This window comes from Scardinius erythrophthalmus (assembly GCF_964197995.2).
Source record: "Scardinius erythrophthalmus genome assembly, chromosome: 13".
Taxonomy (NCBI): domain Eukaryota; kingdom Metazoa; phylum Chordata; class Actinopteri; order Cypriniformes; family Leuciscidae; genus Scardinius; species Scardinius erythrophthalmus.
The window spans coordinates 6,441,936-6,514,024 of NC_138233.1; the positions used below are offsets into that span (position 1 = coordinate 6,441,936).

A 72,089-nucleotide genomic window follows, 5' to 3' on the forward strand; every position below is an offset into this window, starting at 1 on the left:
TGTTAGTTTGTCTGTATGAGACTAGCAGTAAGCTAGATCAACATTAGAATAACATACAGATCCTATTATAACATTTTATCATTGTTGAACTATAAAACATTGATTAGTTTTATGTAAATGTGCTCACCTATTTAATAAAGTACATGTAGGAGCGGTCGAAGTCTCGGACATGGAGCTCTCGTTTATATACTGTCTATGGGAGCTCTCGGCATCTCGAAAACACCGCGCTGATATTGATTCTCGTTTTAGTTCTCCTTTTTTTATCCAAAGTCTGCTTGCCATGGTCCGTAATGTTTGAACGAAACAACAACAGCGTGCAAATAGACATTGCGAACTTCAAAGTTGTCCGCATCAGTCGCTTTGGTTACTATCAGACGGCTCTGGTTCATAATTCTGGTTGCTATGGCAGCACGAGCGGAAACCAGGGACAACGCGGATATGACGCCATTGGCGGCGACAAAACGGGAATAAAGAAACGGGACGTTTCTCGAATTAAATTACAAATTTCTCCTGGTTTGAAAGTTGTTGGAAACAGTCGGGATAATGTAAGTACACAACTAAAATAAATATATAACATAGGAATAGTGATTTTTGCTATTTTTAAAGCAAAAAAGTTACATATTGTGCCTTTAAAGACAATAGCTATTTTTGCAAAACTGCTTGGTGATAGTATTGGCACAAAAATGGATTGAAAAAGCAAAATAACCAAATTTAGGCCAAATTCTGAGATCATAACAGAACGACTCTTGCTTAAGTAACCATGGAAAATATTGAGGTCATGTGACAAGATTGTGGATAAATATAACAAGGACATGCATTATTTGTTTTCTGTCTTGTTTTCTCACAATCTTGACTTATTTTTCTAATTTTCTCTATATATCGTAACATACTGAATACATTTTTCATGTTTTTGAAAGAAGTCTCTTAAAGGCTACATTTACTCGAATAACAACACAGTAAAACAATTTAAAAGAACTGCTTTCTATTTGAATGTATTTAAAAATGTAATCAATTCCCATGATGCAAAGCTGAATTTTCAGCATCATTACTCCAGTCTTCAGTGTCACATGATCCTTCAGAAATCATGCTGATTTGCTGCTCAAGAAACATTTCTTATTATCATTGCTAACAACAGATGTGAGGCTTAATATTATTGTGGAAATTTCTTTCAAAAACATAAAACAAAAACAAAAAAAAAGTAATTAGTTCAAATGTTTGACTGGTAGCATATACAATATATACTGTATAATGCACTTAGACATCCAAGAGAAAACAAGTCAAGTTCATGACAAAGCAAGACAGAAAACATAATAATGCATGGCCTTTCAGGGCTTCTGTACTGTCTTAAATAGGCAATATACAGTATATGAGCAGCACATGTGGTAAATATTATGCTTATTATAATGAGGTTTTCTTTCTCTCCCTTCAACCAGTAAATTAGAAAGCACTGCTTATACATTTATGTTGTAAACAGCATGGTATGGCATGGAGAGCAGTTAATGATTCATTAGATGAACCGTGCTGCTTCATTAACATGTGGAATAATAGAGCCGAGTCGAACCAGTGAGACTGTATCCTACTGTATCTCCATAAACACTCACACACAGGCATACCAGAACATCCAGACTCTTTCATGTGTGCATGAGGGTCTAAGAATACACACGCACATTTGATCTAATTAATCAAATAATAATTTAATTAATTTTATAGATTCGATTAAATCAGTCAGATTGTACCATATATGCTATGTGTTTTATGTCGCATTTTAACATAGCGGTGGAATGGATTCATTCAAAAGCAGTCTGCTAAGATCACCCGAAATATCAGAAGGACCTCAGTGTCACACAATTAGTGCATTGGTCTCCAGAACACCAGTACTGAACAGCAAATCAGTTCCATGAAGGAATAGCTCACCCAAAAACAACTTGTCTTCATGTTGGTCCAAACCTGCATGACTTACTTTCTTCTGTGGAACACAAAAGGAGATTTCTTATGTTCTTCATCTTTTCCACACAGTGAAAATATATTGTTGCCATCTATGGTTCTTTGAAGAACTTTTAAAAGCCAAGGAAATTTTCCAATGCACAAACATTTCTTTGTAGTGGAAAGAGGTTCATTGAACTACTTTTGATTAAAATGTTCTTTCAGGAATCAAAATTGGTTCTTCTATGGCATCGCTGCACAACCCCCTTTTTGGCACTTCATCATTTTTAAGGGCTGTCAAGCTCCAAAAAGCAAAAATAAAATAAAAAATAAAATAAACTGTAGTCTGTATGACTATTTTCATGTCAAACAATAGCTTTGTGTGACAAACAGGCCAAAATGCAATTGTTATTTGTCAAACTCTTTTGCCATGTATAGGGATGCACTGACATTTCGGCTACTGAAACTTTGTGGCCAAAAACTGCTATTTTTGATTACTGAAATGGTTTTGGAGGGACGAAATCAATCGCCGAAACAGATGTTTAAATTAACGCTTCACCGATGGCACATTTTGGCAGTGTTCAGCGTCTATTTCGTGCAAACAACGCGTATCAGCTACACAGTTAAACATGTCAGCTGTGTGGACACTACTGGATTGACAATATTAATTTCTTGATTTTAATCGGTAATGATATGGTTTCTTAAATCTAAAATCTTATAGTCAGTGCTGTTTTCTGTTGATGCATGAACAAAACTTCGCTAAACATTTGTAGCGTACCTGCCATCCAATAATTACGAAAAGCTTTGTTGCTTTTGATATAAAGCAAAGTCTCAACTTTAAAATCTGTTGATTTTATTACGAAATTCAAACAATAAATGTCGTTTCGAGGCTCTTTAATACATCGTAACAGATCACAGATCAAACACATGTGAACTGATCATCTCTTCTGCTTTACTACTGGTTATAGCACCAAATAAACATGGGTGAACATCAGAAGAAATGTTGAAAGATACAATACAACTTATTGAAATGAATCCTCTCTCATGTAATCACTCAACCAGTGTTTTAACCGGGGAAAGATGTCAATAAAACATACATACAGTGACTATACAATGCCACTTAAAAAAGCTATTCAGAAAGCTATTCAATGTTCATAAACCCATTAGTTAGCTAGAAAAATAACTATAGAGAAGAGCATTTTGCTAAATATATGAACGGTATTAAATATTCATTACATTTTTATTTAACCTAGTGATGTCTTGATTATTTAATGTATGTTTGATTAAAACAAGACAAGTTATTACAGTATATTGCCATTTAAATGTTTATATTTCACGAACAAACTGGCGTAGAAACAATTCTGTTGATAAAAAAACTGCCTTGTGTGGCTACTGCTTCAGGTTTAGCTATTTGAGTGTTGATTATTCAATAAGTTTGAATAATTAATTGATTATTGATTTAATATTTATTTTTTGTTTTGGTTTTCGGCCAAGTGCATCCTGAATTTTCGGTTTCATCTCATAATTTTCATTTTTGGTGCATCCCTAGCCATATCACATTCACATCTATAAAAAAAAAAAAAATGAAAAATGTCAGTTTCTCACACAAAGCTATCATATGGCTTCAAAGTCATTTGACCTTCTTTAATGATGCTTTTTTTGGTTGTCATTTTTTGTTCCACACTGTAAAAAATTATTGTTGGTTTAACTTAAAAAAGTAAGTTACCTGGTTGCCTTAATTGTTTAATTTCAATGAAAATACAATGAAGGAGATTGGTTTAATCAATAGAAACTCAAAATATTATGTTATCTGAACCACATTAATTAACTAAGTTGATTTGACAAAAGATAATAAGTTGTGATTACAAATAATGAAAATAATGTTTTACAGTGCATGGGACCATTTTTGAGTGATCTATTCCTTTAACATTGACTTTTTGTGACAACTAATAGTTGGTGGATAATGAAGACCTCAACCAATCACGGTTTAAATCCAATTTACACATACAAAAACAGCCCTATGTGGATTGGTGGAGGTTTTCGTCGTCCTCTGGATCTTCTACAACATCAGTCTGTTTAACCCTCTTATTGTTCTAAATGACTCCAGCAGCATCTGGACCTGTCGGCTCATGCCGTGCGCTTCATTTGGTGAAATCCTTCCTATGCCACATGTCCTTGTTTATAGCAGAGAATGTATCAGCTATAAGACAAAAAAATACTGAAACAAAAATTAAAACTCAAATCGAACTAAACTAAAAACAAGCCATTCAACTTCAAAAACAAAGAGAGAAAACCATAATGTGTGCTTTAACGACTTAATTTGTAACAACGAAAATTCTTTTAGTCTCTTTAAAAATAAAAGACATGCATATGTGTTTTCACTGATCAGCACACGCTCCCTTCCAGCGTTCTCTCTCTCGGTGAGAAAACACAGAATAGATACCATTCATGAAAGAACTGAAAGAAATACTATGTCAGAAATATGTCTTCTTGGCAGACATCCGCAAGGTCAGTTCAGATCTATTGGGTTTCCGAAAAAGGTTCTTCGAAAGAAGGATTTTTTCCCCCGGAAGTGTCTCCATATAAAAATAGACTAAACGGCCCTGGTATTGTTTTTTTTTTCTATTTAGTAGCATTGTTCCTTCTTCAGTGTGTCCGGCGATAAATAGGACAGACCGGGAAATATGGCTATTCAAGACAACAGATAAATCTATTGGATTGTTTTTTAATGTAATTATTTTTTACTTATTATAATATATCCACATGCTTAATCTTGTGTACGGCCCTTTTGATAAACAACAAAAAAGTTATCTTCTGTGCGCTCGTCCAGTTTTGTCTGCCGTAATAGAATTTCGTTTCTTGGAATTGCTTGGAACAACGGTTGAAGTAATCCTTATGAGGGCTCTTTATTTCATTTGTTCAGCGAGTTGTAGAAAAAAAAAAAGGGTGTTCCTGTTAGCCTCCCTTGGCCTCCATGGTTTCTTTGGATAAGTAAACCACCCAGTACACCATATTGAATGCCCCAAAGGACACTGGGAATAAAATACGTGCATATTCGTCGATCTTGCTGGCTCCTCCGGTCGCAGGAGCGGCAGGTTGAGGTGCGGCCTTGGCTTCCTTCTTTTTAATATTTTCTAATTTCGGCCCGAGGAGATGGTGAAGAGGGGCGGAGCCAGCGGTCGCTCCGGGCGACGGTTTCTCTGGAACTGTTGGCGTTGAGGGCGGGGCTGGCGGTGTGGTCTTGGTGGCGGAGGATAAAGTGGCTGCATTTGATTGGCTGGCAGAACTGGGGCTTAGACGTGACTGGCTGGAGAAACTGCTGGTACCCTCTGAGGTGGAAGATGATTGGCTGGTCAGAGTTGGTTTGGATGTGGCTGCGGCGCTCTTGCTAGACGTTTCGGTTCTTTGGGCTTTCTTGGAGTCCGGTTGAGACTGAATGCTGGAGTTGACGCGTTTTCGCAGGTTGCCGTTGGTGTCCGAGGTTTGCTGTTGGGTAAAAGAGAGAAAATGTAACTAAAGTGCACAACGGATGGTGGGTAACCAAACAATTGGGTAACCAATAGGGGTTGCACGACTACTGATTTCTGCTAGTCGATTTCTTATCAAAACAATACTCGAGTTACTCGACTACTCGTGGTTCATGCTACTGTAAATTAAAAGACATGAAATAGCTAGATCTTATCAATAAACATTTATTAATTCATAGCCTAATGCAACAATTACATAAGTAAACTATCAAAACATTATAATTATGACATTTCATTTTAAAATTTTCATGTAACAGTCTAAAGACAAATAAATAGCCGTTCTTGCCTTTCATTTCAGACGTCTGCTTCTAGGGGCCGTTCACATATCGCGTCTTTTTTGCGCTCAAGGTCGTTATTTCAAATGTAGGCGAGCGCGCTCATAATGGAAGCAACGTGGTGCGCTAGTTTTTCCAGGCGGGTTTTTCCTTCTCATCTCCAGAAATAGGCTATATCTAGTAGTAAAGCTAATGCAAGGGCTAGAAATCAATTAATCATTTGCTGATACTTCTTCGTCGTCATCATTGAGAGCGCAGTTCATAGTTGCATAGCAACGACAGGCCGCGCTTTCCACACGTTTTTAGACGCAATATGTGAACGGCCTCTTGCAGAGTTGGCCAATTACAATATTTTTGTCATCCTTGATGAAATACTTCCACACATCTGACGTGTGGTGTCTGTTGGTGACGTTCGCTATTTTTAATTCATTTAATGGACGCTCGAGTAGTCGATTGTTTCCAACAGCGTCGACTAGTGGTTGAAATAGTCGATCTATCGACTACTCGACTAGTCTATGCAAGCCCTAGTAACTAAACAGTGACTTCATACTATGGAAGTTAAGGGGGACCATTAACTGTTTGGTTACCCATATATATAAATAACTTATTTTGTGTTCAGCCGAAGAAATAAATTCATAAAGGTTTGGAACAACTTGAAGGTGAGTAAATAATGGCAGAATAAAAATATTTGGGTGAACTATCCCATTAAACTGGATGCTGACAGTAACTTTAAACATAAAGCAAGCAGAGATGGAGAAAAAAACTGTAATATGAGGCAATATGAAATCAAGTTTTGGTTTAATAATACTTTCTAAATGTTTTGATGACACTATTGCATTGCCATATCTACATTGCGTTTTTAATGAGAAGACATGCAAGAGTCTCCCAACAGTCTCTGACACAAACTATTCAAAGCAAATTCATAAATTAAGGAAACCATTGTATTGCAGCAAAAATAATGTCTCTTTACACACAAATAATATTTCTGTTTGCAGAATAATTAAAAGCATCATTGAAGACATTTTAAAGGAGATATCAGGGACTGAATGTGTCCCATGCAGCGAGCAGCACGTGTCTGTAATGTGCAACCGAGCAGACGTCACGCTTGCAGTAACGTTCAGGGCTGTAAGGAGCTTTTATGATCAGATGGTTTGCTGTTTGTGGGTGTACGGAGGAGGAGGAGGGTGGAGCTATTCTATAAACAGCTTTTTTCATATAAATAAGGACAAGAGATGAGTCCACTCAGTGTGTGTATATGTGTGTGTGTGTGTGTGTATATGTGTATGTCTGTGGCCTGGTAAATTATGGGAACAAAATATCACCTCAAAGATGCAATATTCAAAATCCTTGTCCTTGTGAGGAAATGTTTTGGTCCCCATGAGGAAAATAGCTTATTAATCAAATCAAGTGATGTTTTTTGACAATGTAAAAATGCAGAAAGTTTTCTGTGATGGGTAGGTGTAGGAGTAGGGTTAGGGGAGATAATACTTTTTGTACAGTATAAAAATCATTATATCTATGGAAAGTCTATTGTAAGTCCCCATAAAACATGACAACACAACAGTAAAATGAATAAGCAGATTATGATTCAGATGAACAGTAGCAGTGTCCTCTCTGACATCTGTAGAGAAACCTGAAGTGTGAATGTGAAATTCCTGATTGAAAGTGCATTTTTATGAGTTTTCTGTATAACACTTTTAATGACCCGCTTTCTGTCTTCTTGGCCATACTGTATGAGGAAACTATATATATATATATATATATATATATATATATATATATATATATATATATATATATATATATATATATATATATATATATATATATATATATAAAACACTATTACACTAAATCACACAAATTACTTAAAGTATATGGAATAGAGTACAGTACAGTGCTGTTCTGTACATGAGCTAAACACGTACACTGGGATCATAGTGAACAGAGATCTTTCTTTCTCTCACTGGACCTGATAGCCCAGTTTTACCCTCATATTTTTCACCATTTCCTCTGATAAATGAACAGTTGGCAAAGTGTAATTGGTGTCTTGTGGTGTGTGGAAAATATGTTAGAGCAAGCTGTGAGGAGAGAAGAAAGAGACTCAATACAACAGCTCTGTGAGACGTAAGCTGTGTACAAATAGAATGAATAGAACCTTGATAGAATGAACTACATTTGATGAATAACTTACTTGTCATGTAGGTATGCAGGTGTGCAACATAAATATATTCCTACACACACCTCATGCTTTGACCTATGATCAGACCCACAAGGAACATTTGCCACTTTCTTAGGGCCTTTCACACCAAGGACGATAACTATAATGATTAAGAGTTTTAGTAATCGCTCAAATGTAAAAGAATAGCAGAGTCCACACCACAACTATAACAATAACGATAAAGAGGAACGATATCGTTGGAATCACTTTCAGAATTTTTTTTTCAGCTGATAAATGTTGATAAAAAAAAACATTGACAGCCAATCAGAATCCATTCTGCTTTAAAGAGCATTTTTACGCGTCAGACGACAAAGCTCCAGCTCGTGTTTATAATAAACAGAGTGATATTGTGCTTTGGTGTGGACACTAATATAGATATAGTTATCTGTATAGTTATTATTTTTGTTGTAACCAGGCTTTAAATCTGTAGTTAAACAAGTACTTAGTATTTCACCACAACAAGTAACTACTTTTTTTCCTGGCATCTACTGCACTTTTTCCCCCAGTACTCTGTTGGATAGCAAAGTGTCTGCGGCTTGAACGGTTCAAATCTCAGCAGATGCCGAACTCGGACGCAGGGATTCAAAAGGATTGCTGGAATCCTACCCATAATGCAGAGTTCTCATCATTTCCCTGATAATTTGTATCCTTTGCTTATTTTCTCTCTTTCAGCGCTCTGTCTGTCTACGTAAAGAACATTTTCTTTTCAGTTTTTTTTTTCCTTTCTTTTACAGAATAGGAAAACCTATTAAAGGCAGCTCATTAATCCGTGGCCGTTCTGTGGTCAGCACATACACAGACTTAAATTGCTCCATACTGGGATTTTCTCTTAATGTGATTTAATGGGTTCAGATAAAGCATATAAAAACACAAGAGGGAATTGCGCTCGCTGATAGTGCCATTTATATGCAAGCACTGTCTGAGAAAATGCCCCATTAAGATGCTGTAATTCGTCCTGTTACTTTCTAAATCATCGTATTTAAAAAAAAGAAAGAACAAGTATTGCATATCAAAATTTAAAACTACCGGCAAAAGTTTGGAATAATAATAATTATTTTTAATGTATTTGAAAGAAGCCTCTTATGCTCACTATGGCTGCATTTATTTGATCAAAAATACAGAAAAAAAAAACTAAATCGAAATAACTGTTTTCTATTATAATATATTTTAAAATGTATTTTATTCCTGTGATCAAAGCTGAATTTTCAGCATTATTACTCCAATCTTCAGTGTCACCTGATCCTTCAGAAATTTGCTGCTCAAAAATGATTTCTCATTATTATCAATGTTGAAACAGTTGTGCTACTTCAAATTTTTGTGGAAACTGTGATTTTTTTTATTATTATTAGATTAGATTATTTGATAAATAGAAAGTTCAAAAGAGCAGCAATTTATTAAAGAAATCTTTTGTAACATTATAAATGTCTTTACTGTCACTTTGATCATTTGAATTAGTCTCTTCTGAATACAGTTTCTTCATATAAAAAAGTAATTCCAAACTTTTGACTGGTACTGTAGTTAGTGAAAGTCTAGCTATGAAATTATGAAGCAGTCCTGAACATTAGGAATGTGAGTGCTGAGATAATGCCGATGAATTCCCAGGCTGGATTATTTGTAACGTGTGTGAAGTCAAGCGTACAGTAGTTCCCGCTGTGTTGAGCTCACCGACTGAGTCATACGAGCTCCGTTAACCTGCATCTGCTGAGATTTTCCACATTCACTGTAAAGAACCCCATCCTTTTACTCTGCGAACATGTGTTATGATGAGCAGAAGACAGAGAGAGGGAGAAAAGGAGGAAGAGAAATATTGGTGATTTGAAAGGCTTACAGAGAGCCACCATTAGATAAGGGACATTAACATCTTCAACAGCCTGTAAAAATGAACGACCAGAAAACAGGCCCGTAATACATCACGTCAACAGTCAGACACACTCTCACTAAGTCTCACAGCTGTCAGCATGTGCCACTTCTAATCCGCCATCTCAGCTTACGCACATTATCCCAGCAAAAAGACCAAATCCACAGCGCATAAGCACACTCGCAATGTGCTGCTCTATCAGCTGTAATTAAACTAGCATCCGTTTTGTGACGTTTACGCGACAAAACTCCCATGATGCCCCAACGGTGGCTCATCTTACTCGATTAAAACACAAAAATACAAAAACAAATGGCTTGACTTTGTGTTGCTCTTTCCTTAGCTCCTTTACTTTTATGCATACACATTATGCTTCTGTACACAGATCATTTATTTTATTGCAGAAGTGTTAAGATGAAACCGTGGGCCTTTTTTGGGCCGAATCTCAAAACCTGCACTGTAAAACATTATTTTCATTATTTGTAATCACAACTTATCTTTTGTCAAATCAACTTAGTTAATTAATGTGGTTCAGATAACATAATATTTCTATTGATTAAATCAATCTCCTTCATTGTATTAACTAAAAATTTTGAGTTCATTGAAATTAAACAATTAAGGCAACCAGGTAACTTACTTTTTTTAAGTTAAACCAACAATAATTTTGTTACAGTGTGTGAAGAACAAGGACAGGTCATTTAACCTAAAATCAAAAGAAAATATAAATAATGAGAAACTATATTTTGCTTCAGGAAAATGAAGACTATTAACATTTGTTGTATTGCAACATTATTTACCTGACAAATTTGCACAGATTATTATGAGTGCAATGTGGAAAAATAATGATATTTAGAAGCGTTTATGCATTATATGCAGTATACATGTTATACTGCGTATAATTTAGGGTTAAAATACATTTAAATGAAATACACAAATTACAATTATGTATCTTTTTTTTTTTTGACTGAAAACGAGTTTCGAAAATCTAATGAGAATCACAGAGAATGAGAATTACCAAAAAAAAAAAAAAAAACTCAAACTCAAAAGGATGCATTACAGTAATGATATTTTTGAAGAAAAAATATTCTTAATTGCCAAAAAGGTAATGCACATGCAAAAAACCCAAATGGTTCTTAAAATAGCTTTTGTTTTCATTATGCACGATGAAACACAATATCTTATTTTACATATACAATTTAGTTTCCATGCATTTTGTGAGCTGCTGATAGAAAATAGCTATTAAACTTGCCATTAAATGCTACTGGTTGAGACTGTAATAAGATGCAAGACTTGTGAGACCAAAATACTCTTCCCATCATTCTTTTTGGCAGCACCCGAATGATAAAATACAGGTTGCACCAACCATCTTTGTAAGTAAAAATGTGCCAGTGCGTCCACTTTTTCCCCATTGAAAATCACTTGAACGCACATAACATCATAATTATGTCTTTGGAGCTTGTAATAAGAACCTCTCAGGAGGAGTTAAAGGCATCATTAGAACTGCAGCGCAACGTGGCGCATTAATAAATGAACTGATGTACAGCGTAACAGCTATTTTACACAGTTTCAGACACGGCTCATCCCATCAAATGTTAAAGCCATAACTGTGTGTTTTATGATATAGATAGATGTAGTGTTTGTAATCTCACCTGTAGAACCTCCTCTGTGTCTTTGGCTTTGCCTGACGCTGCGGAGCTCTTGGCACTGGCGGCAGCGGCGGCCTGTTTTCTCTTGGCTCTCTCCGCCTGTGCGTTGGTGAAGTAGTTCACGGCGGCAAACTCGATGAGAGCAGAGAAGACGAAAGCAAAACACACTGCGATGAACCAATCCATGGCCGTGGCGTACGAGACCTTGGGCAGAGAGTGACGTGCGCTGATGCTGAGGGTCGTCATCGTGAGCACCGTGGTGATTCCTGGGAGAAACACAAAGAGGAGAGTACATTAAATAGGTCCTATTATGCTTTGTTTACATTTTCAGCTTTCTTTAGTGTGTAATGTTGCTGTTTCAGCATGAAAAAGGTCTGCAAAGTTACAAAGCACAAAGTCAATCCAAAGGGAGTTATTCTCTATATCAGTGTCTTTTTATGAACTCCCTGAAACGCCTCGATTGTAGTCTTGAGTTTTCTTCCTGGAACTAACACGTCACAATAATCCTCATTTAAATAATTAAGTACGCCCAATGCGTACGCAAAATAAAGGGGGCGGGGCCTGATTGAGTTAGTCAGTAGTGTGTTGAAACTTACAATTATGGTAAGGGGTGGGACATTTCACAAACACGCTGGAAGTAATTGACCAATCAGAACACACTGGTCCAGCCGACCAATCAGAGCACATTGCACTTTACAGAAGGAGGGGCTTCATAGAGACAGGAACTAAACAGTGTTACTGCCAGACTGGGAAGAGACGAGCTGAAACAATGGAGAATATGTACAAACTAAGTAATATGTTTTTAAGAAAATGTGTGAATGTATGCATACAATTCTGATACAAACTCCTGCCGACCATGTTATCTGATATCATTTTGTCTGCAACAATTAAGCTATGGTAATTAAGATGGTCTGTACTGGTGGTTGTATGGAATACTATTTTACAAAGGTTTAAAGGAAATAAAAAAAGTTAATATTAGTCATAAATAAAAACAGTTAATATTACTCATAAATATTGGTTTTTAAATGTTAAATTATTTCTACTCAATTTTATTTGTTAATGTACAGTACCAGATGCAGATTTACTTAATTTTTTGACTTGCCTTTACTCAATTCATACAGTATATTTCATTGATTCCGCAGCTTTAAAATTTGAGTGCAAAAATGTTTCACCAAAAAAATTTAGTAAATCATAGTTAAACTTTTTAGAGTTTAATGAGTTGAGTATAAACATTCTGCTCTTTATGCTTAATTTCTTATGTAAAACTGTTTCACCTGTGACTGCAAATCAACAAACTGTTTGAGTATCATTCCAATAGTCCATAAGTGTCTATTAGTGATAATAATTCCTTTATTCTCTCCTCTTTCCGGTTTCTCTTAGGAGTTCATTAAAACTGACCACCATGAAACAACGTAATTTGCTGAGAGTTTAAAATCAATGAGCAAAACTATTAGTGCCCCATTAGTTTATCACAAAAGTCCATAACATTAGGCTAACAGAAGCAACTGGATATAAAGACACAATAAAGCACAATGAAACAATAATTGAAAGAAAATATTCAAGTAGAAGAGATCTTCCACTTTAAAGCAGTATCGGATTATATAATCTTATGCATTTCCATAAAACAGGACACTCACTCTTAAAAATAAAGGAGGTTTATCACCTGGCATCAATGGTTCAATGAAGAGCCTTTAACAATCATGGAGCCTTTCCATTGCACAAAAGTTTTTTTCTTCTTCTTCTTTTCTAATAATAAAATGGTTAATTTTAAGAAGTGTTCGCGGAAAGGTTGTTTGGGGAACCAAAAATGGTTCTTCTATGGCATCACTGCAAAAACCCTCTTTATTTTTAAGAGCTAATAAAAATAAAATAAAAAAAATGATTGATTTTATCCTTCAAGAATTGTTTGCATCATGAAAACAGTTGAGAAACAAAGGGATTTGTGATGTCAATCAAAAAAGATGGTTATTTCAGCCGTTGCTTCAACATTTTGCTTGGAATATCATGCACATCAAAAAAATATGGGAACAATTTCTTATTTTATGGTAATATTACCAATGTAATTACTTTACTTTTTTTGGTAATTTTTACAATGTTTACCAATTACTTATTTACCAATGTTCTTCACCTCACAATGTTCAGCTTGCAGAACTTCTCCCAACATTCACGTGTTGGTCAATCTACAGGTTTATTTGGTTCATGGGGTCATCCCAAACGAGGTGTTCTATAGCAGTAACACTCTGAACCACCAGGGGGAGTCAGGAATTCACTCTTAACCTGAATGTCTTAAGTTGGAAGCGTTTCTGCCACAGAGCAGTGAGCATGCCAGACGTGAGTCACACACATACACCGACACACAAATACACACAATCACGGAGGCAGCCAGTATCCCTTCTCCTCCCACACACACACACACACACACACACACACACACAGAATCTCTCTCGACTCACACATACACCCACATGCACACGCTAATAAAACATAAGAAAACACACACACAAACCTCTTGCACATAAAGCCAACCCCGCACACAAGACTAACACACTCTCCTACATATTTTCTCTGTATTCTTGAGTTTGCAAGTGCCTGCAGACGTTAGAAATAAACATGGACATGAAAAGACACTTTCACACTAATAATTTGTTGTTTGTTGGTTGGCGTGACAGCTGTTTTCTGAACCACTCGAGTCCACTTGAAACGAAGCCTGTCAAGAACATGTCTGGGTCATATTTCAGCAACAACAACAAAAAAATCAATGTTTATGACCATTTCTATTTTTTGTATTTGCATTATTTGTATGACATTAAGCACATGTGCCCTCAGTTTTTAATATCGTAATGTTTTTTTTTTTTTTACTGTAATGTGTAAATAAATTATACATGATGGTATTTGTTGTACTGCCTTATGCTGATTTAGAGTTTTTCTCAATTGCTAAAACACTAAAACCCATTGGCTGAACAAAGTTCTCAGTTGCCTGAACTCATTTAGCTAATTGTGCAGTCTGTTGTCAATACCTTAAACCATTTCACATGGTAAAACACAATTTGTAGATCTCACTGAGACTTTTCAGCAAAACTCTAAACACATTCTCATTCTCAAAACACATTCTGCACTGTAATGCACATGTCATCCATACTGGTAAACACAAGTGGCAACGCTCAAATACAAATAGAGAACACACGGCATTGATTGAACACAACCACTCAAAACTGATTTAACCTGTTTCAAATGATGCCCAAAGACAAGAAGAAGCACACTGATCACATGTTTACTCCTCTGATGTTTGTCCCTTTTAGTATTGTATACTGTAGTGCATTGTAGGCTGTATACAGTACAATGAACAAATTGTATGACCCTGAACATTGTGCTTTCCAGTTGTTAACAGTACTGACTGCTCAATAGATTTTGACTGGTTGCAGGTTTATATCAACAAAGTTGATGGTACAGTAAGGTGTCACGGGTACGTCTAAACAGAATAGCAATCCATAGATATCTTTCGAGAACTATATGTTTCGAACAATGTGTTTTCTGTTTTTTGGTGTATTGTTTACTGACTGCTTGATAGTGTACTGTATATCATTTTGATCACTTTGTTTATGATATATTTGAGAGCAGTGTTTGATTTTGAACAGAGATAAAACTGTTTTGAGGCGAAAGTTTCATTTTGAGGAGAGGAGTCAGAGGTTTTGTGAACAGTGCTTGAAGATGAGGTTTTGTGTTTAATGTTTTCAGAAAATGGAGCAAGGTTTCAGAAATTGTGTTTTAGCAATTGGGAAAAACTGTAATAAAAACACTATTTAAGTACTTTTTATACGCTAATACATTACTAAAAATACAATACTATTAATCTAATATTGAAAATCACCTAAGAATTAAAATAAAAACCATTACAATAATGACAATTTGTTGGGAAAGTGTTTAATTGTCCAACAAATTGAAAAAAAATAATTGAAAAAAAATTGAAAAATAAAACCAACTCAATGTCCTAAAATAAACTTAATTTTCTAAATATTTCAAACTATAACAATTTTTATTTCATATATTATTTCACATTATTTAAATATTTTATTTTATATATATATATATATATATATATATATATATATATATATATATATATATATATATATATATATATATATTTGTACTACATTTAACTATTATCTATTAGCCTATAATATACATCATTTATTTTAAATATATTTTTAAATAATATATATTTAAAATATATTTAATTTTATATAGATACTTGTTAAAATGTTGAAAGTTGGTCCTAAAATAGGCTTCATTGTCTTAAAATTTCAAATTTGAAGTTAATGTTATTTATTTATTTATTTATTTATTGAAATAAAATACATATTTGAAATATATAAATATATTGATAGACTGACAGATTGATTGATTGATTGATTGATTTATTGATTGATTGGTTTAGGGGGGGGGGTGAAGTATGACCTGTGCATGGTCTCTCTATATGCACCCTAAAATGCATGTCTCAAAGCTGCTAGTCTGCAGAAATTGCCTTCTGTGAGTATCATTCTTTGCATATCTTACCACATACCTGTGGTAGACAAACACAAGTGCTGTTCTGTGCATGTTAATTTTGTCAAAGGACAAAACTATGAATAAAACAGTGAAGTTAACACCTCTACCTGAGTTACCTAGCTACCATGGTAAACAGGTGCCGCCAGTGCTCACGGTGGCACTCGGATCTGCGGGGGCAGGCCGAGGGATTTGCATCGAACTCGGGTTTAAACCAAAAACTGCCTATAAGATGAGCTCACAGCTCTGGAGAATCATCCACACTCTCTGGAAAACTTCACACGATCACAGCGCACTCACAAACGCCCACATACAGACCGATCTGGAGCGATCAATAGGTACATCACAAGCTACATTTAGCCAGAGGTGCTGGATGTGTTTTTGCTTCTGTTTCACTGCCGAATCCACAGTACTGTGAGAGCTTTGCTTTGGTGCCTTTCTGCTATTGGCTGAGAAAGATGAGGGAGCCGTCGCCAATACAACCAAACACGAAGAATAGAACAAACAAATGGGGTTACAGGGTTCACGGCCTTCAATCAGATGCTAACTAATAGAAAAAGTAACTCATTTAAAGTAAAAGTTCACCTTTAAAGACAATTATGTCAATATTTACTCACCCTTGTGTCCTTTCAAACCAGTTTTGACTATCTTTCTCATATGTAGACTTGGCATGTGAAGATGCGTCGTGTCAGATTTGATGTCAATGACACCAAAAACGTTGGTTCTCAGTAAATTTCTAGGTGAACTATCCGCTTTAAATGGGTCCTATTCTATTTTATATTCTAGTTTATGGCATGGAAAGCATTATTAGCATATGCACATATGCTAATGTCTTCAAGGTTCGACTCGTGTCAAGTTAAATGTATTTGTATGGCATTTTACACAATACACATTGTTCAAACGTAGCTTGTTAATGCTTAGAATGTCTTAATATCTCCCATGTGGCATTTAGCAGAGCTGTATGAATGTAATATAGTTTACTTTCTCCAACGAAACATACAAGCAATCAACCAGGAGAGATTTGCTATATACTATATATACAGGCCCATCACCCCTACACGAGTGTATGTATGCAGATAAAGTTGGACTTCTCATATATACAACTTTGTATAAAGAGCTGAGTGATAACATAGTTTGCATTAACAAAATAAAAAATCAGCAAGTTGAGATTTTATGTATATTATAAATCGCACTTCATGAGTGTACTGTGTGTGAGTGTGCTGTTCTCACATTGAAGCTGAATGACCCATTTTTACAGCTTAAATGGTCTAAGTAGAGAAAAACAAGGCAAGACATTTTATTAAACACTACCAAACTAATTTCAAACTACACTGTGCTGACAAAGGTAGTACAAAAAATCAGTAACTGAGCCTTTAGGAAGCCTTTCCAAAGTACACTAGAGACATAGAGTAGAGAAAGCGAAATATGGAAGCCATCCCAGAACAGATAAACAACAGATCATTGTGGTCTCCTGCTGCGTCCATTCTGCACATGCACCGGCCATCAAAAACCCACCCTGTCATTACCCAGAAACCCCTTCACTAAGCACACTTCCATCTAGGACACGAAAAGCCGCTCCTCTGGCCCGAGTCCAAGCGCACCGCTCTGTTAGTAGCCATCTGAAGGTGGGTCATTGTTACACTTTTCCAGTGGAGAATGAGAGCGTGCTATTCTCAGCATCTCTAGTGCCCCAGGTGAAGTGTGGAGGGAAACAGGAGGTGTGTGCACGAGCGTGTGTGTAGATGTGTTTTTGTCATGTAAAGATAAGGTCACATGCAGCAAACATGAGTGTTCAGGACTGATTGGGCACATGGTGCTAAAGCGATGCCTGCCAGTGGAAACGAGAGCTTGAGCCTTGGGATTGAGCCTCCTAACTATTATGTGGGCAGGTGAACTCATGAACATGAATTTAACAAGCATACACTCACTCACTTTTTTGATCCTGCAACACACACAAAAACCAAACTCTATCATTTTCATAGTACTGGGTATCGCCAATTACCTCATGATATGATACACTTCGTGACAAGCGTTATGATTCAGTAGTTTGTGATGAAGCCAAACCAAACTAACACTTTAACACAAACAGAAAACACCCTTCAGATAGATAGATGGTTATCTCGCTTCACACATATTCTGGGTTAGTAATTAATCCTTGGTTGTCAAGATTTGAGATTTCACACTGTACATACACTACCATTCAAAAGATTTATTAAAGAGGACCTATTACGCTTTTTCAGCTTTTAGTGTGTAATGTTGCTGTTTGAGCATGAAAAAGGTCTGCAAAGTTACAAAGTCACTCCAGCGGGAGTTATTCTCTATATCAGTGTCTGTTTCTGAACTCCCTGAAACACATCGATTGTAGTCTTGAGTTTTCTTCCATGAACAAACACGTCACAATATCTAATTTAAATAATTCCTGCTAAAATCATGCCTGTTTAAGTTAGTTAGTAGTGTGGAAACCTGGGGTTATGGTAAGGGGCGGGACATATCCGAAACACACTCGAAGCCGTTGACCAATCAGAACACACTGGGCCAGCCGACCAATCAGAACACATTGTGTTTTTCGGAAGGAGGGGCTTCATAGAGACAGGAACTAAACAGAGCGTTACTGACAGACTGGGAAGAGACAAGCTGCAACAAAGGAGAATATGTGAAAAATAATGTGTGTTTTTTTTTTTGTTTTTTTTTTTATATATCAAGCTTGGAAACCTATTCTAGTAGATCCCAAAAACAAAGTCAAGTTGCATTTATTTGATCTAAAATAGAGGAAAAACAGTAATATTGTCAAATATTATTAAAATTTTAAATAACTATATTTTAAAAGGTTATGTATTCAATAAAGATGAATTTTCAGCATCATTACTCCAGTCTTCAGTGTCACATGATCCTTCAGAAATCATTCCAATATGCTGATTTGCTGCTCAAGAAACATTTATTATTAATATCAATGCTGAAAACAGCTGTGCTGTTTAAGTTATCTTAAAAGAAAGTTTAAAAGAACAGCATTTCTTTGAAATAGATATATTTTGTAACATTATAAATGTAATTACTGTCACTTTTGATAAATATAATGCATCCTTGCTAAATAAAAGTACTTTAAAAACATTTTTAAACGATATTGTACTAACTGGCTTGTCCATCTATGTAAATGTGAGAATGTAAATCTGCTCTAGTTGTCATAAGAACTTACTATGCATAAAACAGAAAATGCAAGACAAAAAAAAGATAGAATACGTCAGAAATCTCCAACCTCCATATGAAAGTGTGAAAGTTTCTGTGACTGTACAAAGTGCATGAATATCTAATGACACCAGCTTTAACGCAGTTCATAATCGTTTGTCATTTGCTAAACAATTTAATGTTGCATCTCTAGCACGGCACAACTTCACACTGTATATCCTCAGCAATGCAATCTGGGTAGAAAGTAACGCTAACCCACTTTCAAAAGCGGCCTTCACCTGAGGTTAAAAAAGAAATTAACCCAGCATTACACATAGCAGAATAAAACAAAATGATAAAAAAAGGAAGAGAAGTATAAAAAATGATAAACGGATAGAGGGAGGAAGGGAGATATGACAGAAGGAAACGGCTCTCTTCTCCATATTTGCATGAAAATGGTGTTGGCGGCTCAAACAGTGCAGAAGATTTGAGAGTAACACATACCAAAGACAGTTCTGGCGGGTACGGATTCCTTATTTATCCAGAAAGACACTTGGGAAAGGATTACAGTCATGATGCAGGGGATGTACGTCTGAATCATGAAGTAGCCCATTTTCCGTTTCAAGTGGAAGTAGACCGTCATTACCACATATTCACCTGAAAGAGCAGAGAAACAGAAACGGGAAGTGCCTTATAATCCTGAAAGTGAACACGCATAGGAACAAGGTCAGAATGACAGTCTGTCACCACAGCAGACTTATTTTGGCTGAATAGCAAAGTTTTCTGGCTGTTAAGCTGCGCTGGCAGATTCATCTTATTTAACAGAATGAGGCTTGCAGCCGTATTGGGAACCAGAGCTCCAGCCATCAAAACACACGCTGAATGCTCCAAATCTCTTATGTCATTTTGATAAAAAAAAGATGTAATAAATAAATAAATAAACAATTGGCATTGTTTCCCCCCTCCCCCCTTCTGTTTAATTGAAGTACACAGTTGCTCTAAAAAACCAAGCCGTTCTGAAAGCGCTCACGCTGACCTTTACGTTTAAGCTGACATCACGCCATGTGGCATGAGTAAAATTGTTTTTCTTTTAATCTAGCTTACGTCGCCATCAAATATTCCCCGTGATCAGGTGATTCTCGGACGCAGACCAGGTGACTCTGAACATGTGCGCGCTGAAAGATGGATGTGTGTAACGTGACCAGTCGGCTTTAAGAGTATTTGTTCAGACCTACTGAATTTTGGTGGAAGAAAACAACTGGCATTTGTAACACACAGGATAAACCGTAAAGGCATCACATCTGTTGGAGCTCAATGTTTAAAATGTAATTCTTCCATTAGAGTGAGCAGTAGCCTATAATTAAGTCTAATCAAAGGTAGATTTGCATTAGAAATAGCAGTTCATGTAATGTAGCACAAGGATTTACTTTTAGGTAAGTTTAGGTTTTCTGTGTCAATTAAATAATGTTGTTTCACATCAGTTGAAGTGGTCATTTTGTTGACTGCAAACTAAAATGCTGCATAATGTGACATAATAACAGCCAATCAGAGCATATTATATGTTATAGTCATGGAATGTAGGATTTTGGGAGCAATGCTTTCATGGTAGGGGCCAAATAAAAATAAAACAAGCTATTATCAAAATGTCCACGTCATGGTCACAGCTGGCTTGGACATGTTTCTGGTTAATATATTAACACAAATATAATACACAACTGGTCAAAAGTGACAGTAAAACAGCAGCAGAAATGTTGTGTATTTTTTATTATTATTTTTTTAAAGATTAGAAAACCCGAAAATGAATAGATTCTTCAATTCTCAATGGGGTTTAGACCTCAATAAATGCTGCCTTGCAAGCACTACTCCATCATTTGGGGTCAGTAAGATTTTTTTGAAAGACTAATACTTTATTCAGCAAGGATGCATTAAACTGATAAAAAGTGACCGTAAAGACAGCAACACATTTGTTTTCAACATTGAACATAATAAGAAACGTTTCCTGAGCATCAAATCAGCATGTTAGAATGATTTCTGAAGGATAACGTGACACTGAAGACTGGAGTAATGATCCTGAAAATTCAGCTTTGCATAACAAGAATAAATGACATTTTTAAATATATTTAAATAAATTGTAATATTATTTCACAATAATACTGTTTTACTGTATTTTTGATCCAATAAATGCAACCATGGTGAACATAAGAGTCCAAATCCAATTTTTTTGCATATCCATTTGAAATCAGATTTAGCCAGTGTGAACGTCAAAAATATCACATGAAAAGCGATATTTACAAATCTGTTTTGAGCTACATTAATATGTAGTTTGAAATCCTATTCAAATAGCATTTGTGGAAATCCGTTTCAGTCTGACCGCTCTGATCGGATTTCGAATGTTTTTTGTGACTTTCTCACGCCACGTTGTTGTTGTAAGAAAACATGCTGAATGTTGCTGCAGAAACAAGGTTGTGTTGTTTCAAAGTTCCGGACGAAATGACAATATAACGGAGACATGTTTTGGACTGGCGGAGACGACAGAAATTCTTACATTTCTGCCGCTGCCAGAATCATCTGAAGATGCAGTTGTCCAGCGCAGTGGAAACATATTGTCATGTAAATAAAACAACATCTGTATTGCAAACCCCTCCATGTTACAGTTGCTGTTTTTAGTGTATACCTACCAATGCAACATTGCCATTTAAACCAGTGCAGATATTTCAGAAAACGAAAGAGCGACTAGGGACACTCAAATCGGATCTGAACAGTTGTGATACACAATCAATAATTTTAGATCAGATTCCAATTGGATACACAAATAATCGGATTTGGACTGACGGTGTGAACGTAGCCTTACTGACCCCAACCTTTTGGACAGTAGTGTATACTGCAAGATGTTCGCATAAAAAAATGTTGGCGTCATTGTGATGGTGTGTTTATTTGCGTGTACCTGTGATGGACTTTACAGTCTCGCTTGACACAGTCTGTCCGATCAGGTCGTACTGGACCAGGCTGGACGACTCAGGTGGGACCTCCACAGAATGCTGAGGGCCTTTGGTCCAGGTGTAGATCACCTCAGTCATTGGATAGGCATCTGATAAACAAAAGAGAGCCATCATAACAAGAACTGAGGGAATATGTGTGTGCATAACCCTAACAATCGGACCATATCTATGGCATTGTGTGTATCCTGGTGGAAATGAAAAAGACAGAAATGAGATTAACCACTGGGTAAATGGAGACTTCTGCTGCAGTCTCCAGGTTTTTCTCCAGATAAAAAAGGCCTTAGGTAAAATGGAAACAAATGAGGCAATTGTTGGCATACTGCTGGAAACTGGAGATCGTAGGGGAAAAAATGGTTCATATTGAGTTTTATGATCACAGATTTTGGTAGATTTGGCAAATCTGAGCACTGTTTGAGACATTGCTGAGATTGTTGTTTTAGCGGAGATGTGAGATTACAGGTTTCAGTAACACTTTACAATAAGGTCCCATTAGTTAACATTAGTTAATGCAATAACAATGAGCAAAAAATTCAACTGTTCATTTTTAGTTCATGTCAGCTCAGGTCCATTAAAAAATATTAACAGAGACGACATTTGATTTTATGATAACTATTATAGTTAACTAATGTTAACAAATTAAACCATATTGTAAAGTATTACCCTGTTTTCATTTCTCAAGAGAGATGTCTGAGAGTTTTCGTTTGCACCTCTACTTAATTTCATTCCTGTCTTTGAGAAACAAAAATATCTAATTTGTGATGTTCCCATCCTGCAGGATATCAAAAACTGCTTCGATTTGCCAATCAGAAGAACGAACTCCAACATTTCTGATCTAATTTCACAACAATTGTCTAATTTTATTTCTATTTTTATTTCACCCAAGGAAATAAAGGAGTTAATACTTCAATTAAAGATATCTGGCAACTTCACCAGGTCTCCTGAGCTATGAAAGCACAATCTATGAGCAATAAAATCTTCCTCTGGATATGCCTACGCATGGAACCGTGCGTATTAGTCCTCGAGCTCAGGGTCGAACGGTCGCCGCTAAGACACTGCTCTTTCCTCACTGCTGCCCACTTCCTCCACAGTGCGTGCCAATCTCAAATCTGAGCCAAGCAGAACAATCATCCTGACACAGAAATCAGATCCGCTGAGATGTTCTCCAGCTAAGAATCAGACAGATTTCATTTATGGAGGAGAAATCCATACATCAAACAGAGCAGAGACTGACTGCAGATCCAGGAGTCCGTCGGCACGCTCCCTGCGCTCCTGTCCTCCTTTGAGATCATCACCATCATCCTCATCTCTCTCTATCTTCCTTAATTCTCTTTTTTTCTCTCCTCCTTGCTGTCTCTTTCTCCATTTCTGCTTCTGAACCCCCACACACTGGGAAATAGAGCAGAGGAAGGACTTCCAAGACACCCACCAACAACCCCATGAAAATAGACATAGAGAAAAGAGAGGGGACAGAGAGACTAAATGAGTTTTGATCCAAAGTCATGCTGAGCATGACAGAATTTTTTGAGGGGAACTGAACGAACCCTAGTGAGAGCGAGAGAGAGAGAGAGTCATACTGTATCAGTGCAACTTGAGTTTAATTACAAACATTTTCTGATGTTCTGATGTTTTCTCCCCGCGCAAAAGTTCCTGTCACTAAGCTTATGTTTTGTTTAGGGATGTACCGGTATGAACATTTTGGCCGATACAGATAACCGATAATTATTTATATTTGAAAGCCGATAACGAATATATTGGCCGACAAATCTAAATCCAAGTTTTTATATAATTTTTGAGAGCTTGATTAAAAAAACAAATCTCACCATTAAAATCCATGTCCCAAGCACACAATTGTAATGTTCTCATTATAAAGTTGTGTAGCCTATATGACAGACTTGCGCTGCACATGTTGCACTTAACTGTATTTTCCTTTTTTGAAGTGATTCCAATCATATTTCAAGCAATTCAAAACCATCATGGCGATCAGTTTGCATCTGAAGAGTCTCAGCTGAAGGAAATAATCCATTATTTATCGGCTTTAATATATGTATATGTTAATTTTTTATGTTATCGATATCGGTCCAATTAAAAAATATGGCCGATATCGATAACATAAAACATGAACATATATTGGGCGATACCGACATGGTGGCTGATATATCGTGCATCCCTAGTTTTGTTTCTATAGTTGCCAGGGTTTTATCGTTGCCAGGGCATTAACAGTTGCTCTGCGAAATCTTGTCAGCAAAATCCAGTCATTTCAATGCACAATCAGGAGTTTTGCTGCAGTTCAAGTTGGTTGTGCAATTTTATTTTATTTTTTAGCTCAGATACCAGCCCACTTCTCAACAAAACACTTAATGTGAAGAATTATTCATGTCTAGAGGTTAAATTGTGGTGTAGGGCTGCATTATTTGGAGAGAAAAAAATCTACTTGTGAATTCTTTTTGTTTTTAAGGTTTTAAACTTTTGAGATAATACAGTATAGATAACCGAGAGCAAGTGAAGTGGGAGAGAGAGGGGAAAGGATTGTGTTGATCTCTGTTGATCCTGGAACAACATTTCAATCAACCAATTAGATTTGAGGGACAAGTTTACAGTTTATGTCAAGTTTTGGCTTACTTACAACCAGGGTTAGACTACATCAGTCTTATATAATTTACCTCTAATTTTAGGGATAACTTATGGGTAGGGTTCAGTTTAGGGGTGGGGATAGGGTTAGGACTACATTTTCGGACAGGAACGTTGTTCCAGGATCATCTAATTACACTGATCCAGGAACATGTCTTTATTGGCAAAATCACAGTGACCATATATGAACACAGTGCTGCGCTTCACTCATGCAGCGCATATATATGTATTTAATTATCTTACAGCCTTTACGATTTAATAATCGCACAAAGCCATATCACGATTTCGGTTTGATTTCGATTCATCTTGCAGTCCTACAGTGTGGGATAAACTACACAGTGAAGTTTCGTATAAAATCACTAACACTACCTATGAGTGAAAGTAACCCTAGCAAACATCACTAATAAATACAGAAGAGAATGACATGACATAGGAGCAGAAAACTGTATCAGAGTGCAAAGGAAAGAGCGTAAAATGAAAACGAGAGCTGTTATAGGTCTGCGCTGTCCCGGGGCAGGAGGGAAAGCTGTGGTGACCTTCTCGACTCTACAGGGGACGAACAGCTCTCTGTCTAGATGCTTCCCCTCAGGCCCAGAGAAAGGACAGAAAGATGTATATAAGAAGACAAAGAGAAAAGAGAGCGAGATATCTGTCAGCACATTAGCACAGCCACCACTACAAAACCAAAACATTGAGATCGTCCTCCATCACAATGTCACAATGCGCCAGCAGGAGCTCTCTGGTCTGATTTTATCTCCAGATCTTCCAGCAGTCTCCATAAAAGAGCCCTACCCACCTGCCACATATTCCCATTCGAGATTAGGCCTTCCTTTCAGATTTCACTTTCTTTTACCTGAATCTTTTTTTTTTTATGTTTTCATTTTTGCTGACCGACTGTCGTGAACAGTCCTGCTGATATGGAGATTCTTTGTTCAGTTTTTAGAATATGAACTAAGTCTGTATTTACACACTCAGAGGGAAAAGTAATTTCTCCTTGAGGAGAAGAGTTGTTTTTTTCAGATCTCTAAGATAAAGGGCTTAAATTAAACTTGTAGCTTATGTATATAAATCTCTCTCTCTCTCTCTCTCTCTCTCTCTCTCTCTCTCTCTCTCTCTCTCTCTCTCTCTCTCTCTCTCTCTCTATATATATATATATATATATATATATATATATATATATATATATATATATATATATATATATGAGATAGAGAGAGAGAGAGAGAGACTATGCCCTACTTATACTATGCCCTATACTGTTTTCATGAAGAATAAAACATACTTTTGAGTGTGTAGCAGAATAGTATGCAAGCTTTGGACATACTACTTTGTCATAATTGCGTCTTTAACTAACTCTTGTGTAGTTAACATGCATCCTGTCACTGTTTGAACTGCCCTGTCAATCATCTTGTCACCACATTCAGTTTCATTTATTTTCCCACCGTTTCGGAGAGAAATATAGTAGCACGTTGATCTGCCATTCATGGGTCTTTCATGCGGAAACTCTCCTCATGAGTTTTCAATTTACAGTACATAATGATGCATTTAAAAGTTAATGACCAAATGCATCTTTACAAAAGTTCACAATGCTGCTGCAGATGAAATATATTGTGGATAACATTGAATAAATATCTTTTCGTCAGGTTAGATACTGATTATTAATCATTCAAACCACTATCTAAACCTCTCTACTTAACCGTCGGACTAGCACATCCGCCATATTTGTAGTTTTTTAACACTTTTCATTCGTGTTTGTAGTTCTAAGCAAATCCTCGTCCAACGCACAATGGGTTGTGGGCAATATTAGCTGTTAGAACGTGCATGGATCTGCACTTCGTATACTAACTGAATAAAAGCAGACCATCCGGGCATCTTTGGAATACTCATTTCAACATACTACGTTTTGGGACACACCAATTCTAATTTTGAATACAATTTAGGATGGAGAGTACGCAAATTGGGATGCAGCAGAAGTCTCCTTTCTTACATTGAAGTCTCAAATTTCCATCCTAGAAAGCATTTGATTGGACAAAAACAAATGTAGAGAAATTCAAACAAGATGAGTCATCAATAGTTTTGGTGCTTTTTCCTGCTAGAGAAAACCTCTACATTTTAAATGCATAGACTAAAAGTGAAAGTGTCAGCCTTTAGGAGTACACTAGCATATAGATGAACTTCAATTCTGATCTTATATCTCTACTCACAAATAAAAAACCCTTAAATAATCCATTCTGTTCCCCATTTGATTTTTTTAATCATCTGACTGTGAAGAGAGAGCGAAATCCATTTTTAAAGAAGGGATTACTTCAGTGCTCTTCAAGAAACGGTTCATATGTTCTTCTCCTAACCCCAAACACGTCATATAAAACTGCCATGCTCTTTTACTCAGAAACAGTGTCTCAAATCATGCTTTAGTGTTTTGTGGGATGAAGTAATCAGCATAGATAAAGTATAATTCTCACAGCTGCCGAACTTCAGAGGACAGGAATGGCCATCCATCGGGAAATTGACGAGTTTCATCGGGCATTCTGCACTTATTGTCAATCTGTGAAAAAAAAAAAAAAAAAAAAACACACAGATATAAATGGTTAAAATAGTGAGGGTGTGATATCCACCAAAACCTTTAAAGGTCTTTCACCAAGTAGGATATGAAACAACATTTCTAACAACCATCCAGTACTGTAGGCCTTAGGGGCCGGGATTGAGGCTTCAACAACATTCATATCAACTTGCTGTTTCCCACAACACCATCTTTTGTTGGTCCTGCAACAACATTTATCCAGGAACACCTCCTACTTGGCAAAATGACGGTCACCCACGAGCAAACGCAGCCTGCCAAAGTCTTTTCAGCGTAAATCGGACTCAGGACTGGACATGCGGTACCTCATAGTGTACAGGATGGTGCCGTTCTTCATGATTCGGAAGAGTCTATTGGGTGCAGTCATGTTGTGAGCCACAGATCGTTTGCCATTCCTGAAGAACGTGTCAGGGGTCCAGACTTTGGTCACCATCAGGTTATTTAGACGGAGGATCTCCACCGGGCCCTCATACCTCAACCGCCTATCCACCCATGTCTGGCGGAAGAACACATCCATGGTGTACTCCTGGAAGAACAAACACAGAGCTGTCAAAACCACACGCAAATCAATCTGACTTACTCCTGACAGAAAGCTTCATTAGAGAGATTCTGTAAAAAGCAAAATAAATCCATCATAATCTTGCAAAAACACTGTCTAGATTCTTAAACAAACACTTCCCCTCATGCTGACAAACTGTGCTCCTGCCAAATTCCCAAAACCCTTAAAAACAACATAAAATCTAAATGATCCCTATTTGCTTTTTAAAGAAATTTAATTCAATTCAGATTTTTTTTTGTTTAGTTCACAATACACATCGTTACAAAGCAGCTTTGAAAATGCATGTCTGTTTTACAATTTAGAGTGATCTGTTATCAGAGGTACCTCTCTAAGTTATGTATTTCAGAAATGTACATATACAAATCACACAGTAAGCTAAAAATGTATTAATTTAAACAATTTAAGGTTGAAACAATGTGCTCACTGAAGTAATGAATATATGTTTGTTGACAATAGAAAATTGTCTCAAAAAGTCAAAGGTGTCAACATGAACTGAAGCATTTCTTATCAAATTCATCCAAGAAAGAATTTCCTAGAAAGAAATTCCCCAGTAACCTTTAGAAACATTAAACCAATGAATCCAATTTACTTTTCAAAGAAATACATTTTTCAGCGATGTCTCAAACTGTGCATATCATGTATGAAATCAAAAGTCAAAGGTGTCAATATAAAAACATTTCTCATCAAATTCATCTAAGAATTGAATTGTTAAAAAAATAATAAAAAAAACATAATAAATAAATCCCCTGTAACCCTTAAAAAAACATGAAATCAAAATGAACCCTATTTACTTTTTTAAAGAAATGTCCTGGTTGTTCCACCATTAATCAGTCAATCTTATTCTACTGAATAACTTTTATTTTCATAATCCTACAACAAAAAACAAACTTTCTACACTTCTGAAACAGCTTTTTAAAAACAAAATCAAATCATACTTCACTTCATGGAACATCTCGGATGTTAAATGTGTTATGAATTCCCAGTAATGCATTGTTTTTTGCTGGTTTTAGTATTGTAGGTACCAATCTGAGCTGAACACTATATGTGGTCACATTTAGCACTGTTATGCTCTTTTGCGAGGTGCAGAACCTCACATTGTTTTCAGGGGAAAATCCCTGCCGAAATTGTTGACTCAATCACATTTTATTTTATATTTTGAATCTCTACCACACTGTACTTGATTTACTCTGACTAGGCAGATAAGCACCTTGCATTGAACTAAATGGCAAGCTGCCTGTATTATTTATTTTAATAATACCTCAGTGGACGGATATGATGCCTTATATAACAGCTGCTCATGCACACATACGTGTACACACACAAATCCGACCTGTTCACATATAATCATAAATCTTATAGCACTCACCATCTCCACGTCGGAAACTGGGCCAAAACTTGTGACGTAAATATCGGTCTTCACTTCCGTCACTGGACCTGGACAGAAACGGGAATCTTTAGAATCACATTACAATGACCATAAGCCTCTTATGACTAGAAATAGATCTGAAAGAAATGTTGACTTTTTACAGAATTGATGTGATCTTAATAGTTACTTATTTGTCATTCTCAATGTGACCCAGTTATTATGAGTGAAATAAACAGATTACCACATAATTGCTTTTGCTTTTTTGGTTCTCAAAGACCATTCTCAACCAATTTGACTAGCTTAAGAGAAAAAAACCCTTGAACATGGCTTTATTTGATGAATCAGATTTGTATTTGATGGTGTAAAGTGTGTGTTTCGGATCAGAATGGAGTCTGAATGTAAGAAAATCCTTCATTATTTGCTAATAATGCTGTAACCTTGTTAACCGGCATTAGATAACCACACAGATTATAGAAAGGCTGCATTGCCTACAGTATGGTGGCCTAAAACAATGTCTAAACAGCTATTTGGCTATTAGTTAACATGACCTAGCAACCCACACAGTCTAAGGGTGTGTTCACACTTGTAGTTCGGTTTTCTTGGTTCTTTTGGTCCAGAAAATGATACATTTAGTCCTGGTTCACTAAGTGTTTACGTTGCCATTTTAACACTGAACCTAAAGATACAATACATAAAAAAAAAAATAAAAAAAATGCTTTTATTACGTATATTTTGCGAACTTACCAAACAATGCAGTGTGCTTTGCTAAATGTGCTCGTTGTATGTGTCTAGATATGATGCCATTTTTACCAGCTGAGAACTCACAAAAAAATTAGAAAATGCGTAAAAGAGTCAAAAATGCCAGGAATTCCTCTACACACACAAAAATAAAGATCTGCGGCAAAGAGAGGGCAGTTTCGACAACTGTACTGAACTGTAATGGGCAACAAAGTTCCTATGACGTGAAAAAACAGATGCCTGAGAATTCTCTCCTTTTTATGCTCCAACCTTATGACATCACATCCTGTTTTTGGTTTGTTTAAACGTCTCTGTTGCTTTCATATCTCAGTCGAACCACACAAGTTCATTTGAACCCTGAAAAGAAGCACGGTAAAAGACTGTAAAAATGCTACAGTAAAAAACTGTTAATTGGTTAACAGTAACTAAGTTTGTTTCTTCTTGGTTTTTCTTATCTGTTATGTACATTGGGGTTTTATGTTACATCTAATGTTGTTAAATTAATGTTTATTGCATTAATTTAGTGTCATGTGTGTTACCATGATGGTGTTTTGTGTGTGTGAATGACACTGCGTCTTTTATATATCAGTATTTACTTACTGAGCTTTGATTCATCATGTGACTTTCTCATCACCACCTGTGTTTGGTGGTTGTCAGTGTATTACAACAGTAAAACAGACCGTACTACTTGGTTGGTATATTAACATTATAACAGTAAATGAAATAAGTTTTTTACTGTAAATTTAAGTTTAATCTGTAAAACCTAAAATGTTGCTACCGTTTCTAGCAACCACAGATGTCTTTTTTTTTTACCGTAAATTTCACTGAATTTTTACAGTGTGGGTCTCGGTTTACTTGTGTGGTGTTAACCAAGGCTCATATGGCAGCGTTCACACTTATTAAAATGAAACGCACTAACGCTTCTAGAGCAATCACACTAGAGTTCGTTTTATTCAAACCAAACCTGTGAACACACCCTTAAGTGACCTCAGCCAATAGGAAAGCCCATTCAAAGGCAGATTAAGCAGATTATGAAGACATAAAGTACACTTTCAAATATTGAATAATATGACCGGGAATATGTATATAAGGAAAGGAAATGGGCTCAGTTTCGATTTCATGTTGATTTTCCCTAGTTTTTCCAGACTGAAACCATTTATCATTTATTTATCTACTTTAACCAAATTTATGAGGAGACAAAAATTAAAAAATAAATAAAAAATAAAGATGGAAAGTGTGAGTGAAAACAGACTCAGGCACTCAAAGCTCTAAATCATGATTTATCACTGAATCGTCTCATTGGCTGAACTTGTGAGGGTTGAACTCCTAATGTTCTAGAGGCTCTTTGATAGATGCTTGAGTAAATCACTTGCGAGTGAAGTGCCTTCAGTCAAAAACAAGAAAATGTATTATCTGTCATTAAACAGACACTCTGAGCATCTCTCACAGTTGACTACCATGAATCTAACAGAAATATGAAAGACAGGAACAGTCCTACTCAGCCCAATGCACACAAAAATCACAACAGAGATCTCTTTAATATCTCAATTGTTTCTGCAACAGCAATGAGACGAAATAAAGAGTAGATGGAGACTTTTGCTAAGATCTCCTGCTTTCAGATTTTTCCACAGGTCTCCACTAGAGTTTCAGAGGATATCTCAATGATGTCTCAAACTGTGCAGATTCGCAAAAATGCCAAAGTATACAATCAAAAGTCAAATGTCTCAACATAAACTCAAGCATTTCAAATTAAACTCCTCCAAAACCATGACCTGAGCTGCTCTCCGTATTCATAGACCTTTTTCACAGCAGCGCCATCTTTTAACCGGAATGAAAGTGAGGCTGTGAGAGATAGACATACATCTCTTCAGTGGGTTGTACTGTTTTTTAACGTGTTTCTGGATTGTTCTGCTGACAAAACACTGCAGAAATATCTTTCTGAGAAATTTCAGTAGACAAAAAATCCCAGACAACATGAGCTGTGTAAAATTATAAGCGATCCAAGAGCTCTAAACAGCTTTTTAAAGTGGATGCCATTGAAAACATGGTAAGTCTATCCCTCACAGCCTCGCTTTCATACCTGTCATGGCGCTGCTCCGAATAAGGTCTACAGCTCTATACTTTTACTGTATGGCAATTATTGTCTCATTTGTTTCTATTATTATTTATTTAGGAAATCCAGGAAAAATATAAGACACAAAGTTCAAATTTAATTTAAAGAAAACTGAGAACTTCACTATTTTCTTTCTTTTCTTTTTCTTTTATTTTAAATGTTGCTCCAAAACCTGCATTAACAGAAGAGAAATGTTCACACAGCCCCCCAGTTCATATATTCAGATGTCAAGCTCTAGAAAGTATTAAAAAAAACACCTTTTCATCAAATAGTCCATATGACTCATGCTCTGTTTAAAGTCATCTGAAGCCATAAGACAGCTTAAGTGAGAAACAGAAACACAAAATATAGTTTGTCATATACAGAAAATCAAATACAGAAGACCTGAAATGCAGTGCACAAGTCTTATGGACTATTTTTATGTTGTTGTTGTTTTGTCACAAGCAACATGCATCAAATTTGCTACTTCCTATGTTCCACAGAAAAGATGACAGCATACGGGTAAAATAAAATGACAGAATTGTCATTTTGGGGTGAACAATTACATAATAGGCCTCTTCAGTATATGACGAAAAGTGCATTTCCTCATTGAACAACAATCAAACACATTTCAGATGACAACAACCAGGCCAATAAGAGACGCGCCCGAGCCCTGATATCTATCATCTCTGAAGCACTACATTCTTAGGCAAGGGCAACTCGTGCGATCCTACTAGAACTGTGAACCCACAGCACAGATAGCTGAGAGCTGATCAAGCCCCTCCAGCCTGATCCAGCTCCGCTTGAGAGCTCTTGTCATGTGAAGGTGGGTGTGCTGTTCTGTTTGGAGAGATGTGCTCTCTGCCTCTTCACTAAAGTTACATAAAAAACCAGAGCTTCATTCCCAAAGCTCCAATCACATCCCGGCATTACGCACAGAGATCCACAGTCTTTGATTTGATTATTTATGCCTTGGATAATAAAAAAAATAAATAAATGAGGAAAAGGGGAGAGCGGAAACTGTGACGTGTGCAGCAAGTCTTGATGTTTTTCTTTATATAGTAACTTTCATCAATAAGTCATTCATTAATATTATGTAATGACTAATACATCACTAGCTATATAGGACTATGAAAATATTTAATTTGCATGCACTCTAACTCATGATCTCTAAAGCATTATATAATCGAATTATGCTTTCCATGCTGCTCATGAAGATGTAACGTGTTAAATTTCAGTTAAATCGACTGAATGTATCCACGAACTTTTTATTTTTATTTTTATATATTCCATACATACACTGAGGGGTTAATTCTGAAGTTTCAGGCACAGTGGCCGTCGTAATATATTTTGGGCTACTGTACACAGAACTAGAGCTACAATACACTTATTTTCTGCTGACCACTAACTATAACAGCAGCGCATCACTTGGCTTCGCAAAACAGGTTAAAACACTGATGCGCGCTGTTAAATGATAGGAGAGCGCGGGAAATGTTATCGGTTTACGCACACAAAGCGAACATCTGTACTCTTCCTACTTAAAATGTGCATTAAGCGGCTTTCTCAGCGCGATTACATAACCAAACTCGCTTAAACATCTAAACGGCACCGATCTAACAGATACATGGAGAGCATTGAAAGAGAGTGAGCAGAGAAAGAGAGTGGGCAGCAAAAGGACATTTGGAGTTGGCTTACACCTCCCTCTCCCCTCAGAGGACACCAACCCTCACCAAACAAACAACACTTAGTAAACAGCATGCGACCTGCACAAAAAACGCAACATTTGGAGAGCATGCTTTGCGCAAGAAGCGTTAAAAGCACTGCGCGCTTATTCTGGCCACATGATTGTGAAGATTTTTGGCACGTACCCCCAAATCCAGGTCGGAGTCTGTTGTCGTATCCATCCAGGAGTCGGTCCAGAATGCGCGTGAAATTTTCCGGGTACAATTTCTCATCCTTTCTGATCTGTCCAGATATTCTCTTTATGCTAAAAACAACACAGAGCAAACTGAAGCATTTTAACATTGCGCACACATAAAATCTACGCCTATTTTCGTATCAATCAACAGCACAAATAGTTCAAAATCGCCCGAGTTTGACGTTTGTAACCTCGAGGCGTAAAGATGCCATGCGTAACGCTCATATCCAGTTGGAACTCACCAAGCCGCCACACAGAGAAAGTAGAGGAGAGTGGAAATAGAAGTGGGGTACATCGCAGTCACCATCTCCTTCTTGGCAGAAACCATGTTTACATGCCATTCTTTAAGCCTTCTTCACATTTCCCTTCGCCAAACGTCCCGAGGAATGATCGAGGAAACGTGCGGCAGCGCGCAATACGCGCTTCACCATCACCCGCAAAGCAGTGCCAGCGAAGCATCCAAATCCAGAACTCGCTCTGCGCCCGATGGATCGCCTAAATCCCAACCCCAAACTCAGTGGTTAAGAGAAGCATATGGTGAGGCATCCTGTAGAATCGTGCGTCTCGCTGTGAGGAGGTTAGAGGAGAGAGAGGAGGACGCGCTGGGTTCCTACACACTCGCATCAGTGCCAAAACTGGGACGTGCGTCCGACGCGCAACACACTCACGAGCGCTCTTAAGAGAAGTCTGCCTGCGAGCGCTTCACTTTAGTGATGTAGTAGTGGCGGCATTGCGCATGAACTCACTTTACGCAGCAATTGTCATGTCCGATCTTGCCCGAGTTAACCGTTGACTTTGGGGGACGGGTGTTAATTGATTTTGGCAACTAAAAGATGCAAATTTGAATTCTGGGGTTCATGGAATATAATTAATCCTGTTTGTATTTTTACATTAACAGTTCCCACTCTCAGAAAAAAAAAAAAAAAAAAAAAAAAACTTATCGGGCTTCTAAATACTAGGCCTACAGCATTGAAATGGGTCAGTGTTTGTCGCAACGTTACACACATGCTCGCGCACAGTCCGAGGTACAGTCACACTGTACAGGAAGTAGGACAAACCACACGCAGCTCTTAAGATTCCTGTACACCTGGGAGAGGACAGTCTTCGGTGTAGTATCCGTGCGCGCGTGCGCGTGCCCGCTGCCTCGGGAAGAACAGGAGCCTGTGTTTGGTTTCTATGGTTGGCTCTTCGATGGCACCCATGAAAAGAAAAGCTAATTAACTCTTTTCCAATTGTTTTTGACAGCAATCATACCCACCGATCCTTATCAGCACAAGCTGACATGCATAATAACTCCAGTCTGTCACTATCACAGCCTATTTAAAGCTTCAGATTTGAACTGATCCAGAATCAGCTGCTGTGTTTAGTTGGCTATAAAAAGCAAAATCTTATCCTCAATCGGCACTTGCTCTGGTTTATCTCGCATGATCTGTGGGCAGCTGGTGGTGTATTCACCGGCCTTATTCACAGGTTGTTCGCGTGAGAAAACGCTTATAATAAACATGATGAGCTAGAGGTGGCACTCTAGTGTAACATCACTTATGAATATGTGGTAAAATAATGACGATGAAATAATTCTATTAGCCCTCTGTGTGCTTTTGAGTGAAGAAACCAGCCAAAAGTTTGTAGCTGTATCATCGTCTTCATCAAGAGGAGATACATGTTTAAACACGCTACTCTTTAGTTTTATGTTATGCCATAATGCTTTTTTTCATAGTGATTATGATTTAAAGAGAATGAGGCTTTGGAGGCTTGTCCTAATTTTGATTTAAAATAAGGCAGCACAACCTCTTCTCTTTAGCATGAAGCAGAGAGTCTGCGCACAACAGAAAATCAAACACACTGAGTCTTGTAGTTTAATTAAAGACTTTCTAACCAGAATGTGGTCTTATTTTGCATTAGTCATCAGTGCACATTATTCTAAAGATGTATGAATGTTTTCATCATTTTTTATCAAAACATAATCAAACAGATTTGCCCACTTAATTATACTATTAATATCCAATAAAATCCATTTCATACAACCAAGCCTGAATTTCTTGCATTATGGAATTTGATTTAAATTAATTCATAAAATGGAAGAGTTCAGATGCAAAAGCCTCTAAGGCCATCTGAAATTTTCTTCTAGAATGATCATTTTTATCAAGCTCGTGTATTTAAGTTCAGTAATTTCACTTCAATGACAATTAATAGGTCATTTCCATCGCCATTATGAACTTAAATATACAAGCTTGATAAAAATGATAAAATAATGTTTAATATTTAAATATAATATTGTTTAAATTTGAATGTTGTTACATTTGGTCAACAAATGACAGGTATTTGGGAAATTAATTAATTTAGTGCCAGACAGTAGATGTATAGAAATTAAACCCTATACATTTTAAAAAAATGTTGAATTGTGTATTTGTGTTGAAATATGATTGGAGATTTTAAACCTTTTGCTGGCCATTCAAATGAATTCATCAAACTCTACAACTTCCCTGTAAAACCAAGCTAATGAATGTCGATGTACAGGTCAAATACTACTGACAGATTCATTTGTTTCTAATTTGTTAGCAGATTTTTTATTTTTATTTTTTATGTATATATGACAGAAAACTCTATAAAGACTGAGAAACTCAGAGACATAAAAACAACAACAACAACAACAACAACAACAACAAAAGCAGAACTATCACAGTTTTTTTCCACAGTTGACATCACATCCTGTGTCAAGTGGTTTGATTTGTTTCAATTTTAGCAATTTAATCGATGTGCATTAACAACACTCAGGAACATGTACAGTAGGAACACTGATGGAACGGTGTGTAAAGGTGTTAGCGAGTGCGAGGACAGACGGGGAGAGAAAAACGAGAGCTGGAAAAAAGAGAGAGAGGCCGAGAGAGGAGAGGGCCCTTTTACTGCATGTTTTCCAAGCTCTTATGGAAGGACTGGCAAATGAAACTAATGACTCAGAACTGTGACTCAAACTGTCTGGTAATCAAATCCTATCCACAGAAAAGCACTTGACATGAGCAAACATACGCACGCAGATGAAAACACACACAAAACATGCCACATTTTCTTGTGATCACCATTGCCCCTGACAAATCCTTGTATTATTGTGCTGAAAAAAGCCCATCCGCTGCCCACAATCGTTCTCCCACACTACACGAAATCTCTAACAGCCACGCTCCAGCGTTTCAGAGCTTCACAGCTGTCCTGCTCGCATTTCAGATATCCTATCGCACCCTCCGTTCTCATTTGTCCGCTTACGGCGTGGCGTCCATCACCGTGTTATCGGTGTGTCCAGCTTTCTTTTGTAAGATCCATGGTCTTTTGCGCTCTGGCTGTTGGCAGACACTTTCTTAAAGCCACTTTGTGTTTTAAAGTGTGTTTGTTTTATTGCAGTGGCTCTCAACTGGTGGGTTGTGACCCAAAAACAAACAACTGGTTTGTACTGATAAAGTCATTGAGAGCAGGGTAAAAACAATGCTAAATGCAACTAGCCACATAAGCATGCATAGTTAGGTTCAACGAGACACCTGGATAAAGCTGTCCGTAAACATTCCCAGTCGTATGAATGGAGTTGTTCACGGGCCCTCAGTTCTCCAGGTGGTTTCTGAGCCAATCACCTGAGACAGAAATGTGATTATTCCCTCTGGAGACAGAAGAAAATGACATCATCAGCGTGGATTGACTGATGGCACCACAAGAACACCAAGACCTTCACTGGCGACTATCCTTTGACATCGAAAAAAAACAGCAGACGGTGAGAAATATAAACCTATTTCACACTTTTAAGAGCCTCCAAAGACAATTTAAGCTCTGGTAAAAAAAACTACTATAATATAACAGCTTGCACTTTATTTTACAATGCCCTTACCTAAAAAAGTACTGGGTAATAACTAAATGGGTTAAGGTTAGGTTTAGGGGTAAGTTCAGGGTTAGCAGTTATTGTAATTACCATAATACACTATAAGTACATAGTATGAACATGGGGAAGTACATTACAGTACAAGTATTTTACAGTACGGTAAAATAAAGTGCTACCATATAACCAAATACACTCTTAAAAATAAAGCTTCCAAAAGGGTGCTTTTGCAGTGATGTCATAAGAACCATTTTTGGCTCCTCAGAGAACCTTCCAGTGAACACTTCTTTAAATAACCCTTTTTTTTTTCCTTAGTGTGAAGAGTATTTTAACTATCTAAATAATCTTCTGTGCAATAAAAAGGTTCAATGGATGCTAAAGGTTCTTCATGAACCCTTTATTCCTATGAGTGTACAGGTTGCTTGCAAGAAAACAGATTTGAACAACCATCAATGGTAAAAGATGCTCTTTGCAGCCAGATAGTATCTGCTAACAGGGTCATGCTAACTAGCTTAACCTTATGACAAGGAAAAGGCCTATCAACTTTTAAAAGGCAGGGAAAAAAGCTTCCTATGGTTGTTGTTGATGTTGTCAAAAGATGCGTTTCCAATCAAACTTTATGGAATTTTGGCACAAATGGATCAGAAGTGTTTTGATTGATCAGATCACAAGTTGATGACACTAAATACAGGTGTAAAAGGGGTCTAAAACTTTTTGAGCTTGTCCACTTTCGACCTCTTCCAGAGGTAGGCGAGAACAGCCATAAAAGACACATACTCTCCACCTACTGACCTAACACGTGAACATTATGGGAAGAGCTCTAGCCAGACGGCTGGAGACCCAAGTTTGGTTTGAAGACAACAAATGTACCAAGCACAATGTTCTCTCACCATTCCTGATTTCTAACACACACTCACAGCGTTCGGCTGGTCTTGCGGCTGTCAGAGCAAGTCAAGTCAAGTCAACTTTATTTATATAGCGCTTTTCACAATACAGATTGTATCAAAGCAGCTTCACAGTATTAAATAAAATAGTACATCAGTGTTTGTTTCTGGTGTAAAACATCCACGTTTGGTAATGCAGATCAATAGCACTGTTGAATCGATTAATCAAATTAAGTATCCCCAACTGAGCAAGCCAAAGGCAACAGTGGCAAGGAACCGAAAAACTCCATTAGGTGACCTAATGGAGAAAAAAAAGAGCAGAAACTAAAGCTGCTGCCGTATGTTTTTTCTCCAGCCGCGTTCATATGTAAATTGCACAAGCTTATTTTGTCCATTAGATTGAAAGATCTGAAAAAACCCATACATTTACCCTCCCATAAACCCTCCCCTCAAAGAAATCAGGACAGAAGTGGTAGAAAAAAAAGAGACACCAGGTGTAAACGGGGCTGAATTAGCATAAGCAGCCAAACTAGGCAGATGCCAACATGAACAGGTTGCGTGACATGCCCTCATCCTTGAAAATCATGAATAAAACTACACAAGGCATAAAAATACTATCCAGACCGTATTAAATATAGATTGCAGCAAGGACAAACATGGTTTATGCACATAACCTCTTTTGTGTGGTGACTTAATGGCATAAAACCATTGAAATCAGTTTATTTTAAGGAGCTCTTTGTTTAATTTTGTACCCTAAACCAATTTGGTAGCATTTTGGTCTCCACATCCAAGTCCTGAAGCATTGAGAACCACTGTTGAATTATGAATTGCTCCATAACATCTCAAAGGTGAGATTGTGGACACACTGCATCAACAATCTGTGATCTGGCCTCAGGCAAAGATCGAGCAGCAGGACAATATGCTCAGCGCAGACCTGCAAAACAATATTCCGAGATCATCAAAAAAAAAAACGAAATGCAGACATCGCCCTGGACGTTGTATTTCGACCTCAGTTGTGTGAGTTTTGAGGGTTTTTTCTGACGGGCAATGTTTCTCCATCAGGTTCGGTGCTGTTTTCTCGGCTCAGCAAAAGCCTCAGTAAAGTGCTGGGACTACATCTGCTGCTGTTGGCGGGGGGTTGTGTCGCCACGGCGATGGCTGAGGAAGTGATGCGGGAGCCAACAGAGAACATTTTTCCATGAGGATGAAGGAATGGAAAAAAGTAGTTTTTTCATTTCTAAAAAAAGGGAGGGAAAGAGATGGCCACACAGGGAACAATTAAGGAAGAGACATATCCACACACTGAAGGGCATTAAAAACACCGCCCACCTGAAATGAAGCATGATAGATATTACGAGCCTTCTGAGAGAGAGAGAGAGACGCATTCAAAACCCAAAAGTCTTACCATGTTCTGCCTATCTATCAATTAGGACTTTGCGGTTAATGTGACTAATTTCACATTTTAAATCCTATGGGTAAATTTTTATCTTTTTGAAGATATGAAGGACACATTAAAGCATTCCTGGAAACTTTTTAAATATGTATTTTTGTCAAATGCCTTTTATTTATATTTTATTGTTTTATGCTTGTTTCCGACTTTTAAACATATAAAAATACTTTATGAAATTATGAATTAATGCGAAATTAAAATCGGATCTAAACAGAGAGTGAAATAAATACAAACCATTTCAGTATTCGTTGTATGAATATTGTCAAAAAGGAATAAGAAAAAGGAATATATATGTAAAAATATACACTATACCGTACATATTTTGGGTTCTGTAAGTGTTTTAAACATTGATAATAATCAGAAATGTTTCTTGAGCATCAAATCAGCATATGGGGATCATGTGACACTGAAGACTGGAGTAATGATGCTGAAAATCCAGCTTTGATCACAGGGATAAATTACATTTTACAATATATTTAAATAAAAAAACTTTTATTTTAAACTGCAATAATATTTAATACTTTAACTGTATTTTTGATCAAGTAAATGCAACCTGGGTGAACATAAGAAACGTTATATAGATATATATATATATTAGTAATACTTTTTTAAGTTATAAATTATGTAAAAACATAACTACCCTGATAAGTTAATGTATTACCAGCACATTAACAAATAAAAAATTGCATTTGTACAAGCATACTTATGAACATTTGACTAAGTTTACTTTATCCCTATACAGTGACTCATGTACAGTCTGAGTAATTTCACAGATTATATAGTACTGTGAGTGCTTGAAGTGGTTTCAGACCCAGATAGATCTTAGACCACGGACCCTGGGGATCTAAGTGGTCTATATGGTTGTAAAAGCATCCCTACAGCATCAATTACACTGATGAAATTCATCAGGGGTGTTGATTCTCTTCACAGGAACCTCAGGAAAAGAGCGCAGCGCGTTTTTAATGGATAGAGTGAGAAATATGGCATGGATATAAAAACCAGGGGGGAGGGGTGCTTAAATATGTCACCTAATTAAAAAGAGTTGCTCATATTGTGCTGTAGGAGCGAGCGTGTGGAGATTACAACACAACTGTGAAGCCTGCAAGACTAAATATTTCATTCGGTTTAAAAAAAGAAGAGGAGAGCGTGTCAAACAAAAAGTCAAAGAGGACGAACTGTGATTTACAGTAACGTTACTTCCTTTTTTTTTCTCCGTTTAAACAATTAACTCTGATCAACTGCCTCAGGAAAAGGCTAGAAATGTACCCACACGGCACCTGTACGTCCCAGTGGGCGCATTAAAGCGCTAGTGATGAAGCTATACTGTCAAACATCACAACTTAACTCGATAACCCCCAAATCAACAGGAGGCTGCTTCCCGCTGCCTTCAGCTGCAATATTCAGGCTCTGTGTGTGAATACACAAAGCGGAGGGAGATAGAGCGATGAAAGAAACCCACAAGTGTAAACCCCAGGCTTGTATCGCTTGCCGTTTTATCCAACACTATCACTTTGTGTTCTTCTTCCACCACCCCAACGTTTCTCTCCCCATCTCTCTCTCTGGCCCGGGGCAAGAGCGTCAGCGGTGTGTGTAAACGGCCAGTGTTCGTCGACGCCTCATTGCCGCCCATGTTAAAGCAATAAATACCTGCCACCTACACAGCCCCTGCAACATAAGCACATCACTCTCTGCAGTGCACACCAGTCCAAATCCAGAGTAACAGCTCAACTCTGACCAGATCCAGAGACTTCACTGCACTGGGATTATATCCGGCTTAGTTCCCCCCTCGTACTACGTCCCGCAATTCAGCTGTCTGTAGATTTTAATCTGTCTGATGCTCTGGGAAGACAGACAAGAGCAAAAAGAATTTGTGTTTATGTGTTGTGAGCTGAAAAAAACATCAGGAGAGATGCTCTTCATGCAGTTTTGTGGTGTCGGACCAGACTGGAACAGACTGGAATATCACATGGTTTATTGTATATAATCCTACTGTCGGAAATAGGGGTACAGTAGGAGTCCATTTCTGTCCAATCTACACTAACGTACCCCATAGGGCTTATTATTGCACCTCAAGGGTACATATATATGTAACTTTTTAAGGGTCAAAAAGCATTAAAAATGACATATATACCGTTTCTTTTAAAGGTTATACAATATGGTACAGCCAGTGACAAGCCATTGCACCCCTAAAGGTACAGTTATGTACTTTGTTTTATGAGAGTGTACACAGTTCAGTCAATATTAAATGAATGTTCTAGATTAAACACACTTTATAGGGAAATGGTATTCACAACCCATTTAACATCCGTTATGTCACGCCTTTCTGAGTGAATCGGGAATATTCAATGAGGAATAATAATGTAGGCCGGGATCTGATTGGATCTTGAGGGGACGTTCCAGACTAGGGTGTGAGTTTGCAAAACCATTTTACAAAACTGCTCTGAATGATTCAAGAAATGGCTGAAGACGCATCTTTTTCGGCAACACTTGATCCATTAATACAAACACTTTCTTTTCTTTTTTCTCTTCTATTCTATATCTTTTTTTTAAAACACTATACTGCGTTAGATTAAACTGGGAAGGGTCACAGCACTTGCATATTGTTGTCCTATTGTTAGTTTAATTGCTTCTATTGCTCTCCTCATTTGTAAGTCGCTTTGGATAACAGCGTCTGCTAAATGAATAATGTAATGATTCGTTCACAAATTAGACAGATCTGGTTCATGAGTTCAGTGATCTGCATGGTTGCAGTGGTTTTATGTTATTTATATACTATAAAAGCATTTATTAATATTTTCTTTTTACAATTACAGTTTTCATTTTACTTTTAGTTTACGCTTTAACAACTACTGTATATGTGATTTTGTCATTTTTATTATTTGTTTAAACACTTTATTTATTTATATTTCATTTTTAGTTTTAATAATTTTAATGAATCTTAAAGGTATTTTATTTCAGTTAGTTACCAAGGCAAAATGTCTAATACTTGTTTAAGTTTTTCATCTAACATTTAGATTTTATGTCATGACAACAATTTTTAAGTTTTTGTTTTAATTTTTGTTGCAGTTGCTAACAGCTCACTGGAGGAAGATTTTAAGAAAATATTGAAAATTATGATCTCGTCCACGCACAAAGCTAGTTTATGAATTCAGAAGGCTTGAAATATAGCACACAGTCATACTTGCCACAATAATTATATATTTTTTTTACATTATTTTGCTAGCCTCTGTTGCATGGAAAAGTCAGATAAGTTACTTTGTTTTCCACAGAAGAAAGAATGTCACATTTGTTTATAATGATGTAATGACCAAATTTTCACTATTCTCTTAATGCTATAACGCACATCGAATTGTCTACTTTAATGCATGAGCTTAACTAAATGTGTGTGTTCGTGTGTGTTAACTCTCTCACCTGGTATAATATCCACAGAGGCCAACTGTTTGTATTGAGGACAAACACACGCTTACTGACCAATTGAAAATCCACTGCACAGTCACCAGGCCAGACACGCGACGGGATAACCTGCGCTAAAGTTAACAGACATGTTTAAAAACAGTCAGTTTGGAACAATTTGAGTAACTGTAGCTTTGCTTTTGCTTTTCTCTATTAGAAATTCAAACTTAACTTGTTTTGTGCTCAATGCACAGATCCACAGCTGCGCGTAATTGTAAAAATGTGTTTTTCAACGCTCTGTTTCCTTTATTGCTTGCTGATTTGTGGGGCAATTTTCCATGCAGTAGATTTGAGTGTTGACACACATGATGTATGAGGACGTGCGATGCTGCTCTGTTCTGTGCCGCTAAAAAAGATGCTTTAGTCTCTGTGGGGGAAAGGGGGAATGAAAATAGGAAACGTGTTAGTAACTACATTATCGGGAGGGTCGGAAATCAACACTCATTCATCAGTGTCCCTATGGAAACAAAGTGTCATACGTTGTAAAACATGAGAGGAAGGCATTGTAAATCTATAATAAAAAGTGCTTGTTAAAAATGGTGTGCAAATGTACAGTAGCTAAAATGCAAATGTTGACAGTATATGAATAATGAAGGAGAAAAGTGTATATAGTGGGGTTTGTGGGTTTACATTGAGAATCTGGAACTCATTTAAACTTTAAAACAACTTTCATTTTATGAAATAAATGTTCATCAAATGTTCTGCTGATAATATAATTTTTAATTGGGAAAAAATAAGTGGAAACACATGCACTGTACTTTATATGAAATGCATATGTTAAGCAAATAGTAAAAATCAAAGCAAACTAATTAAAAATGGCATGGATAGGGGGAAAATAAAAATAAGACAAAGAATAACAAAAATGAAATATCTATCTATAATGTTAAAAGCTGACATCAAATGGATTCGATAGACCTTCAGGTGTTCATTTGTTTCTGTCAGGTGAGTTTGTCCTCACACCTGCTGAGATCTCAACACCTGGTTCCTCTGAGTCCTGCGACTGTGGAAAATGGATGTGGTTTCTGAGGGAGGAATAAGTGTTCATTTACAGCACTGTGCAGCCTACTGACCAAATCTCTCATTACAAGAAGCCAGCGATTAGGAAGTTCACCCGCAGGGGACTGAAGCAGAACACATTCACACGAGGAAGCAGTTGGCTTTTAAATGAGCCTGCAGTGGCAAACAAGAACCTGCGTTAGTTAACAACAGCATACTGTATTTTACAACTGCAAAGATGAAACCGAGACTTTCAGCCCTTACAAAACAAGTACAATCTTAATGATCTCATCAGATGGTAAAACTAAGGCACTACATTATGCAATATTACCATCATCATGTACCGTGGCATTTACATGGTATGTCAGTTTACTTTGTACTGATACCATTTCCCCAAAAAAATATTTTTGGTTTGTTACCAATGTATAGTATAATTTTATGGAAAATTACTGACTTATTAATAGTGGAACAGACTCTTCAGAAGTTAGCCTACTCTGTCTTGCGAGCATCTCTTTGCAGATCAACCCCGGACCGTCCCACATTGACAGTCTCTTCGGTGGGGACGCTGGTCCCCTTTAGCAGTTCCTCTTCATTCAGGATCCTGTATATAAATAGGAGTTACAGAAATAAGCATCAGTTCTCACAGGGAGCTCTCCGGAGATGGACTCATGGATGGCCACGTTCCCAACCAGCCGCTCAAATTTCCAAAAAGGCCACAAGCGCACACACACAAAGACCTATAAAAGGGAAAAAAGCAAGATAAGCAGGATTGGAACATTATATTTAGTAAATTAACTCTTTCCTCGCCAGCATTTTTCTTTTTTTTTAAGTTGCCACCAAGCGCCAGCATTTTTGATAATTTTTACAAAAATATAATGAAAATCTGAACATTCAATTTAGCAAAAGAAAGAACAGAGTCTCTGCTAAAAAGAACAACGTTTTATTCTAACTTAATGCATTACTTTTTTTCTCAACACTTGAATGTGGGCAAGTTTCATAAAAAAAACAAAAAACAAACAAACAAAAAAAAAAACATTTTGAGCAAAAAGCTGAGAAAAACACATTTTTGTCAAAGACCAAATTCAGAACAATCAAAGCATACAGTAGATGGTGTAGATCGAGTCCGTTAACACTCCTAAAGCGTCACAGTCCTGTAGCTCATCCTGGGTCAATATTTCATTCAGTAACATTAGGCAGTTTTGATTTATATGCTGTTTAATGTTAGCCTGGTTAAAACCAGACCATTCTCAGTAGTAACTGAGTTAAGGTCTGGCAAAGCTTCATTAATAACTCATTTCCAAAGGGGCGTCACCAACGGACGTCGCTCAAATGTCTCTGGGCGCAATTGGATAGACCTAAAACCAATCAGAGCGATCGTCATCGTGTAAAGCCCGCCTCAACGTTTCTGATTGGTGCCTCGATTTGGACGGATTCGAAATCGGCTTGAATGGGCTCTTTGCCAGACTACTTGCAGAGCAAATCTAAATTTGCCGGAAGTTTATCCGGGTTTTCCCAGGCTAGTTTAATGTTGATGATCGCGTTATTTTACATATTCACCTGCTTAATGTACATACGCTATGCCTTGGCCGTGTTTTTGCATCTTCTTCGCATGTGTTTTGATCAGGAGATTCAGTAGGGGAGTGCGGGGCACAACCTAACATATTTTGGTTTTGGCTCAATTATTAAAAAAATAATTAGTTTTTTTTTCTTTTCTTTTTTTACACAAGCAACATACACATCTCTGCTACAAATGAACACTTAAAGTTTTTTTCTAGGACCTACCATTTTCGTACAGTTGCACTGAAAGTGACAGAAGTGCAAATGTTACAACTTACCCCATATGCGGGGTTAATTGTAACAGACAGAGGGGTTAGTTGTAACACTTGTGGGTAACACACATAATTCAGTACTATTTATCTGTGTAGTTTGATATTGTTTGTACATCTGTATAGATAGATATCCATACATACATCCCTCATCCAATCATCTTTCTATTATGGATCAATATCATGGATAGAGATATAGAATAAATACATAAAATCATCAAATATTGGATTTGCAATATAATAATACAAATTAGCTTTAAAATCACATTTTAAAGGGTTTATTGCATGAAAAACAGGCTATATTTTTTAATAAATAAACAAGTGATCAATGCAACAAATGTGAAAAAAATCTTTGACATTTAAATTCCAACATTGTTTGTGAAAGTCCAACAAAGTAAAATGTGGCAAAATAAATATATAAATAAATACTCAAACCTGAAAAGTTGTGTGGCTCTCTGTTTTCTATTCATTATCGTTGTACACTTGGCGGCTTAGTTGTAGCACTGTGCTACAACTAACCCCGCTGTGTAAAAAATATTTTAAGCCTAGCTAACAGTTGCTAGGAGTGTCAAAACACTCTTTGTCCAGAATCTTCGCGAAATCTACTCAAAACTTTCCACCAATCCGCGGGAGACCGTTTTCTGGCAGCGAGAGAAAAAGAGCAGAAACACAACCTGCTTGACCCTGACTAACTGTGTAAAAGGTCTGTGTTACATTTAACCCCGCGTTAGGTTGTGCCCCGCGCTCATACTCTTTCAGAAGATGTGTAATAGCGTATAACAGTGAAAACATGGAAAGCCGGAAATTTCCGTCAATGACTGGGAAGCGTTGTCTCATAAAAGACGAACATTTCCATCAATGGTGGGGAACACTCGCGTAGCTACGGGTGGGCCTGGGTGGGCCTGGGCCCACCCACCTGTCAGTCAGGCCCATCTAGTCACTCAGTGGCCTCACAAGGTAGCCTAGGAAATTATGTTGCGATTATAACAATTTTGACCTATAAAAATAAATCTTAATGTTTCTTGATTCTTGTTTGGTTGTCATGGTGATGACGAAATGCCCGCGTAGCGTGCAGACTCGGATGATTGCGAACAGCCCATCCCCCCTTCACAACGACGAGCACATTTCACAGAGGGACACTGAAGTTTAGCTAAGGAACGTTATGTTAAACTAAAATGAAACAGAGCAACAAGTTTGTGTCAAAAAGACCACGGCCACCAGCCACCACAGGAGGAAGATAATGCAGATGTTCAGGAGAATTGACTGAATCGTTGGACTATAACGAAATCATTGCAGTGTTCAACTCTTAAAGGGGTGGTTGATTGCTATTTCACTTTTTTCATTTTAAATACTGTGTAATGTTGCTGTTGGTGCATGAACAGTATCTGCAAAGTTGCTGCGCTGAAAGTTCAACGTAAGCAGAGATATTGTCTTTTAAAAATCAGGAAGTTTAATGCCTACAAAAACGTCTCGAATGGGACTACAACGAGATACTTCCCGGGTTTTATACGTAACTAACCCATACATTTACATCAACCCTCCCTCCGGAACATGTTCTGCTGTCGAAGAGGAGGAGTTATAGTGGAGAGCTGTAGCTGTCAGGTCTTCTGTGTTCAGGCTTCCTACAGACGCTGTAGTTCGTCAACAATGGTTAAAATTTAAGTTTGATTATGTTCCTGACAATTACAATCGTAGTTTAGCTCTCTGTGCTGCGCATTTTACCGAAGACAGCTTCCAGAATCTACAAGAGTTCAATGTCGGATTCAACAAGAAACTATTACTCCAACATGAAGCAGAGGCAGCAGTTGTTGGGCCACAACCTGCAAGTAAGATTTAATCATTTTAAATGTATTTGCCTGTATAATTTAAGACGTACGTTTTAGTTTTATCAAGGATGTAAAAAAATGCCAGCGCTGGCTTTAGTATATGACAAACGCGTATAAACATTTTGGACCCGAATTTGTATATGTACAAATTTTGTAAACGTATTTTCCATGTATACTTTATGACGTAATTTTTTGATTTGATCAAGAACGCAAACCAATGGCAAAGCTGTTTGGTTATAGTAGCTAGTTAGTTCGATGCTATTTTGTGTGTATAAGAAACGTGTACAAACTTCAAAAAATTATCGCAACAGCGAACTTCAGCTGCTGTTATCACATGTACACCTAAAGAAAATGACAAACTGAGTAAACTACCGGTAAGTGTTGTGAATAGTTAAACGGTTGTTCATTCTATCAATAAAACAATATCTTTAAAAAACGGTATTACTCAGTCATGTATTCAGTTATATTAAATGTTTAATCAGGGGGAAAGCGTATCTCAAAAGCTAACAAACAGCAGTAGCATTTTCAAGTAACAGCGTATGGGAATTCTTTGAGAAAATAATAATAATTAAAAAAAATTACCATTCAGAAACGTTTAGTAAGAGCCGTGTTTGCGGAGGTTCTGCTTGACTCTCTTCATCACCGCTCTCTGGGTCTGATTCTGGCTCAAACTGATGAGGCAATATTGACACCATTACATTTGACCGGGTCTGGAGCACATGCAACTGTCGCCCGTAAAGGTAATGGGCGTGAAGATTCCGGACGCAGTTTAGCCAATTACAACACACCGGCCGAACTAACCAATCTGAGCTCATTGCCTCTTTCTGAGGGAGTGGTTTCATAGAATCAGGAAGTCAACCGGTCGTTCAAATGACAGAGGAGGAAGCGGCTTACAATAAAGGTGAAATTTATGAAAAATAAGGCGTTTTTTAACAAACGAAACACGAAGACATGTTATATTGCAGCCCATAAACATAATCAAGCTAAGAAAAAAGGCAGTAAACCACCCCTTTAAGGGGGTCGCACACTGGACGCGCAGCGCCGCGTCTAGGACAACTCTCACCTGAAAATCCGATAATGTCAGCAAATTTAATTCAAGCAGCTGATTTCTGTTCATGAATATAAAACTAAACGTATATTGCAGCCCAGGGTGAAGTCAGATTCATTAACTACGATTTGAGACAAATAAATGTAAATTTAATATAAAACTATGTAAATAGCGCTCTGTGACGCGGCAATTTTGAACAAGGTCCTGAGCCGTTGCTGGGCGCCGCGGACAGACCGCCGGTGTGTGTACACTCAGAGAATAATGTGTTCGAATTTAAAACTGTGTGCGACCCCCAGCCCCGTCGTCTCCTGTTATAAGCTAGTCATCAAAAGTAAGCCAATCTACGTTTATGTAGTTGCCTAGTCAATGTTGTTTATATAACGTGGTTTATGTGGCCGCTGAGCCAGACTATGACCACGCATTGTTTTTGGTTTTTACACACTGTCCACTACTGTCCTGCTGCTGATTTGATGATGTTGTTTCGCATCTGTCAGATGCGCGTGTGTGTGTGGTGTGGCCTGGCCGCGCGCAGTGGAAATGCTGTTCTTATCGTTCTGTTCTTTATTAACACTGCTTATGATGACTTACATGCTTGTGCTCTGATTAAACTGTGGTGTATTCAAGCAGGTGTAGTTGTGTTGGCCTATTTTGATAACAGATGCATTTTAGGCTGTGCCCACCTGATTTTCTCTGGGCCCACCCACATTGTGATTCCTGGCTACGCTACTGGTGGGGAAAGGGATAAAGTAAATGTTGAAATGTAATATGTCATCATGATTATAATTTTTATGAAGCACAAGAAGTGTATCTCATCAAGCTTTCCGTAGGCTACTCCGGTGTTCATTGTATTTGGTGATAGTTGTGTAATTGACCTGCAGAGTCTTTAACTTTGTTTAAAAATTAGCAGACTGTAAATTGGCGGCTTAATAGGCAGAGTTGCCAAGTCCGTGGTTCTCCCAAGGTTTAAAGGTTTGTATAAATTGTATTTGACTGAAATGCTTGTATTGTGATATTTTACCCATTTTACATTCTACCAGTGATCAAACTGAGGGAGTGGCACTAGTAGGAAATCTTTGAGTTCCTGCGAGCTCCAAAATAGCACTATAATATACGAAAAATCCAGGTGTGTGACAATAACTGTGTCAGTCAGTTACTGTCTCTTTTTGCAGGAACATTCAGTGTGTTAACATAACACTTCAGCCCTCCCTGATTAGAGCTACTGTTCCTGTCTTTTCAATGCTTTTGTCATCAGACTCTCACCCCATCCCAAACAAAAACGCTGAAGTGAGCAATAGATTCATTGTTTCACTGAGCTGGACGCGTTGAATTGATTTCAATGAATGTTGCCTGTTTGAAGGGCTCACTTGTTTTATGCTGTCCCCGCAGGGCGTTCGCAGCAATAAAAACATACATCAAGGACAGAAAGCTGTTTGGTTTCTGTTCGTTCCCAAATTAAAAGAGAATTGAGAACGATTGGGGACAGTCATGCAAAAACAACCTGCCAAACAGATGTGATGACGCCTGCCGCCCTGATAATGGCTCTAAACAGCAAAACAGATTATTCTAATGGAGCCTGAAGATGGTTTGATGAATGTAAAGAGTAACACTTGATGATTACTGACATCACTTTATATTGATCTCAGTTCATAAACACAAATGCATGCATCAAAAGCAGAGTTTAGGGGTTGCCATTATTGAGTATATGACCAATAAATTACTTTATTATCATCGTTGGTGTTGTAAATGGAATATGGTAGCTGTGACTAAATTAATATCATTCTACTGAGTCTACCCTTCTCGCTCTGCATTATAAACTTTGCCGTTGTCATGACAATCAATTCATGTCTTTTTTCAAACACGTAGTACATTGGCCTACTGTAGTTCCCCCTATTTGTGACTAGGACATTTATTCTGCCTCTGTATGCACTAAAGCGTGTGTGTAAAACCACTTTTTGGTAAATATGTCTGGGCTAGTAAAAGTTAGCAGATATATTGGTCATTCTGCTGGTAATTAGGGGCCAAGCACCAAAGGTTTACCTATTGTAATTGTTAGTCTTCTTCTTCTGCTGCTCTTGAGTCTATGGCAGCCCATAGATCCGCCTGTGGGAAAGATATGAAATTTGGCACACAGATAGAGGACAGTCTATACTGTCACCACAGCAAATCTGAAGTCTCGGTCGCTCTAGCACCACCAACTGTCCAAATTTGCACTCACATTTATGCTAATAACTTTTAAACCATGAGGGCTAGAGAATTTTTTTCTTGTGATTCCTTGGCTCAAGACAATTCGATTGTCATTTTCTGTCATGATAATTTTTCTGCCATTTAGAATTTTCCGAAAATATATATTTTTCTAACTACTTCTAGGCCGTTGATCCAACCTGATCTCACAACAATTTGTACGAATTTTACGAGTAGGCTAATTCGTACGAATTCATACGACCTCACTTGTACGAATTCATATGGTTTTTGCTAAATCGTACATATTTTACGAGTTGCCCAATTCGTATGAATTCGTACGAATGACCTACACCTGACCCCACCCCTAAATCTAGACAAATCGCACGAAATTCATATGAGTGAGGTTGTACGAATTTGTACGAATTAGCCACCTTTTACTCACTCGTGCGAATTGGTCGTGAGATAGCGTTGGTTGATCAGATTTTCACAAAAATGTAACCAATGTGAGGCTATATCTCTGCAATGCTTTAGCGTATTCTGACCAAACTTGGTGTGTGTGTTATGACAACCATGACCTGAAGGTATCTGCACAGTTTCGGCGCAGTGCCATCTAGTGGTTAAAATATATGAAAAATAGTATAGGTCTTTTTGCTTATAACTTCTGAACGGTTTGGCCAAAATTACACAACCGGTCTCATTAGATTTGTAGCAGCATGATGAGTCGAACGATAGCAACGTTTCCCATATCTGCCATTTTGGGTGTTTCAGGATGGCTTTTATTTTCAAGCCATCCTGAAGGGCTGAAGGGCCTGATGATGCACGACAGTGGCCCTCCAGGAGCAGGATTAAAGACCTCTGATTTAATAATTCCATAATTTATATGCCCATATAAAGCTTCAGATTCATACACATGCAACTGGATAGATAATGCACGTACACACACATGCATGTCTAGTACACCTCAAAACAAGCATGCATGTTAAACAGACACATTTAGCTGCATGTGTTATTTTCTTGTAATTTTCACTAGCTGCTCCTTCCTAACACGGGAGACTAAATGCATTATATTGTTGCTTGGAAACTCCTTGAAAGAACAGGAACAACTTTCATTTGATAATTACAAAGGAAAAGGCAAAAGCATCTCAGCCATTAAGAGCTGAAATGGAGGGTCTTTGGACTTCCTGACTCGCTGCTGGCGTGTTTGATTTAATAAACGATGACAGTGTTTTATCTCGAATGCTTTAGTTCACTGGGTTTATGTCATAAAATAAAATACAGGAAATGGATCAAAATATGTTTTTTTTTCCTTCCCATGGTGTTAGTAACAGGCTAGTGTGGCACACTAAACACTGAGAGCAATTCTGCAAAGCATTGCCAATTTGTACTAATTTATGTCAAAAATGTTATAGGAAAAACTTGTAGGAAAATGTGATGCAACAAAGTGGCAGAAATCCCCAACAAAATACACCGTAGACAATTTGCATCAAAACTATTCACATAAAGTATGACATGATTTTACTTTTAGTCCTTTAGCAAATGCTTTTATCCACAGTGACTTACAAATCAGGAACAGCGCAACCAATTTATCATAAGTGCTTGTGGAAGAGGTGTGTCAGGTTCAGAGGTTCAGTTTTTTTAATTTTTGTTTTTTCTTTTGGAGTGTAACGACACTGACAGTCTATCCGGCCAGATGCTCTGAATTAGCGAATCCTGATTGTTTCTCTCATGCTAAAACACCTATGAGCATATACCCAGAAAGGCCTAGTTGACTAGCTTTCTGACACAAGTGTCTACAAGCAGGCCCTGGTTAATGTTTTACACGACTTAATGAAATAAACGAACAGGCCCCTGTTTGTTTCTCATACTATCACGTGCTGCGACCACAATTCCCTTACTGTGTCTAACGTTTGTCCTTTGTGTACTGAAGGCAAAATTACAAGACTTACCCCATTCAGTTGTTTTGGACAACTAGGACTATCTTGCTTCTCTCAGCAAAATTATATGACGCCTCAGGCTGTCAAGTTAGTCTGCCCACAGAACTACCTTTGTTTTTGCCGAGTAACACATTTTCAAATAGCCCCCAACCCCTCACGTGGTATGCACCACGAGATGCAACCGATGCTGACCTCACAGATACACGCAGACACGCACACTACCATATATGGACTTCCACTAGTAAAATCTCATTTTACCAACTATTACAACTGTGTAAAGAGTGTTCTGGGTGATTTGCATGTTCCCCAGAATGATATTAGAGTAGTTGTGTTTTTGAATTACAGTAATGTAATCTTAAACTGCCTTTGTGTCCACAAATAATGTATCTCTATGTTGCTATCCTTGTCAATAGTCGTTCTTAGTGTTATTTTGATCCCCTGGGCATGAAGAAGAAGATTTTTGATAAGAGACTGTGATAAACGTTATGGTTCCATGCGTTTTAATTCCCCGAGCATAATATCACATTTTGCCCCTCGTGATTCCACACGAGGGTCGGGTGGCATTAACACACCAGGACAATCTTCCTGCTCTAAACTGATTCGTCATCCAGAGAAAGGGGACGGTACACGGGACACTGATAAAAGCCAAAACCTTCAGTTTCTTTTCTCTCTTCTCCCTCCTCCAAAAACTCTGGAAACCCAAGTCCGGACCGGCTTCGGCCTGCTTCTCTTTTCTTTTCTTTTGTTTCTTTTATGTTTTTCTATAGTCTAGTTTCGTTTTCCTATTCGCCTCGGTTCATTCACGAGCTGAATGAATTTAGCCTGAATCATTCCCGGCAACTGCACCTTAAAGAAAGAGACTATTTGAACCTCCCGCGCTCGCGCTCGCATGGAAGACACAGCACGCGCACGCCTCCCCTCACACGACTCACGCTGCTCTTAAAGACACGCAGGACCCTGCCTTCCTTCCTCATACAAACAGAACCATATGCAAGTATCGATTATTGAATTGAACTTTTAATGTGATTTCTTTGTTGTGTCTTAAGGGTTACTGTCTGTGTTTTTGCCATAGCCAACTGCGATCTCTGATCGCAGAGATTTTTGCTTTCACTTCCGATCTCATCTCCCATCCTTCTCTCTCTCTCATCCACTCTCTCTTAATCCTTGTCTGGCATTCTATCTTTTTCTAACTCTGATCATTTTATTCTCTCTCACTGTTATTCGTTATCTTGTATTGTTTAACTGTATTTTATGTATATAATAATCGTGTGTATTGTGTAGTTTGATATATTCCTTAGTTCGATGTATTATTAAATTCCATATGCCCTTGACTGACTCTGATTTAAATGCCCATATTACTTAGTCCCTGAAATGTTCGATCTTAGCTATATGCTTTCTCTTGGTACGATTTAAGTAACCTAATTTTACAAACACAGAAAGGTGTCTTTTCAAGGCCTGGAAAAGATACTCTTTCTCGTGGTTGTAAGGATAATTTTCCTTGAGAGTTAAGTTAATCTTACGTTCAATGTTTGCTGGACAAACAGATTGTTTGATAACTAAATTAATTCCATTAAAGTTATCCCATAACTTCGAGCTGAAATAAGAACAATTGATGTATTAATGCCGAACCATAACCCGTTATGGTAATCGTTCATATATCAATCTAGTTCAGCTGCGATAAATTAATGTAACTGTATATGCAAAATATTAATCATATTCATGATTAATTATTAAAATTCCCTATAGATCATTTGAGCTAATATTAATATTAATGTACAACCCATTGTTCTTACAGTTTGGTGGAGAACGCGACGCATTTCAAACTTTGTTTATGGGCAATATTCAGTTTCAGTTAAATGTGTATTATGGCTATTGATAATTGAAACATTACACGCGCGTTTTTGTGAATTGTGAGAATGAGTCGCGCTCAAACTCACCAGCTGACTACAAAGTCAGTAGGCCTAACGTCACATTGCTAAAATATGCCTAAACAATTTTAGCACTGTTAAATGCTACGTACACTGCAGTAGCCTATTTAATATTACAAATGTCAGTAAGAGATGAAGAAATATCTCTGCAGTTGATACATTTCTAATATTTGTTTTAAATCGCTGTGAACGAATAATTCTCACGTGCGTATTACCGGTATTAATAAATATGTTTTGAAGCGAGCTTCCTTCTAAACATACCTTGCATGCAAATGTCGTTATTGAATTTGTGGTGAACCACAGTGATATTCAAAAATTAACGATAAAACTCCTGGTCGAAAAAATGGATTAGCTACCCAATTTTTAAACCAACACACTTAAATCATAAAGTGCTATTTTGATAAAGTGCGTATGGGAGTGCAACAGACGTACAATTCCTGTTGTCCACATTTGAGTATTTGCGGCGAAGAAACCCCGCCATACTCTCTTGTGCAGTATTAATAGCACCAAAAGGTCCGCCGAGACCTCTGTCTAATTTGTGATTGTTGCAGAAAATCAGCGCGTTACGCGATCTGAAAGCTCTTAGCTTTGAATCACATGGAAATTGGGTGTAATTCCATTAACTAAACGCCAGAGGGCGTTCGTTAAGTGTTTAGAAGTTTCAAATTACCCCCGCCTTCTGATTTCCGCCTGCATGAGCGCAACAACGCCATCTCGTGGCCAGTTATCAGATAACGCTCTCTTCACGGCTGAACTCATTTCCCTGTGAATTAATGTTTAAACTCTAAATAACTATTCGCATTTACAGCTTTGCTCGTGCGAATATTATTTTGTGTTAGACAATTTTCCTGCTGTTAACTGATACATTTACTCTGAGTTTGGTTCAAACAAGATTTGAATTAAAACCTAGATTAAATCTCAGCCATTCCCTTAGAGGAAACAACGGCACCTAGTGGCCGTCACCCGCGAGGTCGGTTCACTCAGCTCTCTTTTCGAATTGTTTACTTCCACTTTTCTCTTTTGATTATCTTAATAATTATTGATGAAACTTCACTGTTACCATTAATTATTATGGGATATTATTCTGAGTTTTCCTTTTACATGCTCTTTACATGCTCATTAAAATTTGATTTAAACTAGTTTGAACTTTAAATTTAAATTGAGTTGTGTATTCAGCCACTGACATCCACTTGAAGGAAACAGCACCATCGTGTGGCCTTGTGGATACTAAGTCGGCATCACTATTTTCCTCCTTTCACTCTTTTATATTGTCTTTCTCTCCTGATTATTTTTATAAGTAGGACTGATACTTTAGGGTATCTGGATTAGTATAAGATATCATTCTGATCTTTACATTTCCTTACATGCTTATTTTAAATTTTAATTTAAACAAGTTTTGAATTTTTAATTTGAATTAAGTTTTCGGTTTGCCAGGTTGAGCACAGAGAGGGAGCACGCCCCCTTGTGGTGAAAACACACTACTGCGGCCTGCTTCTTCTCCTGGGTTCATCCTGTCATTTCATTTTGATTTTGATTTTCAAATTTTATTTTTATTCTATTATTTTATTCTACTTTTTCCTATCTCTCTTTTGGGTTAGGTTATTTTGATAATTACCATCATTATCATAATTTCCTTTTCATTTTATTATTATTTAGTAAAACCTTTGACTCCTATTGCCACATAAACAATCCATTTGGTTTAAACAAACTAGCCTTAATTCACTTTAAGTTTCACTTGTTTATCCTCTGTGTATTTATAGGTGGCATTCACTTGAGCACTGTGGGGAGTTGCAGTCATCTCGGGTTGGTTTCCGCGAGCGAGGTTGCCCAACTGGCGTTACTGACACTTGCCGTTACGTGAATTTCAGACACTTCCAAATCCCGTACCATCGTTGCGGCACGCAACTGCGACATTAGCAATTTGCCACTCCAAAGGTCAACCGCGCCAGCCGACACACACAAAGCAATTTTGGGACAATAAACCCGAACTGGGGCCTAAAAGTGGGCCACTCTTCAGGAGAGTTCCGGGCTAAAACCCAATTTTGCCGTGTTGTCTGGCCGGGGAAACCTTGGTGTTGCCAGGTTGTGCTGTAAAGTCGCAAGTTGTCTGAGAGGGCGCAGCGAGGTACAGGGAGATAACGAAGCTGCCTGAGGACACTGCGGTCAGGTGTTGGGAACCGTCGGAGGGGTTGACTGAGCCACGGGTCCCACCAGAGCGGCTTCAATTCACCACAGGTAAACTAAATTTAGTAAAACCCCTTTCCTGTCTAAGCCACAAAAGATTAGATATTCCCTTGGGTACATTCTAGATGTTTGGCCCATCTCTTCTCTAAGCCATACCATCTTCCTAGGTTTCCTACCCCGATAGCCCCACTCACCTGTTGGCCTATCTCAAACCCTAGCAGTGGTAATAGCTTAGGTCTCTTTATCCTCTTGAACACGTACTGTGTTACTATTCTGTTTATTTAATTTCAGACCTAGTCATCACTAGTGTTTTGTTTTACCTCAGTCTTTTCTATCCTTTGTTCTGTTGTGATTTGGTTCTTTCATTTCACCTAGAGACAGTAACCTGTGAGAGCCACCAAGGAAGCTAAATAGTAGAGTGATAACCAGCAGCCAGTGTCACCACGTGACCCGCTAGGCTACTGCCTGTCAAATTTCCATTGCAGGTCCTTTGTCGACCCAAGTTAATTGGAACTGTCTAACTGTGCATCAGTTAGCCCCAAAATTCTCATAAACGGCATAGCCCGTATGAGTATAGCTCGTTAACCTTAGAACGAACTTGCATTGGTCTCTTTTTGTGTGTGCTGTGCTTCTCTCACCCACAGTGAGCCAGGATGTCCCGTTCATCCAGTCCAGCAGTCCACGGGGGCAGCCTCTCGACATGGTTGAAAGCAATGACTACCCCCTTCCTGCCCAAGGACGCCAGTGACCTGCAGCATCTGAGCCAAACGCAACTGGACACCGAGCTAGACGAGCTGATAACACACGATCCTACCCAAAGCTACAACTACAAAGACTGGGCCAGGATCGTCAGCAGCGTCACCCACAACGTCGTCGCCCAGGCGAGGCTCAGCGAACGGCGCAACATCGACCTGGAGCAGCAAGCAGCAGCGCTACAGCTTCAAGTGGAGGAGGCCTGGAAAGACCAGGCCCGAACCCAGAGTCGTCTAGATCAGCTCCTCCTCGAGACCCAGAACCAGCGCGAGAAAGAGGACGCCACAGATCCAGCGCTACAGAAAGAAGTAGAAAGACTTCGAAATGCCCTGCAAGATCTGCGCCTTGACACAGACCAAAGAGAACAGTTGGAGAGAGAATCCAGAAAAGAACTCGACGAAAAACTCCAACAAAGTGACGCTCTCCTAGAGAGAGCCGAGACTGAACTAAAGGAAACAAACGCTAAAGCCAGGGCCTGCGAAAAACACTTGCAAGCGGCCCGAGCGAAAATCAGCGAGCTTACTCTGCAGAGAGACGAGCTCCAAGATGAACTTGACACTGTTCATGCAGAACTGAGACATTCTTACAGACTACAGAGTGGCTGGAACAGAGAAACACACATCACAGAGTTTCTCCCGGCCAGCCACCCCAACCCTTTCAGCCAAGAACCCAGAGCTGAAAAGGGAGATGTAAGCCCACGGCTCAAGACATCACCAGCCAGCTTTCAAGAACACCTGTCAGCAGCAAAAGGGGGAGGACCCTTTCAGACAACCCATGCCACTAACCACGGCACGACCCCCCGAGAACTTGACAAGCTAGCCCGAAACATTCCTATGTTCGATCCAGATTCTGCAGAAGGTTGTGACATTCATGCTTATTTAAAAGATATTGACTTTCACTTGCAAACTGTCGCCAATTTGACAGCTTGGGACAATTTGTATCTGTTAAGAATAACGGCTAGCAGTGATGTTCGTAGCTTCCTAGACCGTCAAACTGAGGCTGTCAAAACGGACATCCAACAATTACGGCAAGCTTTGATCCGCGAATTCTCTGATCCAGACTCCGATCAAGGTTTCATCGTTGCTGTAGACCTCAAGCAAGGTCGGCGTGAACACCCCCAGATCTACTACAACCGACTCCGACAAGCCTTCTTTGGAGCACGGAATGAGCCCGGGATGGAACAGGATGTTACCTTTAAAACTCTTTTCCTGCGGAATCTCCATCCAACCTTATCCCATCATATTGGGGTTCTGGCCGATGCACGGACCATGTCTACCCAACAGCTGCGTGACTTAGCCCATAAAGCTTACACCAAGCAAAAGACTATTTCTGAAAAGACTGTGAAAAACCCCACAATCTATTCTGTTTCTGAGCACTGTTCAGAACTGACTTTAGAGGGTGCCCCACAACACCACAGTCACAGACATTTTTACAGAGAGTCACGACCGTTCCAAACCAGCAGAGGGCAACACAATCGCGGTGGTGCTCGTCCAAAGCACCAGAGCGAGCGCTCTGAAAGATTCCGGGAAGCCGGCCGGCGACCCAAGAAGAGCCGACCTCCACCGTCCAGGACAACAAGCCCCGACAGAGAGTGGAACCACTCTCGACACGACACTGGTAAGCTCAAGCCTGAGCTCACATCACATAACCACAGTGCAGCCACGTCTGAAACAGCAGAGATCCTAAGGGTGCTGAAAGAGCTTCTTCACCAGAAACGTTGCAAGAAAGACAAGAAGGACGAGCCAGACATCTTATGCCTAAGCATAAGAACTGAAACCAAACCATCTGACCGCCAGCTGACTGAGCCAAGCACCCCGAACACTGCTCGTCATCCAAAGATCACAGAGCTAACTGTCACATCACAAGGTGACAGCATCACCAAAGCTCCACAGCTGACAGCGGCACACCCTCAACGAGATGGCACACTTCCTCACACCAGGTACCAAAATACCAAGGTACCAGGAAACGCTGTTCTGTCTAACTGTCTCCGCAGCAAGCTACACGGGACCGGTCCTAACCACCCGATGACCGTTACACCTGTCCCGATGCCAATGTTCCTGGGCAACCTCATTGAAAAGGGCACAGGCCGAAAACTCTACCTGAACATCACGTTGGAAAAAGAAGTGAGCATGGAAGCCTTGATCGACACAGGATCAGACATTACGATAATTTCAGTTCAACTGTTCCAAAGACTCCAATTTGAAGCTAAGAGACAAGACCGAACTCTTACACCTCAAACTTGTGAACTGAACGTACAGTCATACAGTCAACATGACATCCGGCTCGAACAGGTAGCTCACATTCACCTGACAATTGGTCCTTTGAGTCTACTCCATCCAGTGTTCATCTCAAAAATGGACACCTTTCCATTCCTCATCGGCAGAGACCTTCTAGATCGTTTTGAACCGTTACTGGACTTGAAACAGCTCAAGATCTGGGCTCAAGTACGAGAACTTTGCCCCCTCCAGTCACAGCCAGACGGTCAGGTCACAAAGGTCACAGAGTTCATGGGAACTCCCACAGCCAGCCAGGAAGACACAGACTCAGCACCAACTGAAGGTTTGAATCCGCTACCCTGCACCTTACAGCCCACCAAAGACTTTGACACTTGCTGCCTCAATGTCATGACTGACCTGCAGCGACATGACCTCATTCAAGCCATTGCCAAGCCTGGTGCATTAAACAACAAGCTGTGGTCACTTTCAACCCACCCACCCACCCTAGAGGTTGAAGAGCTTACACACAGCATAAAAACTTTACAAGCTCAACTGCCTACCTCAGAGCCGCTTACGCTGGCTCCGCTAGTTGAAAAGACAACCATAATGGACATGCGGACTTCTGTCACCTACATACAGACTCTCCTTATCCACCCTCACACGCCGTCTGACCCCACTGACAACCAGTGCCTCAGACCTGTGCATGACTCAACGCACATGCTGCGTGTACAGAACAACATTATGAGTTGTGCACCGATTGACATCACTATGCCAAGGCATGTAATGCCACGGCGCACAAAGGGGGATAAACTGCTAATGTTCGTCTATAACGCATCATGTGCTGCACACCGCGACACCGGAGACACTGACGAGACACTGAAGCAAGCGACAAGCCGACAGCAAGATGTGGCAAAACATGGGCCAAGGCGAACTAAACCCAGTCGCCGCCCACGAAGTAAAAAGACTGCCCTGTCCAATCAAAGACAACCCTTGCTGGCTTCTTCCTCCCCTTTCTCTCTCTCTCTCCCTGTTGTCTGTACCAGGTTGCTGCCGTGGTTCGCCATGCTGTACTGTCAGCCAACCAGAGGACAGCTGCCACTGAGAGAACAACTGAGACTCCAGATCACCGACGACAGGACCTACCCCCAGCAAGTGCATGTTCGACTCATCCAGCCCCGCCCGGTCTACAGAGCACACTACCCCAGCTCCGTAGCCCAATACATCTGGACAAGTGTCCGACGGACAGAGGACTCCCTCTCTCACGCCGAGGCCAAGGTCGAACACATGTTCAACCAACTTGAGAAAGTGACTGTTGCACAATCGGGACTCCTAAGCACCAACCACCACTCCAGCCGGTTTCTGGGAGCGTTGCTTGAAGCCGTAGCTGCTTCCAGAACTCTGTTTAACATTGGTATGTCCAGTGTAAATGCAGCGAACCAGACCGCAAACTCCATGAAGCCGCGGTTTACTGTCTTACAGAGTGACTTTGTCCAGACTCAGCTGGTTACAGCGCCAACGACAGACATGCTGTGGGAGGTTAGCTCCTCCAATGACAGCATAGCCACAGGTGTAATCCCACCGTACCTGATACTAAGCCTGATGCTAACTGTGCTGGCTTCCGCCATCAACACGCCAGCTGACCTTCTACAAAAACACCTGGCCTACTCTCTGGGTAGCGCCATCTCACTCTGCGTCGATCCCGAGCAGAGAGAAGTGTGCTTTCTCCTAAATCTGCCTATCATCGAGTCAAGCCAAGTCTACAGACTTACAGACATTTGCAAGGTCAGGTTTTGGCAACGCAACACCCACATCAAGATACGCACTCCAGACGTGGTGGCCTACCACGACAGCGACACACAACGGTACCCAGCTCCAAACCTGCACCTGTGTACTATGACCAAAGACATTCATTATCTCTGCCCTGCCGAAGCTAAGCCTCACACACAAGTGACAGAGACGCAAGCAGAGATTGTAGGTGAAAGTTGGCTTGCTAACACACCTGTGCACACAGCCACTGTCACGCACGACCAGCATGACACAAACAGCCGTGTCAACATGCTCAACCAGAATACGGGACTTCAAGTATCGAAAGGTGTCACCCTACACCTTGATGGCTTGGCATGGTACCATCTTCCGAGCGAAGAGTACCAGACAGCATTGGAACTCCCATCCTCCAAGAACTACAACCTCACCTTAGATCCAGAACTAGAACCCCGTGGTGAGAAAAGGGGGTCCCAACTCAATGACATTGCTCCTGCCAACAAAGCCCTCCGAGCACCGGCTCGACGGCCCGTTCTGAACACTTCATCTGCGGTTCGAGGCTGGAACGCTGCCGACATTGTGCAGTGCACCTCTGCAGGTAATCAGCCACACCCTAACACTAGGTTGGCCTCCATCCTGTACAGAAGACTCAACAAGATGCGATACAGCCAAGCTCACGAAAGCTGTGTCCGAAGGTCTTAGATGGAATCCCCGGAAAGGGGGTGTCAAGTCAGAGACCACGCCAAACCTCAGCGAGCTGAAGCCTCAGCTCCAAGAACCACCTGCCTTCCCCCATCATGATCCACCTGCTACACAACCATCATGATCCACCTGCTACACGACCATCAGGATTCACCTGTCATCAGCCCATCGTGATGATTGTCGTCCGATGATGTCCACACAGGGACTTCATCCGACGAAAAGGGGGAGATGTAACGACACTGACAGTCTATCCGGCCAGATGCTCTGAATTAGCGAATCCTGATTGTTTCTCTCATGCTAAAACACCTATGAGCATATACCCAGAAAGGCCTAGTTGACTAGCTTTCTGACACAAGTGTCTACAAGCAGGCCCTGGTTAATGTTTTACACGACTTAATGAAATAAACGAACAGGCCCCTGTTTGTTTCTCATACTATCACGTGCTGCGACCACAATTCCCTTACTGTGTCTAACGTTTGTCCTTTGTGTACTGAAGGCAAAATTACAAGACTTACCCCATTCAGTTGTTTTGGACAACTAGGACTATCTTGCTTCTCTCAGCAAAATTATATGACGCCTCAGGCTGTCAAGTTAGTCTGCCCACAGAACTACCTTTGTTTTTGCCGAGTAACACATTTTCAAATAGCCCCCAACCCCTCACGTGGTATGCACCACGAGATGCAACCGATGCTGACCTCACAGATACACGCAGACACGCACACTACCATATATGGACTTCCACTAGTAAAATCTCATTTTACCAACTATTACAACTGTGTAAAGAGTGTTCTGGGTGATTTGCATGTTCCCCAGAATGATATTAGAGTAGTTGTGTTTTTGAATTACAGTAATGTAATCTTAAACTGCCTTTGTGTCCACAAATAATGTATCTCTATGTTGCTATCCTTGTCAATAGTCGTTCTTAGTGTTATTTTGATCCCCTGGGCATGAAGAAGAAGATTTTTGATAAGAGACTGTGATAAACGTTATGGTTCCATGCGTTTTAATTCCCCGAGCATAATATCACATTTTGCCCCTCGTGATTCCACACGAGGGTCGGGTGGCATTAACACACCAGGACAATCTTCCTGCTCTAAACTGATTCGTCATCCAGAGAAAGGGGACGGTACACGGGACACTGATAAAAGCCAAAACCTTCAGTTTCTTTTCTCTCTTCTCCCTCCTCCAAAAACTCTGGAAACCCAAGTCCGGACCGGCTTCGGCCTGCTTCTCTTTTCTTTTCTTTTGTTTCTTTTATGTTTTTCTATAGTCTAGTTTCGTTTTCCTATTCGCCTCGGTTCATTCACGAGCTGAATGAATTTAGCCTGAATCATTCCCGGCAACTGCACCTTAAAGAAAGAGACTATTTGAACCTCCCGCGCTCGCGCTCGCATGGAAGACACAGCACGCGCACGCCTCCCCTCACACGACTCACGCTGCTCTTAAAGACACGCAGGACCCTGCCTTCCTTCCTCATACAAACAGAACCATATGCAAGTATCGATTATTGAATTGAACTTTTAATGTGATTTCTTTGTTGTGTCTTAAGGGTTACTGTCTGTGTTTTTGCCATAGCCAACTGCGATCTCTGATCGCAGAGATTTTTGCTTTCACTTCCGATCTCATCTCCCATCCTTCTCTCTCTCTCATCCACTCTCTCTTAATCCTTGTCTGGCATTCTATCTTTTTCTAACTCTGATCATTTTATTCTCTCTCACTGTTATTCGTTATCTTGTATTGTTTAACTGTATTTTATGTATATAATAATCGTGTGTATTGTGTAGTTTGATATATTCCTTAGTTCGATGTATTATTAAATTCCATATGCCCTTGACTGACTCTGATTTAAATGCCCATATTACTTAGTCCCTGAAATGTTCGATCTTAGCTATATGCTTTCTCTTGGTACGATTTAAGTAACCTAATTTTACAAACACAGAAAGGTGTCTTTTCAAGGCCTGGAAAAGATACTCTTTCTCGTGGTTGTAAGGATAATTTTCCTTGAGAGTTAAGTTAATCTTACGTTCAATGTTTGCTGGACAAACAGATTGTTTGATAACTAAATTAATTCCATTAAAGTTATCCCATAACTTCGAGCTGAAATAAGAACAATTGATGTATTAATGCCGAACCATAACCCGTTATGGTAATCGTTCATATATCAATCTAGTTCAGCTGCGATAAATTAATGTAACTGTATATGCAAAATATTAATCATATTCATGATTAATTATTAAAATTCCCTATAGATCATTTGAGCTAATATTAATATTAATGTACAACCCATTGTTCTTACAGGAGGTTGAGATGGTCTCAGCGGATCAGTTGAAGACAACAGCTTTTCCCACCATGAGGAACACAAAGGGTTGGTATCACAGAAAACAAATGATCATCTGCACTTAATTTTTTTTTTGTTTGTCGAGACTTTATTATGTTCATTACAACAAGATATCAGCATTTTAACATCTATCTGGAATGTTGATTATCAACATGACCCAGAAGGATGTATCTTTTTTTTTTTTTTTTTTTTTTTACTTACTACTTCCATTGTACACTGAAAAACTGGTAACCTAAAAATGGGCTTCATGTGGTAACATAAATTACTGTAATTGATTTTATTGAAATAAAAATATTATTTAACATTATCGAATCAACCTAAATATATTAGGTTTCACTAGCAAAACAAAATTTAAGGGTAAGATCAGGTAGAAATAGCTCTTTAACTTAACAATTGCAGGTTAACACTTTTTTACAGTGTATGGACCAAAAAAAAAGAGGTAGCCTAAAAACATTTAAAAAATATATTTTATTTTCCAAAGAAGAAAGTCATACAGGTTTGGAATGGTGAGCAAATTATGACAGAATTTACATTTTTGGGTAAACAATTAAGAAATTTTGACCAATAAAAAAGTTTGACCAATAACTTTTTCTTCAATTGAAACAACTTTCTTTTTCAGATGTTACTTTCTGTTCTCCTAACGGCTTGATAAGGCTGATATCACGATCCACAGTTTCCGGGTCCAACCGCTTTATCAGATTCAGATACCAAAAGTAAAAACAAACAAACAGTGCTTATGTACACTAACGGTGTGCTGTATTCTGAAAAATCATGATCCTAACCTTTATCCCCATACCGAAATCTCAGATGGCCAGTGATTCATCTTTTATGAATCATTAAAATATTAGTGTCTAGTTTGGATGTGAGCACGGAGACTATATTGTACACTGTGAGTTTTTAAAAGCTTCACTAAAATGTGTGATTTAAATGAACAGTGAGATGGTTTTCTCAGTTGAAATGAGTAGAGGCAGTGATCCACTGAATTCTGTGACCGTAGTAGGTGTTGTATTGAGCTAATCCTAACCCTACCGTCACGACATTATGCGTATGGTCACAGAATTCAGTATAACATCGGAAACATTCCTTATACTTAACAAGCAATTCTTTATTTATTTATTTGGTAACTAAACCATTTGTTTACCATTGACTTCCATTATATTGACAAAGGAAATCACACATTTTCGAAATATCCTCTTTTTATTTTTGGATGAACAACATAAAATCTAACTTGAAAATCTAAACTCTTTTCTTAACTCATTCCTGTTTTTCATAATATAATAATAAAAACATTAATAATTTACAGATGAGATAAAAACCTTTTCCTCTGAAACAAGTTTCCTTTTCAGATGATGTCTCATATAGGCCGTACAGATGGATAAATTAATGTTAAAACAAACTTGCATTCAGGTCAGGTGCTACTGAAATGCATCGGCCACTTTTCTGAATCCAATCAATTCCTGATAAATAAAACCAACATCCCACCTTATATTTCACATTACAAAAGTAATTGCAAAATGCAATTTGCAAAAAGGGTTGCAAAATGTGAACACTCCTTGACTTGAAGTGTGCTTGTTTTTGCTCAGTCAGCATGACATGACAGAGGCAGTTCCCATCCATCTGAGATTAGACCACGTCTCTCTCTCTCTCTCTCTCTCTCTCTCTCTCTCTCTCTCTCTCTCTCTCTCTCTCTCTCTCTCTCTCTCTCTCTCTCTCTCTCTCTCTCTCTCTCTCTCTCTCTCTCTTTCTTTCTCTTTGTCTGTCTATCTCTGTCTGTCTCACTCTCTGACCGGCTGTCCGGCCAGCAGGACCAGATGAGCACTGATAATTACCAACTGGCAGTGTGGGGCAAAGGACACCTTCAGTGAGTGTGAGTGTGTGTGTTTACGTGTGAACAATGGATTTGGCCGGGGTGACACATGACCGTTTCAGTCCCAGAGGCAGCGTAACACAGTCATTGTGTGTTAAGGACGCCCAGGTCTATCCCAGCTAAATAGGGATGGTGACAAGGGAGACAACTGCAAAGATGAACGATTTGATAGAGGGTCAGATCAGGTGAAAACATCAGTTAAGAGAACAGGTGTGTGTGTGTGTGTGTGTGTGTGTGTGTGTGTGTGTGTGTGTGTGTGTGTGTGTGTGTGTGTGTGTGTGTGTGTGTGTGTGTGTGTGTGTGTGTGTGTGTGTGTGTGTGTGTGTGTGTGTGTGTGTGTGTGTGTGTGTGTGTGTGTGTGCGTGTGTGCGTGTGTGTGTGTGTGTGTGTGTGTTGTGGATGTGTGATTGAGGGTTCAGCATCTGAACCTAAGGCCCATTCAAGGAAGACTGTAAAAATAATTATAAATATATAGTTCTAAAAATCATTCTCAATATTAAAGAATAGTAGAGTTCACAACACATCTATAAAGATAACGGCACAGAGAAATGATTTTGTTGGAATCACTTTCATAACGATTTTATCCAGCTAATGAATGATAAAAACATTGACAGCCAATCAGAATCCATCCTGCTGTAACGAGCTTGAGCATTTAAAGTGATAAGAAGAAACAGAACAATATCATCCTAGGTGTGGACACTAATATAGTTATAGTTATCGTTCATGGTGTGAATGGGCCTTTAACCTCTAAATCTCTCATGGTTTAAAGCATTAGCAGTGTTAATGTATTGAAGTACCCTATTGTACAAAAAAATAAATAGATTAAAAAAAAAAATCCTAAAAGTTAGAAGTTGAACTTCTAGTTCCTAGAAGTTTGCATCTATCTATCTATTTTGAGTTATGACTAATGAAATTATGTTCAACCAGCAAACTAGTTAGAGGAACTTAATTTGTAGATTATACACATATTTTCAAGTTGATTACTCATAAAATTAAGTTGTTCCAAATAGTTTCAATGTAATTCACTCATAAATTTGGTGGTGGCTCTGGAACCAATTAATTTCAGGTCAAATGAACTGCTAGCAATGCACATGCTGTATGTACGTAGTTTAACATTACCATTTAATGAACGAGTAACACATTTCTTGTCACTGGAGTCACTGCTGAGCAACATACAATATAGTCTATATTCTTCAGCACAATGGTAAACTTCTACAGAACAGAGTATTTTAAAGGGGCCATGACATGTTTTTTTTTTTTTTTTTATATATATTCCTTGAGGTTCACTTATAACGCTAATAGTTAAAAGTTAAACGTTTTTTGCACAAATCGTTCTGACCCTCTGTCTGAAATTATCCATTTTTAAAAGGCGGCCCCTTTAATGCTTAGTCAGTAAACAGCCACTGTTGTGATTGGCTAATGACATACAGTAGTACAGGAAACAGTATCAACGCCCACTCGCTATTGCATGTGAGTAAGTGTTTTGAAAACATTATCCATATAAAACCGCAATTATCAGACATTAGCATTACACATACACTAAGCATTAAGAAATTGTTTACTTAAAGTGTAACTTTGCCGATTTTCGACCTGCTTTGTATTGTTACAATGTCGGTAGGTGTGTAAATAAACAATGTTTACTCATTCTCCATGTTACCTGGACCCAGAAATTCACGTTTATTTGTCAGCAAAAGTATTTTGACAGCTCCATGGGGTTTCGTTTGCTACAAACTATTTCCAACTAAAGTTAGGTGGTATTTGACTCTGCGTATCCATAGCAGGCCTCGGACGGCAACATGCCCAGTGCATTATGGGTGTTGATGTCGTCCTATACCTATTTGGCAAACGGGAGGACAGCAGCCTTATTCCTCTGTTTTCAGTCAGGTAGCACTGATTTAAAAACTTTTTCTTAAACCTAATGCATAGACAATTCAAGTTTTATTGAAAGTCCATTTTGCCAGTGGTGAAGTACCCGTTTAATGTTTGCAATGTAGCTGATGTCAGATTAACTTGCAGGATGTTCTAATGGTACAAAGACCTTTTATATGTCAAAAGATCAAGTCAAATTTGATTTCTTATGTCATGAACGCTTTAAATGTCAAGCATCAGAGCATAACACATTAACACATCTTTCCCTTTTCTAAAAAAACGTCCTCTTCTCCTTATCCGACCCAACACAGCTAGAAATCAAATGCCCAATTTTATAAGATAATTTCACAGCAGCTTAATAAAAAATTGAAAAAAAAAAAAAAAATCCATTACCACAGAAATTTCAGTTTAAATTACAATATTATGGCCCCTTAATTACTTTTTAGAGTGCACTTAGTGGGACGCATTGTAGCAGAAATCCATTTTTTTCCTGAATTAACTCTGGATTAAAACGACATACAACAATAGCTTACACTGTAAAATGTGTCTCAATTTTTATCAGGAAAATCTTTTACAATTTGAAACTCTCAGGATGTCAAAGTCCCACAACCAAGGTTATCACGGACCCATTAACCCCTGCTGATGCTCTAACTACACGATCTGGTTGCTTTATATATTCGATTGGAAGCAACAAATATATCGCTAACATTTCAATATATTACTGTGGATCAGCTGCGATTGAGATGAATGTGAATGCAAACGGGTGGCTTTCTCCAGGCCTCCTTGCACAACATGGTTACCAACTACTGATGCCTTTGCTGGATCAAATTTAGAAATTTTCCAGGTAAGCATTTACATTATGTATTGGACAGACACATATATCCATGTATTGGTTATTGTTATTAATTACTTCCCTGGAAATTGAACCCTTGAATTTGAAGTTGCTAATGATGTCTAATATTTAACCTTCATCTTTCAAGACTGCTGCAGTGATTTGAACATGTTCTTGCATAAGGTGCTGTAAGTAATGTTAACAATTCTAGAACAACTGCCAGACTTAGCCACTGAATAAGACATTTATTCTATAGTCATATATTTACCTGTCAAGCAAAAGCAAAGCAAACTCTGCATTTATTTTCAAGCGCTTTGAAGTTCTCAGCTCCCTCCAGCGATGAAAAGCTTTACCGATGTTCACTCTCCTCTTACTTCTTTTTTAGTCCCATGGCTTTTTGGTCTCTTTATTTTCTGATGTCTTTATTCTTTGTAGGACATTTGGCTGTGTATTAGCTGTTGACGGATTTATTTGTTGACGGATTTATTAGTTAAAAATATATGGTTCCCATATATGAACTGCCCGCTGTGAATGAGCAAAAAAGATTCACAGGCAGAAAGTTGAATGACCATTTCTAACTTTTTCTCTGAGCTTTCCTCTATTTCTACTGTACATATATCTTTATGGAATTAACCTCTAATATGATTAGCTAAAATTATTGCATGTAAAGAAAATAAGGAACAGTTTTACCAATAGACCTCAGGTTAGACACCATATTGAATTTAACACTGATGAACACAGTGGCACGCATTGCATCACAGCAAATTTTAAAACTGTTACATGTTTTGTTTTGTTTTTCAGGAAAGATGTTTCGTCTTCAACAAAAGTAAAATCCATTGAATGCACTGTACTTCTATCCCTCACAGCCTCATTTTCAATCTTGTCAAAAAGTAAATATGGCGCTGACAAAGGTCTATTGAAAGTGTTTTTTTTTTGTTGTGCTGAGTATGTATTGTCATACCCATGATGATGTCTGAATGGTAGTATTTGTCACAGCACGTCAATCTCAATCAATTGGCAAAAAATTTTTTGACATGACCCCCGTAACATCCTCAAACCGGTCCGGAATAATACGGAAATGATAGCAGCCTGTCAATCTGACCGTAAGTCTACATCCACGCTTAGCTATATAAACCAAACAACAATATAAACAGACTCAAATTTAATATGCTGGATGGTGAGTCATAGCTTACGACAGCAAATCAGGCATAAAATAAAAATAAAAAGAGGAAGAACACATGCTTCCATGAGGAGAGAGGGACTGGCTCCAGTATCCTGTTTCTCCTGGTCTCCAGGGTTTGAACACACTTCAAGTGGGACAGATTTACATGAAGCCTAATGAAATAGGGTGCTATTTTTAAATCGGTATTAAAACCACATATGGGACTGTGAACGTCTGCTTATGAACTTATTGCTTATATGAACTTACGATCTTTACATAAAATCAAAGAAAAATACAAAAAATATATGTCTGATCAGGCTTTCCTTCTGTTTTCTCCTTTAATGTACAATATCGTATGATTAATTATATCACATTTTTTTTATTAGTGTTATTACGTTTTATATAATATCATTTTTATCATAATATTTAAATTAGATAATTTCCATTTATGATTTTTCATGTAGATTTATGATGTCATTCAGCAGGTCACCTCAGCGCAGTACAAAGCTGAAACTGCATGAGATAAAGCTCTCTTACCCGCAGGACACGTCCATTTGATTGAGCTCTTTTCAACACGGCCATTTAATATGTCAAGGTGAATAAGAACAGCTTCTTTTGTGTCTCTCATTTGTGTCCGAACTCTGAGGAAATTGAGCGGTTCTTGACATAATAAGCTTCAATGGTAATTAATCTTCTCGCAGTGTGTTATTAAACGTTTCCAACTTAAATCCATTTTCAGCACTCAGTTTCACGGTTAGGCACTGCAATTTGTGGAAGGTCAAATATTAAATTAGCTCTTATTGTTTTCTGTTATTATTATCCTATCATTTCGGCTCACAATCACATGAGGTTGAAGCCGACAAAAACGTCCTCTAAAAATAACACGATCAGTTTGACATCCAAGTTCTGTGAGTCACTTGTGTCGGTTTAACCTCATGTCACAATTTTCTGTGCATATTTTGGAGGGTCATATAACAGAAACCAAAAATAA

At 38.4% G+C, this 72,089-nt stretch overlaps 1 protein-coding gene across 1 annotated transcript; it reads right to left on the reverse strand.

Annotated features, from left to right (window-relative positions):
• Positions 1–4,878: 4,878 nt before the first annotated feature.
• On the reverse strand, positions 4,879–34,360 carry gabra4 (gamma-aminobutyric acid type A receptor subunit alpha4; the record flags this gene model as incomplete). Its single annotated transcript, XM_081382300.1, has 9 exons — positions 4,879–5,409; positions 11,451–11,713; positions 19,659–19,811; positions 22,099–22,242; positions 27,244–27,326; positions 27,665–27,885; positions 29,285–29,352; positions 33,983–34,101; positions 34,275–34,360. 9 exons carry the CDS (start codon positions 34,358–34,360, stop codon positions 4,879–4,881), a joined length of 1,668 nt encoding a protein of 555 aa, XP_081238426.1.
• Between the last annotated feature and the right edge of the window lie 37,729 nt (positions 34,361–72,089).